The 70,979-nt window shown below is 47.2% G+C and overlaps 2 protein-coding genes and 1 pseudogene across 2 annotated transcripts; 1 reads left to right on the forward strand and 2 right to left on the reverse strand.

Moving 5' to 3' along the window:
* Nucleotides 1-1,546: 1,546 nt before the first annotated feature.
* COX5A (cytochrome c oxidase subunit 5A) lies at nucleotides 1,547-18,658 on the reverse strand. Its single transcript, XM_002753347.6, has 5 exons — nucleotides 18,467-18,658; nucleotides 10,289-10,405; nucleotides 7,874-7,995; nucleotides 4,943-5,065; nucleotides 1,547-1,712 (listed from the first exon to the last, which is right to left on the reverse strand). The coding sequence occupies exons 1-4, from the start codon at nucleotides 18,564-18,566 to the stop codon at nucleotides 4,952-4,954; spliced, it is 453 nt and encodes a 150-aa protein (XP_002753393.1). The 5' UTR covers nucleotides 18,567-18,658; the 3' UTR covers nucleotides 1,547-1,712; nucleotides 4,943-4,951.
* Nucleotides 18,659-34,246: 15,588 nt separating this feature from the next.
* Nucleotides 34,247-35,710, reverse strand: RPP25 (ribonuclease P/MRP subunit p25). Its single transcript, XM_002753348.5, has one exon. It carries the CDS (start codon nucleotides 35,519-35,521, stop codon nucleotides 34,922-34,924), a length of 600 nt encoding a protein of 199 aa, XP_002753394.2. The 5' UTR covers nucleotides 35,522-35,710; the 3' UTR covers nucleotides 34,247-34,921.
* A 26,579-nt stretch (nucleotides 35,711-62,289) lies between these two features.
* Nucleotides 62,290-62,978, forward strand: LOC108593381 (small ribosomal subunit protein uS10 pseudogene; annotated as a pseudogene).
* The last annotated feature ends 8,001 nt before the right edge of the window (nucleotides 62,979-70,979 follow it).

Here is a 70,979-nt window from a genome sequence, read left to right on the forward strand (position 1 = left end):
ATAAATTTTTACTATCACAGAACTTACCTCACCCTCATAGATAACTGTGAACCTATGTTCCTTCCTCTGCTCCTCCCATGACATAAAGAACAGAGACCATTTTACTCATTTTGCAGTGAGGAGGAAAGCACTAGCCCACACAGCCTACCAACTATACATTAAACATATGTGCCATTTTAGTTTATTTCACATTTCTACTTCTTAAAAACTGGGCAGGGGGTTTTCTGGTAGGGAATCAGCCTTTATAAAAGGTCTCACTAGTATTAGAACTTCACCAAAACTGATTTTAATAACAATCCCTTACATGGCTCTAGGAGAGAAGACATCTAAATTTTAACCTAATATTAACCCGATTTCCCTGATACTGCAATGTGAACTGGCTATACTAGAAATCACCCAGATCTAGAACCTGTTTTGTCTTTTGAGACGGAGTTTCACTCTTGTTGCCCAGGCTGGAGTGCAGTGGCATGATCTCAGCTCACCCCAACCTCCGCCTCCCAGGTTCAATTGATTCTCCTGCCTCAGCCTCCCAAGTAGCTGGGATTACAGGATGTGCCACCACGCCCAACTAATTTTGTGCTTTTAGTAGAGACGAGGTTTCTCCATGTTTGTTAGGCTGGTCTCAAACTCCCAACCTCAGGTGATCCACTTGCCTTGGCCTCCCAAAGTGCTGGGATTACAGGTGTGAGCCACTGCGCCCAGCCAGTTTTTTTTAGACAGAGTCTTGCTCTGTTGCCCAGGCTGGTGTGCAGTGGTGCAATCTCAGCTCACTGCAGTCTCCACCTCCCAGGTTCAAGTAATCCTCTGCCTCAACCTCCCAGGTAGCTGGGACTACGGGCGCCCACCACCACGTCTGGCTAAATTTTTTGTATTTTTAGTAAAGACGGGATTTCATCACCATAGCCAGGCTCATCTTGAACTCCTGAACTCGTGATTCACCCTTTATTGAGTACCAAGCCCCAGCCTCCCAAAGTGCTGGGATTACAAGCATGAGTCACCACGCCTGGCTAAGAACCTCTTTATCCAGCAGCTGGTTCTAGTATTACGGCGCTTCTAACACAAGCAGGATTTGTTCTACTCAGCTGTTTAATCAGAATGCCTCCAAATTTACAAAGCAAATGTTTTAATGTCCAAGGCTAATATACCACTGCAAGGGAAGAACAGGTAGGGAAGGAAAGGAGCACTAAGAGACGAAGACCATAAGAGGGCTTACCTACTGCATAGCACATCCTCAAGACTATCTCAGCAACCACTGTTAAATGTCATTTCACCTGTTTTGGAAAGGTACAATTTGATCTATCCCCACAGATAACCAGTCCCCTAAGCCTAGGGTGTCATAAAGAAAATTCTATATAAATGACTTCTAGCGTGCAGCTAATTTACCAGCTAGGGCACTCAAACATATTAATGAAGCTAATTTTCATGTCAGAAGGTTTCCAGAGAATTAACGTAGTTCTCTCAGCATAGAAGAGGGCAACAAAACTATGCAAGCAATAAAGCACTTAATTTTCTGCTTATGAAGGCAAAACATGAAACAAATACCTAATTTAAGTTCAAACTCATTTCCCTTTTATTAAAGTACAGGTTACCATTACTGGCTTGGTACTCAATAAAGGAAAACTTGTTCAAATAAGGTAATATGTTATCATCAGTATTTCCAGGTGACTGTTTACACTCAAGTAGCAATATCAATAAATCCTTGGGAAGCCCATCTGTAAAAGAAAACACAAAGAATTAGCTGGGAAAGAATAAAAGGTAGAAATCTTGTTTTTCTTTCGTTTTTTTTTTTTTTAAGATGGAGTCTTACTCTGTTATCCCGGCTGGAATACAGTGGTACCATCTCCACTCACTGCAACCTCCACCTCCCAGGTTCAAGCGATTCTGCTGCCTGAGCCTCCTGAGTAGCTGGGATTACAGACATGCAGCACTACGCCCAGCTAACTTTTTGTATTTTTAGTAGAGATGGGGTTTTATCATGTTGGCTAGGCTGGTGTCGAACTCCTGACCTCAAATGATCTGCCCACCTCAGCCTCCCAAAGTGCTGGGATTACAGGTGTGAACCACTGCACCCAGCCAGAATCTTTTAACAATAACCGGCTGGGTGCAGTGGCTCATGCCTGTAATCCCAGCACTTTGGAAGGTTGAGGTGGGCGGATCATGAGTCAGGAGATTGAGACCATCCTGGCCAATAAGGTGAAATCCCGTCTCTACGGAAAATAAAAAAAATTAGCTGGGTGTAGCACTGCATGTCTCTAATACCAGCTACTCAGGAGGTAGGAGGATGAGGCAGGAGACTCGCTTAAACCTGGGAGGTGGAGGTTGCAGTGAGCTGAGATCACACCACTGCACTCAATCCTGGCGACAGAGTGAGACTCCATCTCAAAAAAACAAAAAAACCGGTTAGAGCTACAAACAGGAAAATCACTGTCTCTCTGTACCCTTTACTGTTCTTACTTAATCCTTCCTACTGTCAACCCACAAGGGACCAGTTTTGTGGCTTTTTTGTTGTTTGTTTATACCACTGGTACTTCCTTCCCAAACAGAAAAGTGTTCAGTAGTTGCCATTTCTTAAAAATACTTGTTTTGGGCCCAGTGCAGTGGCTCACACCTATAATCCTAGCACTCTGGGAGGCTGAGGCCAGGGGACTGCCTGAGGTCAGGAGTTCAAGACTACTGGGCAACATGGTGAAACTCTGTCTTCACTAAACTACAAAAAATTAGCCACGTGTGGTGGCGCATGCCTGCGGTCCCAGCTACTTGGGAGGCTGAGGCACTAGAATCACTTAAACCTGGGAGGCTGAGGTTGCAGTGAGCTGAGATTGCTTCATTGCACTCCAGCCTGGGCAACAGAGCAAGACTGTCTCTTAAAAAAAAATTAGCTAGAATACATCCTATGTAACAAAAATCTTATGGACATCTTGGAATAATACTTGATAAAATGAAAACTAAAACACATGGCCAGACACGGTGGCTCACGCCTGTGATCCCAGCACTTTGAGAGGCCAAGGCAGGTGGATTACCTGAGGTCCAGGTGATCCACCCACCTGGGCCTCCCAAAGTGCTGGGCTCACAGGCGTGAGCCACTGTTCCTGGCCAAGTTCTGAGTCTTCTTTTAAAAAAATGTTTCAGGGCCGGGCACGGTGGCTCACGCCTATAATCCCAGCACTTTGGGAGGCCAAGACGGGTGGATCACAAGGTCAAGACCATCCTGGTCAACATGAGAACTGCTTGAATCCAGGAGACGGAAGTTGCAGTGAGCCGAGATCGCACCATTGCACTCCAGCAACTGGGTAAAAAGAGTGAAACTCCGTCTCAAAAAAAAAAAAAAAAAAAGTTTCAATAGGTATTTACTAACAATATCCTAATCAGGGCCAGGCATGGTGGCTCATGCCTATAATTCCAGCACTTTGGGAGGCCGAGGTGGGCGGATCACAAGGTCAGGAGTTCGAGACCAGCCTGGCCAACACAGTGAAACCCCATTGCTACTAAAAATACAAAAAAATTAGCTGAGCATCATGGCACCCACTTGTAATCCCAGCCATTCAGGAGCCTGAGGCAGGAAAATCACTTGAACCCAGGAGGCGGAGCTTATGGTGAGCCGCGATCACCACTGCGCTCCAGCCCAGGCAACAGTACAAGACTCCGTCTCAAAACAAAACAACAACAAAAAAAACCTAATCAGGCTCACTTGTTCTTGTAAGAAATCTGATATTAGCTTCTTCTTTTTTTTTTTTTTTTGAGATGGAGTCTCGCTCTGTCACGTAGGCTAGAGTGCGGTGGTGTGATCTCAGGTCACTGCAACCTCCGCTTCCCAGGTTCAAGTGATTCTCCTGCCTCAGCCTCCTGAGTAGCGGGGAGCACAGGCCCGAGCCACCACGCCTGGCTAACTTTTGTATTTTTAGTAGTGATGGGGTTTCACTATGTTGGCCAAGCTGATCTCAAATTCCTGACCTCAACAGATCTACCCACCTTGGCCTCCCAAAGTGCTGGGATTACAGGTGTGAGCCACTGTGCCTGGCCCAAATAGAAATTTTTTTAAAACACCAAAGCACATGTGGCAAAAATAAAACTACCTGACAATCTGGCTATGTGTATACAGGCTCAGTACATTACCATCTATGCTACTGTTATGCCTAAAATATATTTTTTTCTTTACTTAAGGAGGCTTTTATTTGCCTTTATACCAGTAAGAAAATGATGCCAGGGCTGGGCAAGGTGGCCTGTAATCCCAGCACTTTGGGAGGTCAAGGCGTGAGACCCACCTGACCAACATGGAGAAACACTGTCTCTACTAAAAATACAAAATCACCCAGGTGTGGTAGCATATGCCTGTAATCCCAGCTACTTAGGAGGCTGAGGCAGGAGAATTGCTTGAACCCAGGAGGTGGAGGTTGCAGTGAGCCAAGACGGAGCCATTGCACTCCAGTCTGGGCAGCAAGAACAAAACTTCATCTCCAAAAAAAAAAAAAGATGCTGGGCATGGTGGCTCATGCCTGTAATCCTGGCATTTTGAGAGGCCAAGGTGGGCGGATCAGGAGGTCAGGGGTTTGAGACCAGCCTGGCTAACATGACGAGACCCTGTCTCTACTAAACATACAAAAATTAGCTGGGTGTGGTGGCACGCACCTGTAGTCCCAGCTACTCACTCAGAAGGCTGAGGCAGGAGAATTGCTTGAACGTTGGGAGACGTTGCCATTGCACTCCAGCCTGAGCAACAGAGCAAGATTCCGTCTCAAAATACTGCTACTACTACTAATGATAATGGCTGGAAATAATTTCAGTTTTTAAATTTACCATTACTGGTATTCTCAAAATCTCTTCATGCTCATGGCCATTACCTCTTACAAGAACACTGAAAGGTCTTACTCTGGTACACTGAAATGTCATCCACCCACACCTCTCCAGATTGTTTTCCTATCTTCTTCAGTGACTTGTTGCTTACCCATGGGATTTACACTTTGTCAAGGCCCAGTTCCTCTGGAGTGGAGATTCCCAGTTCATTTAAAGTTGGTCTAAGTTCCTGGATGACATATGGGTAGATTTCCTTATGAGGTCCTGCTTTGTCCTGATGGCAAAGAGAATATTCACATTTAACTCTCTCAAAAGCCATGTCTACTAATTCATGAAATGAACTTAAAAATGCTTTTAATTACATAAGCAGAGGCTAGCAGCACAGAATTAATAATACAGGTCATCAGCTGGGTGTGGTGGCTCAGGTCTGTAATCTCAGCACTTTGGGAGGCAGAGAAAGGCAGGTCACTTGAGGTCAGGAGTTCGAGACCAGCCTGGCCAACACGGTGAAACCTTGTCTCTACTAAAAATACAAAAATCGGCTTGAACCCAGGAGGCTGAGGCTGCAGTGAGCTGAGATCGCGCCACTGCACTCCAGCCTGGGTAACAGAGCAAGACTCCATCTCAAACACAAAAAAACAGGTCATCTACTTTTAAGTTAACACATTGTTCAATAAAGAGAGAAACTTATATATGTACTGTTCAAGGTAGGTTTTTGAGATACCTTGAGAATAACTGCCACTGGACTAAATCCAGAAAAAAACATCTTAAAAGTCTGGAGTTACAGGAAAAGAAGGTAGTGATGACAGAATTTTGTGAAGGCAATTAGACATGCCCAGCAGGCAACACGAATAATTGAGTTAAAACAGAAAAAGTATTTTCATTTGCCTCCAATTTGAGACCCTAACTGAATTAACTACCAGTGCTGAATGGATTGATAGCCTACAGAACCCTTAATCATCTCACCCATTATAGATAAAGTAACGTCAACGTCCCACTTTCCCCCTTAACAGACCTTGAGTTTCTTTCTTACTGACCATAGTATCTTTTCATGGGGAGCTGTACTTTGAGAATACATATGTCCAGGGATGAAGAGTTTCCACCATAATAGGTAGATATACCAGTACTGTCACAAGGTTCCTCAGGAACGAATAAGAAGTCAAATCAACTAATAAAGTGACAAGCTGCTCCTCCTCTGCCTTCAAAAAACTCTAGGTCTCCTTAATTGTATTTTTAAAAGTTAAGATTCTTGTTTAAAATGCAATGTGTTTATTTATTACAAAAAAAAATCCTTGACCAGGCACTGTGGCTCATGCCTATAATCCTAGCACTTTGGGAGGTGGAGCACCTGAGGTCAGGAGTTCAAGACCAAAAAGCCCAACCTGGTGAAACCCCATGTCTATTAAAAAATACAAAAATTAGGCCAGGGCCAGTGACTCATGCCTGTAATCCCAGCACTTTGGGAGGCTGAGGTAGGTGGATCACGAGGTCAGGAGTTCGAGACCAGCATGGCAAAGATGGTGAAACCCTGTTTCTACTAAAAATACAAAAATTAGCCAGGCACAGTGGCAGGCACCTATAATCTCAGCTACTTCAGAGGCTGAAGGAGGAGAATCACTCAAAGCTGGGGGGCGGAGGTTGCAGTGAGCCACGATCATGCCATTGCATTCCAGCCTAGGCGACGGAGCAAGACTGTCTCAAAGAATAAAAAAATTAGCTGGGCACGGTGGTGGGTATCTGTAATCCCAGCTACTCAAGAGGCTGAGGCAGAAGAATCACTTGAACCCAGGAGGTGGAGGTTGCAGTGAGCTGAGATCTCACCATTGCACTCCAGCCTGAGTGACAGATTCCATGGCAAATAAATAAAGTCAGAAACTATAACCAAAAAGAGGGTGGAAAATTAGTATACATCCTCCCATGTTTTCATATAATATATATTTTCCTTTACCATTTTTTTTTTTTTTAATGGAGTTTCTCTCTTGTTGGCCAGGCTGGAATGTAATGGTGTGATCTTGGCTCACCACAACCTCCGCCTCCTGGGTTCAAGCAATTCTCCTGCCTCAGCCTCCCGAGTAGCTGGGATTACAGGCATGCACCACCACATCTGGCTAATTTTGTATTTTCAGTAGATACAAGGTTTCTCCATGTTGGTCAGGCTGGTCTTGAACTCCCAACCTCAGGTGATCTGCCCGCCTCAGCCTCCCAAAGTGCTGGGATTACAGGCATAAGCCAACGCACCTGGCCCAATGTATATTTTTTAAAAAATAAAATGGAGTCATACCACAAAAACTGTTTTTTGTAACTTTCTCCAGTTAATATGATGCAAATATGTTAATGTCAAACACATTTCTACAGTATCAAAAGTTGTGTAGTATAACCAGTTCTGGGAAGTTCCCTCTTAAAAATTCCTAACATTTCGTATGACAAATAGCAAAAAGATGAATACACTCTGTAGTTAAATCTTCATGTACCCTTAATTATTTCCTTAAGATAAATTCTTTTTTTTTTTTTCGAGACTGAGTTTCTCTATTGTTGCCCAGGCTGGAGTGCAATGGCGCGATTTCAGCTCACTGCAACCCTTACCTCCTGGGTTCAAGTGATTCTCCTGCCTCAGCCTCCCGAGTAGCTGGGATTACAGGCATGCACCACCATACCCAGCTAATTTTTATATTTTTAGTAGAGACAGGGTTTTGCCATGTTGGCCAGGCTGGTCTCGAACTCCTGACCTCAGGTGATCCACCCGCCTCAGCCTCCCAAAGTGCTAGGATTACAGGTGTGAGCCACCGCACCTGGCCAAGATAAATTCTTAAAAGAAAAAGAGAGAAAGAGAAAGAGAAGAAAAAAAAGATAAATTCTTAAATGGAATTGCTGAACAAAAGTGTATCGTGTATAATTTGTAAGGCCTTGAATAAATGCTGCCAAAGTAGCCTCTAGACAGATTTTAACTGCAATGTACATTCCTTCTAGTTATATAAGGAATCATTTTAGGCATTTTAACAAATTCAAAAATACAGAATGTGCTGATACCTGAGCAACAGCCCACTCATTTACAGAACAATTTTAGCATTATTATTTCACTGACCTTAACAGCCTCTAGGATGCGAACTGTACTAGCGAAATCATTTAACCGTCTGCATGCCCGCAAAGCAGCATCAATGATTTTGGGCTCTGGAACCAGATCATAGGTAACAAGTGTGTTTATCCCTGTAAAATTAAGAAGGGCCATGTCAACCTGGAAGAGCCTTACTTAAACGATGACTTACTTATATTTTTACTGAGTCACTGATGTATGATCTTATCTGTCTGTGTCTCTATGCTCTATCTATAAAATGAAAGAATCTACCTTTAACAAATTCTAAATAATAATATCACAGTGGATCTTCCTAAGTTAATTAGTGGAAAGAACTATGCATTCGCATGCAGACTGAAGATAAAAAACCCTGAGGTTTTTTTTTCTTTCTTTGAGTCAGAGTTTTGCTCTTGTTCCCCAGGCTGGAGTGCAATGACGTGATCTTGGCTCACCACAATCTCTGGCTCCTGGGTTCAAGCAATTCTCTTGCCTCAGCCTCCCGAGTAACTGGGATTACAGCCGTGCGCCAACACGCCCCGCTAACTTTGTATTTTTAGTAGAGATGGGGTTTCTCCATGTTGGTCAGGCTGGTCTAAAACTCCCAACCTCAGGTGATCTGCCCACCATGGGATTATAGGCATGAGCTACCACTCCTGGCCAGAAAAAACCCTAAGAGTTTTCTTAAATGCAAACACTATTTTCATAATTATTAGCTGGTTTCTTTTCAAACAAGAGGGTCATTTTCAACTAATTTTTTTTTTTTTTTTTTTGGAGATGTAGTCTTGCTCTGTGGCCCAGGCTGGAGTGCAGTGGCAACACCTCAGCTCACTGAAAGCTCTGCCACCTGGGTTCCTGCCTCAGCCTTCCGAGTAGCTGGGATTACAGGCAGGTGTCACCACACCCAGGTAATTTTGTATTTTTGGTAGAGACAGGGTTTCAGCATTTTGGCCAAGCTGGTCTTGAACTCCTGACCTCATGATCTACCTGTCTCGGCCTCCCAAAGTGCTGGGATTACAGGTGTGAGCCACCGTGTCTGGTCCTCCTATCTTTAACTCTTAGTACAATGTACATATTTTGGATGCTTTAACAGAGTAGAGTCAAGGCCTGGTAAGCTGGCTCACTCCTGTAACCTCAGCACTTTGGGAGGCCAAGGCGGGCGGATCACCTGAGGTCAGGAGTTTGAGACCAGCTGGCTAACATGGTAAAACCCATCTGTACTAAAAATACAAAGTTAGCCGGGCGTAATGGCGCATGCCTGTAATCCCAGCTTCTCGGAAGGCTGAGGCAGGAGAACCATTTGAACCCAGGAGGTGGAGGTTGCATTAAGCCCAGATCACGCCATTGCACTCCAGCCTGGGCAACAAGAGAGAAATTCCGTTTCAAAAAATAAAAATTAAAAAAAAAAAAGAGAGAGAGATTCAACTGGAAAATAGTCTAAAAACCAGAGAAATGGGTAAGGAGAGCTAATGAAGCCCAAATTAGGACATTAAGGAGATATTATAGAGAAACATTAGTACATAGACTCATAAACATTCAACCAGAAAATGATCCAGCATGATTACTTTCAGATCTGCACAAAACGACCTCATAAAATTTAAGATTTTCTTAATGGGAACACAGAATTGCTGTTCTTTTTTATTACTTCTAGTCCAGATTGTTCCGTAAGAATTATTCTGCTTGCAGCGAAAGGGAATCATTACATTTCTGCAGGGAAGTTTAAAGCACTTAGGTTTCTTGCTTTTATTATTTTAAATATTTTAAAAAAGGATACCAGTGAATATAATGCAGTCATTGAGACTGAATTTTTGGTCTGAGATAAATTACCCTACACTTAATGCTACATATTCATGTTAAATGTGCATCTGCAAATTTAGGAAAGGCAAGTTCTAACTTACATACTTATTCAGGTTGAAACAGTGCAAAAATAACAAAAAACCCAAACCATCACCCAAAGGAGAAGGAAAGCAAATGACTGCTTTGTGTAAGTTCTTCGAAATGTATAAAACTGTTACGTTTTGCTCATCTAGTCTTATTGCTATAGCAGGGTTTTCCATGATTAAGGGTGATTTCATCCCTCAGGAGATACTGTGTAACGTCTAGAGACATTTTTGGTTGTCACACGGTAGGGGCATGTGCGGGTTGTGTGCGTACTGGCTTCCAGCAGGTAGAAGCTAAAGGTGATGCTAAACATCCTACAGTGTAAAGGACAGTCCCCTACAACAAAAGAATTATCTGGCCCAAAATGTCAATAGTGCCTGCCTTAAAAATCCTGCTTTATAAATAGCTATAAACTTTCCTAACTGCAAGCTACATGATGGTAACCAGTTTAAACAATACATGTTTTCAAAACAGTTGCTCTCAACAAAGGGGCAGAAGCAGTTCACATTTACACACCAAAATAGACAAGTATGTCTGTGTTCCAATTACCTTTACGCAATTCCCAGGCATCTATATCTGGCTTGTTGAAGTATGTTACCCAGCGAGCATCAAACTCCTCATCTGTCTCACTTGACCCATGGGAATAGCAGCGAACTGACTGGATAGCTACAATGTGAAAGAACCATAACTTCAATGTACACAAATAGTACTTGAAATCTCTTGTTTAATGCATTAAATTTTGAATCAACTATATATGTTGTAGCAGAAAAAATATTCAACAGGTCAAATGAAATACATCTTAAACATTGATAAAGAATCTTTAAAATTAGGCTGGGTGCGGTGGCTCACGTCTGTAATCCCAGCACTTTGGGAGGCCGCGGCAGGCGGTCAAGAAACTGTGACCATCCTAGCCAACGAGGTGAAACCCCATCTCTACTAAAAATACAAAAATTAGCCAGGTGTGGTGGCACGTGCCTGTAGTCCCAGCTACTCAGGAGGCTGAGTCAGGAGAATCCCTTGAACCCAGGAGGAGTAGGCTGCAGTGAGCCAGGATTGTGTCACTGCACTCCAGCTTAAGGGAAAGAGTCAGATTCGTCTCCAAAAAAAAAATTAAGCAAATAAAATCAAGTAGAACGAAAAGTATTACATAGGCATGTTTATACCTTCCCCCTAATGTATAATACTAGCTTGAAGTTATTTACAGTGGTTCCCCCTTGTATGTATGTATGTATTTATTTATGAGACAAAGTCTCACTCTGTCATCTATACTGGAGCGCAATCTCAGCTCACTGCAAACTTCGCCTCCCAGCGAAGTTTGTGCTTTTAGTAGAGATGGGGTTTCATCATATTGGCCAGGCTGGTCTACAACTCCTGAGCTTGAGATCCACCTGCCTTGGCCTCCCAAAGTGCTGGGATTACAGGCATGAGCCACCTCGACTGACCGACCCCCTCTTGTTTATTTTAAGTTAACAGTGATTGTCAGCAGAAGGTAAAAACTACTTTATATACGTCCATATTGTTTGACTTTTTACACTTAACCAGAGTATTAATTCCTAAACAAACATGTCCCAGCTGGGCACACACCTGTAGTCCTAGCTACTCAGAGCCTGAGCCCAGGAGTTCAAGGTTACAGGGTACTACAATATGATAGCACCTGAGATGATAGCCATTGCATTCCAGCCTGGGCAATACAGCAACACCCCACCTCTAAAAACTAGTAATAATACTAACGACCGTTCAAGTTATTTTTTTTGAGGTAGGGTCTCACTCTGTTGTTGCCCAAACTGGAGTGCAGTCGCTCAATCACGGCTCACTGCAGCCTCAAACTCTTGGGGCTCAAGCATTCCTCTCACCCTTGCCTCCCAAAGTGCGGGGATTACATGTGTGAGCCACCAGCCCTGGCCCCATTAAAGCTCTTAAACAAACTTATATACTTTATTGATGCATTAAAAAAAAAACTCATGTTGTTATATTCCAAAATGAATTACAATCGTGACAAATTACACATACAAATTGCTTTATCAAACTACACTCCCTTCCCAGAAGATTCTAATAAATCCCCTAAGAGAATGTACACTCTACACCCAACACAAAATATTGTTTTATAAGGTATCTAAAAAATTACATTTTGGGCCGGGGATGGTGGCTCACACCTATAATCCCAGCACTTTGGGAGGCTGAGACTGGTGGATCACGAGGTCAGGAGTTTGTGACCAGCCTGACCAACATGGTGAAACCCCGCCTCTACTAAAAATACAAAAATTAGCGGGGTGCGTCGGCAGGCACCTGTAATCCCAGCTACTCGGGAGACTGAGGCAGAAGAATCACTTGAACCCAAGAGGCAGAGGTTGAGGTGAGCTGAGGTCACACCACTGTACTCCAGCCTGGGCAACACACTGAGATGCTGTCTCAAAGAAAAAAAAAATGATATTTTAAATGTAACATTGTCAATAAAACAGGATACACAATTATTTTCATGCCATTTCTTGCCTTCAGCATTCTGAAGGCTAGTAGAGCCTCCTAATCAATACATCCTTTACAGTACTGTATGGAAAGCATTTCCTTTTTTTTTTTTTAGATCAAGTCTCAGTCTGTTGCCCAGGCTGAAATGCAGTGGCACAATCTCAGCTCACTGCAACCTCCACCTTCTGGGTTCAAGCCATTCTCCTGCCTCAGCCTCCTGAGTAGCCAAGACTACAGGCGTATGCCACCACGACCAGCTAATTTTTGTATTTTCAGCAGAGATGGGGTTTCACCATGTTGCCCAGGCTGATCTTGAACTCCTGACCTCAAGTGATCCACCTGCCCCAGCCTTCCAAAGTGTTGTGATTACAGGCGTGAGCCACTGCTTCCAGTTTTTCTTTCTTCTCGACAAATGGACACTGAATTGAGTTTGGAAATCTGGATTCCTTCTGAATACCCTCTGGAACAAGTAGGGGGATAGGGAGAGGCAGAAAATTTTATCTTTGGGTCTTAGATGCAGCACAGGCTAGCGCTCAGATACCTCTAGTCTCTTTGCTCTCTGTTTGACCCTGGGAAATTAAGTTTCATTTTCCTTATCTGTAAAATAGGGGACACTACCCTCCTTAGCAGATTATAAAGATTAAATGTGAAAACAGGTAGGTTAATACTGCGCACTGTTACTAAACAAATGGGAGCTATAAACTAACCCTTATCTAAAAATGTCTTAGTTGATCTTCTAGTTATAAAAATAACTTAAAGAAATGAAAAATATCTCAAATCACATTTCCTACTATCTGCATCAGATAAGCTTGCTATAACTTCTAGTTGTTTAAGGCTTCTTAATATATTTTTACTTATTTACTCTTAGAGATGGGGTCTTGGTATGTTTTCCAGGCTGGTCTTGAACTCCTGGCCTCAAGCAATCCTACCACTTCAGCCTCCCAGAGTACTACAATTATAGGCATTAGCCATCGCGCCAGGCCTTAACATATATATATATATTTTTTTAACATCTTCACCTAAAAACCTCTCAACATTGTTAAAATTTAAATAGTAGTAATATCCTATATATCTTTAATGCAGTAACTGGCAGGAGGAAGAGTAGGAAAAAAACAAAGCAGAAAAGATCTTCCCAGAGACCTAAATTACCTATGTAATCCAAGCCCAGAATCAAGTGGAACAGGTACATAAATGATATAGATGTGGCCATGTTTTAATTTTTTTTTTTTTTTTTTTTTTTTGAGACAGAGTGAGTCTCCCCGGGTTGTTCAGGCTGGAGTACAATGGTACAAGATCTCAGATGACTGCAACTTCTGCCTCCTGGGTTCAAGTGATTCTCTTGCTGGGATTATAGTGCCCGCCACCACACATGGCTAATTTTTTGTATCTTTAGTAGAGACAAGGTTCCACCATGTTGGCCAGGCTGGTCTCAAACTTCTGACTCATGATCCGCCCAACTCGGCCTCCAAAGTGATTACAGGTATGAGCCACCATGCCTGGCCTTAATTTCTTCAACAAGAAAAAATGAATCTCTACACCTAAATATATTTGATAAGTGCAAATCAAAACTACATGGATATTTAATAAGTCTTACAAGACTAATATTCAAATTCAATATATCAGAAAACAAGGTCAGGTGTGGTGGCTCACACCTGTAATTCCAGCACTTTGGGAGGCTGAGGTGGGTGGATCACTTGAGGCCAGGAGTTCAAGACCAGCCTGGCCAACACAGTGAAACCCTACCTCTCCTAAAATACAAAAAATTAGCTGGGTGTGGTGGTGCAGGCCTGTAGCCCCAGCTACTTTAGAGGCTGAAGGAGGAGAATTGCTTGAACCCAGGGAGGTTGCAGTGAGCTAAGATCACACCACTGCACTCCAGCCTGAGCAACAGAGCAAGACTCTGTCTCAAAAAAAAAAAAAAATACACACACACACACACAAACGAAAATATAGATTAGACAACCTTCTAACACACTATTATCAAAAACTAACGGCCAGGCGCAGTGGCTCTAGCTTGGGCGACAGAGTGAGATCCTTTCTCAAAAAAAACGTGTAAGTTATCTTTTTCAAAAACTAAGTATTCAGCCTTAACTGAATACTTCAAGTGCAAGTATAAAATGATACAAGCACTTTGGAAGACTATTTAAGCAGTTTCTTATCAAGTTAAACACAAACCTACCGTGTAACAGAGTAATTCCACTCCTAAGTATTTACCCAATGAAAGGTCTATGTACTCCTTCCCTGGAGGTAATTACCTGTCCTATCCAGAACAGTGTTTCATGATAAGCAAATCCTTTTGTCCCCCGCTAGGCATGGATTTGACTACATGAGTGCTAGTCTTTGTCTCCTAACTTCAAATAAGATGACCAGCAACAGCAAATCCAGGAGATCACCACCTTCAATGAGTTGATCACATGTCTTCTGGAAGCCAAATTACAAACTAGTTGTATTCCAAAAAGTCCTTTTTTTTTAGAGACCAGGGGAGTCACAAACACAGTCTTTTATATGACAGGCCAGGTGTGGTGGCTCATGCTTATAATCCTACAACTTTGGGAGGCCAAATCAGGATTGCTTGATGCTAGGACTGAGAGACCAGCTTGGGCAACAAAGACAGACCCCCATCTCCACAAAAAGAACTTAAAAAATCAGCGGGATGTGGTGGTCCCAGCTATTCAGGAGGCTGAGGTGTGAGGATCCCTTGAGCCCAGGGCAACAAGCATGCAGTGAGCTATGACTGCACCACTGCGTTCCAGCCTCGGTTGGAGCAACACTCTGTCTATCAAACAAATTAAAATAAATAAAAATTTAAAACCCATATATCCCTTTCTGAAGGGCAAAAACACTCTCCCCACATGATTTAAATTACACTGTTAAATCCAGTAAAAGGTAGAGCAGGATCTATTCCATTAGCTATGGACATGTCCCCCACATGCTTAACATTTTTTTAGGTACACTATACAAGCATTTTCTGCCCCACACACCCCACCCCACTTAAGAACAGAATCTCCATCTAGTATTGAAGCTTGTAAGGCAAACTATTTTGGAAAACAATTACTCAGTGCTTTTACGTAACCTGAAGGTTCCAGAGTAAGAAAAAAGAAGCAGCTATGAAAAATGAGGACATTTTTAGGGCTTCATTCTAAAAAGCTATTTCTAACACTGCTTTCTGGCATTCAGTTAAGCACTCTATTTAAAAACACAAAGGCTAACAGATATAGAAAAACTAAAGGGCTCATTAATCCCTTGGGTTTAAATTTTGTTAAACAGGATAGTTTTCCATTTAATAATCAGCCCAAACAGGCCCAAAGAATAAACATTTTGGTGGTGGTAACTCTGGGAACGCGTGCACAATAACGAGTTACTGAGGCCAGGCGCAGTGGCTCTTGCTTGTAATCCCAGCACTTTGGGAGGCAAAGGCGGGCGGATCACGAGATCACGAGGTCAAGAGATGGAGACCATCCTGGCCAACATGGTGAAACCCCATCTCTACTAAAAACACAAAAATTAGCTGGGTGTGGTGGCACGTGCCTGTAGTCCCAGCTACTCAGGAGGCTGACGCAGGAGAATTGCTCGAACCCAGGAAATGGAGGTTGCAGTGAGCCGAGATCGTGCCATGCCACAGCACACCAGCCTGGAAACAGAGCGAGACTCCATCTCAAAAACAAAAACAAACAACAGAAGAAAAAGAAAAATTTGGCTGGGCATGGTGCCTCATAACTGTAATCCCAGCACTTTGGGAAGCTGGAGAAGGGAGACAGGAGGCAGCTAGGCACTCCTGAACCCAGGAGTTCCCAGATCAGCCTGGATAACACAGGGAGATACTGTTTCTACCAAAAATAAAAATGGTGGTGCACCCTTGTGATCCTAGCTATTTGGGAGGCAGAGGCTGGAGGATCAGTTGAGTCCCAGAAGGTCAAGGCTGCAGTGAGCTCTGATGGTGCGACCGTACTCCAGCTTAGGCAGCACAGTGAGACTATCTCAAGAACAGAACAGAACAGAACAGAATAGAAAAGAGGAAAGAAAAGGAAAAGAGAGGAAAGAAGGAAGGAAAAGAGGGAGGAGGGAGGGCTGGGCACAGTGGTCCACACCTGTAATCCTAGCACTTTCACAAGGTCAGGAGTTTGAGACCAGCCTGACCAACATGGTGAAACCCTGTCTCTACTAAAAATCCAAAATCAGCTGGGCATGGTGGTACGCGCTTGTAATCCCAGCTACTCAGGAGGCTGAGGTAGAAGAAAAAAATCGCTTGAACCTGAGAGGCGGAGGTTGCAGTGAGCAAAGATCATGCCATTACACTCCAGCCCAGGCAACAGTGGGCATCAAAAGAAAAAAAAAAAAAGGAAAGAAAGCAAAGAAAGAAGAGAAAAAAAGAAAATTCAAAAAAAATTTTTTTTTTTGAGATGGAGTCTCACTCTGTTGCCCAGGCTGGAGTGCAGCGGCGCCATCTCGGCTCACTCCAACCTCTGCCTCCTGGGTCCAAGCGATTATCCTGCCTCAGTTTCCCGGTAGCCGCAAAAATGTGCATGTGCCAAAAATGTAAATTTAGTACAACATAAAACATGAACAAACATCAGGATGACCCAAACATAACTATAGATAAGAAACAAAAATGGTTCCACATTTTTGTCAGTTTCCGCCAGGCATGGTGGCTCATGCCTGTAATCCCAGCCCTTTGGGAGGCTGAGGCAGGTGGATCACCCGAGGTCAGGAGTTCGAGAAGTTCGAGACTAGCCTGGCCAACACAGTGAAACCCTGTCTCTACTAAAAATACAAAAATTAGCCAGGCGTGGTGGCAGGTGCCTATAATCCTAGCTACTTGGGAGACTGAGGCAAGAGAATCCCTTGAGCTGAGACTGTGCCATCGCCCTCCAGCCTGGGCAACAAGAATGAAACTCCATCTCAAAAAAAAAGGACTCCGTTTCCTAAGATGGACTTCGTATTCCTTTTCTATAAAATAGAATGCTCTCCATGATCTCTAAAGTACACTCTATCTAGGTTGGGTAAGATGGCTCATGCCTATAATCCCGAATTTTGGGAGGCTGAGGTAGGAGGATCACTTGAGCCTAGGAGTTCAAACCCAGCCTAGGCAACATAAGGATACTCCGTCTCTAATTTAAAAATAAACAAAAATAAAGTATCCTCCAGTCTTACGATTTTATGACAAATGATAAAAGATAAAGTAAAAAATGAAGCAAAACATATTCTTTAGGTTCTGAAGTGTTAAAACACTTAGTCAAGGCAACAACCTTACTAGTTTTGAGTTCTTTTTTAAATTTTTAACTTCAGCATACCCTGAAATGAGTTTCTAGTTCTTACGTTTAAATATGCATGCATAGTTGCCAGTGATGCGAGTTCAAAAATAAAATATAATACACATGCATAGAAGCTAAATTTCAAAATGTAGCTTATTTATCGTCACGGACCAAGATCAAAGTGTAATTACTGTATTTATTCTACGGTGGTGGACTCAAAATCTCCCAGAACGCATATAAGGGGAAAGAAAGTAGACAAAAATCAGCAGCATGCCTCATACTCCAGCAATCAGGCTTCTATGCCAAAGGGGGATAAAAACACGAAGCATTCCTATGCTTGTAAAACCCAGTATTCCTGATTCTGTGGATCCAATTTTCAAAAGAGTGATATTTTTATCATAAGCCCTATCAAATAAGGCTATCTTCCGGAGATCAGGAAACAACCACACACGTCGATCTAATTTAAACGTGGAAGAATTAGAATGTGGCACAGCAGTCCCTAAAAATGACAGAACAAGCTGTGAAGGTGACACACTAAACGCTAACCGACAAACGCCTGATTAAAAAGTATAATCGTGTGTCCCATACAGAAGCATATTGTGTCCTCGGACCTCGAGCGGCGTGCCCGGAGGCTCAATGTCACCTTCGCCGAGGCGCTGCAGGCCGGCGGCGGCCACTCCCGGTCAGGTGGCCGCAGGGTCGACGCCGGGGCAGGGTCACGACCCGGGAACCGTAGGGGAGCGCTGCGTCCCCTCTTCGGCGCTCACAGCAGGTCCACATCTGACCTGTCCACAGTGACAGAGCCAGGAAGTTGCGCGGAGGGAGGCCCGGGGGGCGCGCTCTCAGGTCCTCCACTACTCGAGGCGGCGGCCAGGGCGGCCCCCGGTCACAGGGTTTGGTAACCAGGGTAGGGCAAGGGCTAGGCCGGGGGGAGCCCGCCCTCGAGTGGCGGCGGGGACCCAGGTCACCGCAAGGACACGAGGGCGCGGGCAGTGGCAAGCAGGGGCCTTACCCGCGGCGGGGCCGGGGGTCGGGGCGGAGTGCAGGAGGCCTCGAGGGCCGGCCCGGGCGGTTGCGGCTACAGCGCAGCGGCGGAGAGCGGCGCCCAGCATGACGGCGATGGCGGCCCGCGAGCAGAGGATGGAGAGAGAAGCCGGTGTGAGCTCGCGGGTGGCTAGCGAGCTGGCGGGGGCCGGACTCACGCACAGGCGCACGGCGGGCGGAGCACATAGGCCCGCCCACTGCGACTCTGGCGCCTGGGCGGGAGGGGCCACAGCGCGGCGGCGAGCGGGTTACGGCGGCGTGCTGAGGACAAAATTTATTAGCCCCGCGTCCCGCCTTGTCGCTGGTCAGGTGACCTGCAGCCGCCATCCTTGAAGAAGGGATGGAGGCGAGGCAGGAGCAACCGACAGTGCTTATATGTTCGATTCAGGCCCAGGAGGGCACTTAATCACCTCAAAATAGGAATTATAGCAATAACAACAGACTATAATAAAAATACTTACTTTGCGGCCGGGCGCTGTGACTTACGCCTTTGATCCCGGCACTTTGGGAGGTCGAGGTGGGCAGATCACCTGAGGTCGGGAGTTCGAAACCAGGCTGACCAACAAGGAGAAACCCCGTCTGTACTAAAAATACAAAATTAGCTTGGCGTGGTGGTGCACGCCTGTAATCCTAGCTGAGGAGGCTGAGGCAGCAGAATAGCTTTAACCCGCTCGCGCCATTGCACTCCAGCCTGGGCAGCAAGTGAGAAACTCCGTCTCAAAAAACAAAACAAAACAAAAAAAACCCTACTTTGCTTACCCCGCCTCTTTCCTGTTGTAGCATAAAAGAACGAATGGGGGGAAAATGCATATATATAAGGGACTCTATTAGTAACTATTCTTAAATCACAAACCAGCTTGCATAAAAAAATGAGTTCATCCAAGCACTTTGGAGGCCAAGGCGGGCGGATCACCAGAGGTCGGGAGTTCAAGACCAGCCTGACCAACATGGTGAAACTCCGTCTTTAAAAAAAAAAAAGTGAGTTCAACTACTTCATTTCACAGATTAGGAAAGAGGCTCAGAAACTGGGCAGCTGCTCACTGGCAGTCAAGGATCTTATCACCATATCCCCAGTTCTGAGGACTCTCACCTGGATGTTTCTGCCCCATCTCCTACAGGAAGTCTCCTGAATCTACGACCCATCGCTCTGAAATAGGGTGGATCAAGTTCCAAGGTTGCTGCATCTAATCTCAGTATTAACTTGAGCCCCGGGGCCGTCCAGTGCACTTCCCCCAAGCCTGAAGTATCTGGATGCCGCCCAGAGATAACGAGACTGTCTGTCTTTTTGTCTCCCATTCTCTATCCCTGGGCACAATGGAAAGAAAAGATGTCCATTCAGATGCCACTTCCTCACTACAGGCTAACTCTGAGGGGCCTTGGCATCTGCCCTTCTCTTTTTCCTGTATGTGGCTTTACTGTATGTGAATCTGGCTGAGAAAAGGATTTTAAAAATGTTTTCAAAGCACCTGCCGTCAGCTTCTCCCACCAACCTAGTGTTGGGGCTAGGAAAACAAAGTGAAGGCCTGCGAAGCAGTTTCTCTCTGACCTTCTGCCCTCTTGTCTCTTGCCCGTTATCCTCCCTCCAGGCATACCGCAGAAACTAGAATACCTCCTCCCCAAGAGAGGGTCGTAGAAAGTAGAACTTTATCCTAAAGCCAGCCATAAAGCCTAAAAATATTACTGTAGGCTGGGTGTGGTGGCTCACGCCTGTAATCCCAGCACTCTGGGAGGGCGAAGCAGGTGGATAACCTGAGGTCAGGAGTTTGAGACCAGCCTGGCCAACATGGTAAAAACCCGTCTCTACTAAAAATACAAAAAATTAGCCAGGCATTGTGCTGGGCACCGTAATTCTAGCTACTCAGGAGGCTGAAGCAGAAGAATCGCTTGAACCCGGGAGATGAAGATTGCGGTGAGCGGAGATCATGCCATTGCCCTCCAGCTAGGGCAACAAGAATGAAACTCTGTCTAAAACAAAGAAAAGTACTCTAACCTTTTCCCTTGCCTTTCGGTGTAACAGCAGGCCATAAGGAAATTAAGGCTGAGCATAGTGTGGCTCACGCTTGTAATCCTAGCACTTTGAGCAGCCAAGGCTGGGGTATCACTTGAGGTCAGGAATTCAAGACCAGCCTTACCAACATGGTGAAACCCCATGTCACTAAAATTACTAACATTAACCAGAAATCGCTTGAACCCAGGAGATGGAGGTTGCAGTGAGCCGAGATCATGCCACTGCACTCCAGCCTGGGCAACAGAGATAGACTCCGTCTCAAAAAAAAAGAAAAACAAAACAAAACAAAGGCCGGGCACAGTGGCTCAAGCCTGTAATCCCAGCGCTTTGGGAGGCCGAGGCGGGTGGATCACGAGGTCAAGATATCGAGACCATCTTGGTCAACATGGTGAAACCCCGTCTCTACTAAAAATACAAAACATTAGCTTGGCATGGTGGCACGTGCCTGTAATCCCAGCTACTCAGGAGGCTGAGGCAGGAGAATTGCCTGAACCCAGAAGGCAGAGGTTGCGGTGAGTCGAGATCGCGCCATTGCACTGCAGCCTGCGTAACAAGAGCGAAACTCCATTCCAAAAAAAAAGAAAAAGAAAGGCCGGGTGCGGTGGCTCACACCTCTAATCCCAGCACTTTGGGAGGCCGAGGCGGGCGGATAACAAGGTCAGGAGTTCGAGACCAGCCTGGCCAACATAGTGAAACCCTGTCTCTAAAAAATAAATAAATAAATAAATATAAAATATTAAAAATAAATAAAAAAGGAAAGATGGCCAGGTGCAGTGGCTCATGCCTTTAATCCCAGCACTTTAGGAGGCCAAGGTGGGTGGATCACTTAAGATCAGAAGTTCAAGACTATCTTGGCCAACATGGTGCAACCCCGTCTCTACTAAAATCACAAAAATTAGCCAGGTATGGTGGCACACACCTATAATCCCAGTTACTTGGGAGGCTGAGGCAGGAGAATAGCTTGAACCCAGGAGGTGGAGGTTGCAGTAAGCAGAGGCTATGCCACTGCATTCCAGCCTGGGCGACAAAAACCACACTCCGTCTCAAAAAAAAAAAAGCTGGGACTGGTGGCTCATGCCTGTAATACCAGCATTTTGGGAGGCCGATGCAGCAGATAACCTGAGGTCAGGAGTTTGAGACCAGCCTGGTCAACCGGGTGAAACACTGTCTCTGTTACTTAGATTGGCTACTGAAGTGTTTTTTTTTTCTTTTTAAAATACAATTATGACTGTCATTTACCATGTACCACTACATGCCACAAACTGTTAACCCATTCATGCCTCATAACACCTTTGTGAGATGTTTTTACCCCAATTTATTTATTTATTTTAGGTGGAGTCTTGCTCTGTGGCCCAGGCCGGAGCACAGCGGCATGATCTTGGCTTACTGCAACCTCTGCCTGCTAGGTTCAGGTGATTCTCCTGCTGCAGCCTCCCAAGTAGCTGGGACTACAGGTACTTGCACCACGCCCAGCTAAGTTTTGTATTTTTAATAGAGACAGGGTTCCACCATGTTGGCCAGGCTGGTCTTGAACTCCTGACCTCAGGTGATCCTCCCATTTTGGCCTCCCAAAGTGTTGGCATTATAGGTGTGAGCGGCCTATCCCTAATTTATTGACAAAGGAATAGATTTAAAGATCACTTGCAAAAAATCATACAGCTAACAAATAGTGGTGCTTAGTTTCCAGTCCCCACTTGTCTGACTCCAGAAATTGTCCTTTCCTCACCACCTCTGAAGGTAGGTTTTGCTTATCTCTCAGTCAGTTTTGAATTCCCTGCTACCCTGAGAGCAGTCCACAGCCCTAATCACCTGCATTAATTTGTTTTGTTGCTGCATAGCAATTTATCACAAATTAAGCAGCTTAAAACAACACTCATTATTACCCCTCAGATTCTCTAGGTCAGAAGTCCAGGTAGAGTATAACTGGATTATCTACTGGGTATCACAAGACCGAGATCAAGACCTCAGCCAGGTATGAAGTCTCATCTGGAGCTCAGAGGCGTTTTCCAAGGTCATTCGGTTTGTTGGTCGAATTGTTATCATTGCAGCTTGGGACAAGATCTCCTTTCTTCTTGCTAGCTGTCAGCCAAGGACACTCTCTACTCTTAGAGGGTGGCCTCTTGTCCTCCCCACATGGCTCCCTCGATAGGCCCTTCTTACAATACTGGAGCTTATTTATTCCAGGCAACAGGAGAATGTCTCTCTGACACTTCACCTGCTTTTAAAGACCTGACCCCGAGACTGGGCACAATGGCTCACGCTTGTAATCCCAGCACTTTGGGAGGCTGGGGTGGGTGGATCACCTGAGGTCTCAGGAGTTCAAGACTAGCCTGGCCAACATGGTGAAACCTCATCTCTGCTAAAAAAAAAATACAAAAAAGGGCCAGGGGCCAGGCGCGGTGTCTCACGCCTGTAATCCCAGCACTTTGGGAGGCCGAGGCGGGTGGATCACAAGGTCAAGAGATCGAGACCATCCTGGTCAACATGGTGAAACCCCGTCTCTACTAAAAATACAAAAAAATGGCCGGGCGTGGTGGCTCACGCCTGTAATTCAAGCACTTTGTAGGCCAAGGCGAGTGGATCACCTGAGGTAGGGAGTTCAAGACCAGCCTGACCAACATAGTGAAACCCCATCTTAAAAAAAAAAAATTTTTTTAAACAAACAAACAATTAGCTGGGCATGGTGGTGCGTGCCTGTAATCCCAGCTACTCAGGAGGCTGAGGCAGGAGAATTTCCTGAACCTAGGAGGCAGAGGTTGCGGTGAGCCGAGATCGCGCCATTGCACTCCAGCCTGGGTAACAAGCGCGAAACTCCGTCTCAAAAAAAAAAAAAAAAAAATTAGCCAGGCTTGGTGGCAGATGCCTGTAATCCCAGCTACAGGGGATGCTGAGGCAGGAGAATCTCTTGAACCTGGGAGGTGGAGATTGCAGTGAGCCGAGATTGCACCATTGCACTCCAGACAGAGCAACAAGGCAAGACTCTGTCTCAAAAAAAAAAAGACTTCACCTCAAAGCAGGTGGATCACTGGAGGTCAGGAGTTCGAGACTAACCTGGCCAACATGGTGAAGCCCCATCTCTATTAAAAGTACAAAAATTAGCTGGGCATGGTGATGGGCACCTGTAATCTCAGTTATTCAAGAGACTGAGGCAGGACAATCCCTTGAACCCAGGAGGTGGAGGTTGCAGTGAACCGAGATCTCACCATTGCACTCCAGCCTGGGCGACAGAACAAGACTTGGTCTCAAAATAAAGAGACCTCACCTGATTAGGTTAAGCCCACCAGGGTAACTTTTTTATTCAGTCAAAGTAAGCTGACTAGTAAACTAGTCTTGGGAATGATATCTAAACATATTCACGGATTCTGCCCCTTACTTAAGAGGAGGAGATCGTACAAGGGCATATACACAGGGGGCATGAATCCTAGGGCTATCAGGAATTCAGCCTACCATATCACTAAGGCAGGGGGCCCTGGCTTGTTTCTTAGTTGGCCCCCAGATGTGTCCACAGGTTGAAGCCCATCCCATTGCTTCTGGAGGTTACCCCTTCCCTGACGGTCTCAGAGCACACATCTTGATTCTCACAAGGCCTTTGGGGTCTTTTGTCTCTTCCTGCCATTTCCTACCTTGAAATCCTTCACTGTCTCTCTGGAGAAGCCATAGCTGGACTTCTTTTTTTAAAAACGCAATAGCAGCTGGACTTCTAATAGCTCAGGAATTTCATGGTCACGAGTGGATTGGCCTATTAGCTTTCAGCTACAGCTCAGGGCCTTCATTCTGGAAAAGTCGTGATGAGGGATTCCTTCTGATGTGTGTGGGGGACAGAATGATGTTATCGAGGAATTTGTGAGGACAAAGACACTGTTCTGTAAGTTCACATGCAAGAAAAGCTCATATTTTTGTTTTTTCTTTCTTTTTTTTGAGATGTGGTCATGCTCTGTTACTGAGCATGTGGTCATACTTCAGCCTGTTACTCAGGCTGGAGTGCAGTAACACAATTATGGCTCACTGCAGCGGACCTCCTGGCTCAAGTAATCCTCTCCCCTCAGCCTCCCAAATAGCTGGGACTACAGGTAAGCACTATCATGCCCGTGGCTGGCTAATTTTTTTTTTTTTTTTTTTTTTTTTGAGACAGAGTCTTGCTCTGTCACCCAGGCTAGAGTGCAGTGGTGAGATCTCAGCTCACTGCAATCTCTACCTCCCGTGGTTCAAGCGATTCTCCTGCCTCAGCCTCCTGAGTAACTGGGATTACAGGCACCCACCACCATGCCTGGCTAATTTTTGTATTTTTTTTTCTTTTTTTGAGACGGAGTTTCGCTCTTGTTACCCAGGCTGGAGTGCAATGATGCGATCTCGGCTCACCGCAACCTCCGCCTCCTGGGTTCAGGCAATTCTCCTGCCTCAGCCTCCTGAGTAGCTGGGATTACAGGCACACACCACCATGCCCAGCTAATGTTTTGTATTTTTAGTAGAGACGGGGTTTCACTATGTTGACCAGGATGGTCTCGATCTGCTGACCTCGTGATCCACCCGCCTCGGCCTCCCAAAGTGCTGGGATTACAGGCTTGAGCCACCGCGCCCAGCTGATTTTTTTTTTTACATAGAGATGGGGTTTCGCCATGTTGGTCAGGCTGGTCTTGAACTCATGACCTTAGGTGATCTGCCTGCCTCAGCCTCCCAAAGTGCTGGTATTACAGGTGTGAGCCACCACACCCGGCTATTCCCATTTTTAGATGAGGAAACTGGTTCAGGTAATTGAATTTTCCCAAAGGCATAAGGCAAAACCATAGTACATCAATGGTAAGGGTGTCATTCTCTTGGGTGCCTTTCTCATTTGTCACGAGTTCAGGAGATTGAGACCATCCTGACCAACATGGTGGAATCCCATCTCTATTAAAAACACAAAAATTAGCTGGGGGTGGTGTCAGGTACCTGTAATCCCAGCTACTCAGGAGGCTGAGGCAGAAGAAGTACTTGGGAGAAAGAGGTTGCAGTGAGCCAAGATTTTGCCACTACACTTCAGCCTGGCCACAGAGCAAGACTCTATTTAAAAAAAAAATACAAATTACTATCATTTCTTAGCCTTTTGGCTAAGGTCAAGTGTAAAAATACAGGTTACTGGCTGGGCTCAGTGGCTTATGCCTGTAATCCCAGCACTTTGGGAGATCAGGGTGGGCAGATCACTTGAGGTCAGGATTCAACCTGGCCAACATGGTAAAAACACATCACTACTAAAACTACAAAAATTAGCTGGGCATGGGGGCATGGGCCTGTAATCCCAGCTACTTGGGAGGCTGAGGTGGGAATATTGGTTGAACCCAGGAGGCAGAGGTTACAGTAGGCTGAGATCATGCCACTGCACTCCAGCCTGGGTGGCAGAGTGAGACTCCATCTCAAAAAAAATATTACAGATTACCGGTTTCAAAAATTAACTGGGTGTAATGGTATGCAACTGTAGTCTCAGCTACTGGGGAGGCTGAGACAGGAGGGCTGCTGGAGCCCAGGGGTTAAAGTCTGCAGTCAGCCGTGATCACACCGTTGTACTCTAGCCTAGGTAACATAACAAGACCATGTTTAGAAAAAAAAAAAAAAAAAAAAGCCAGGGCAGTGGCTCACACCTATAATCCCAACACTTTGGAGGCAGAGGCAGCTGGATCACCTGAGGTCAGGAGTTTGAGAACAGTGTGGCTAACATGACGAAACCCCACATCTACTAAAACTGCAAAAAAAAAAAAAAAAAAAAATTAGCTGGGCATGGTGGCCAGCACCTGTCGCTACTCAGGAGGCTGCGACAGGAGAATCACTAGAACCCAGGAGGCAGAGGTTGCAGTGAGCCAAGATCATGCCACTGCACTCCAGCTTGGGTGACAGAGCTAGACTCCATCTCAAAAAAACACAAAAAAACAAGTCAGGCAAGGTACCTCATGCCTGTAATCCCAGCACTTTGGGAGGCTGAGGTGAGTGGATCATGAGGTCAAGAGATCGAGACCATCCTGGCCAACATGGTGAAACCCTCGTCTCTACTAAAAATACAAAAATTAGCCAGGCATTTGGCACACGACTGTAGTCCCAGCTACTTGGGAGGCTGAGGCGGAAGAATCGCTTGAACCCGGGAAGCGGAGGTTGCAGTGAGCCGAGACTGTGCCACTGTGCTCCAGCCCAGCGACAGAGCAAGACTCTGTCTCAAAAAAACAAAACACTGGCCGGGCGCGGTGGCTCAGCCTGTAATCCCAGCACTTTGGGAGGCCGAGGCGGGTGGATCACGAGGTCAACAGATCGAGACCATCCTGGTCAACATGGTGAAACCCCGTCTCTACTAAAGATACAAAAAATTAGCTGGGCATGGTGGCGCGTGCCTGTAATCCCAGCTACTCAGGAGGCTGAGGCAGGAGAATTGCCTGAACCCAGGAGGCGGAGGTTGCAGTGAGCCGAGATCACGCCATTGCACTCCAGCCTGGGTAACAAGAGCGAAACTCCGTCTCAAAAAAAAAAAAACAAAACACTATGTCCTCAATGGTACAGAGTAAGGGCTCAATAAATACTGTTTCTCTCTAAAAAAAGCACTTTCTTGTTGTAAAATTGTAACGGGGTAGGGCAGATCGTGAAACGGGGATGTTTTAGTCTGTTTTGTGCTGCCGTAACAGAATAAATAAATAATAAATAAATAAATAAATATTTATTTATTTATTTATTCTGTTACGGGTCACTCAGGCTGCAGTGCAGTGATGTGATCTTGGCTCACTGCAGCCTTGACCTCCTGTGCTCAAGCAATCCTCCCATCTCAGCCTCCTGAGTAGCTGGGACCACAGGAATGCACCACCTTGCCCAGCTAATTTTTGTATGGGTAATTTATAATGAATAGAAATGTATTGGCTCATATTTCTGGAGGCTGAGAAGTCCAGTATCAAAGCGCTGGCATCTTGTGATCCACCCGCCTTGGCCTCCCAAGGTGCTGGGATTACAGGGGGGAATTTTTGTATTTTTAGTAGAGTCGGCGTTTTGCCATTTTGGCCAGGCTGGTCTGGAACTCCTGACCTCAAGTGATCCTCCCACCTTTGCCTCCCAAAGTGCTGGGATTACAGGGATGAGGTACCTTGCCTGACTTGTTTTTTTTGGGGGGGTTTTTTTGAGACAGAGCCTAGCTCTGTCACCCAGGCTGGAGTGCAGTGGCATGATATTGGCTCACTGCAACCTCTGCCTCCTGGGTTCTAGTGATTCTCCTGTTGCAGCCTCCCCCTGAGTAGCGACAGGTGCTGGCCACCATGCCCAGCTATTTTTTTTTTTTTTTTTTTTTTTTGCAGTTTTAGTAGATGTGGGGTTTCGTCATGTTAGCCACACTGTTCTCAAACTCCTGACCTCAGGTGATCCAGCTGCCTCTGCCTCCAAAGTGTTGGGATTATAGGTGTGAGCCACTGCCCTGGCTTTTTTTTTTTTTTTTCTAGACATGGTCTTGTTCTGTCACCTAGGCTAGAGTACAATGGTGTGATCACGGCTGACTGCAGACTTTAACCCCTGGGCTCCAGCAGCCCTCCTGTCTCAGCCTCCCCAGTAGCTGAGACTACAGTTGCATACCATTACACCCGGTAATTTTTGAAATCGGTAATCTGTAATTTTTTTTTTTGAGATGGAATCTCACCCTGCTGCCCAGGCTACTGTAACCTCAGCCTACTATAACCTCAGTCTCCCAAGTAGCTGGGATTACAGGCCCATGCCCCCATGCCCAGCTAATTTTTGTAGTTTTAGTAGTGATGTGTTTTTACCATGTTGGCCAGGTTGAATCCTGACCTCAAGTGATCTGCCCACCCTGATCTCCCAAAGTGCTGGGATTACAGGCGTAAGCCACTGAGCCCGGCCAGTAATCTGTATTTTTACACTTGATCTTAGTCAAAAGGCTAAGAAGTGATAGTAATTTGTATTATTATTATTATTTTTTTGAAATAGAGTCTTGCTCTGTGGCCAGGCTGGAGTATAGTGGCAAAATCTTGGCTCACTGCAACCTCTTTCTCCCAAGTACTTCTTCTGCCTCAGCCTCCTGAGTAGCTGTGATTACAGGTGCCTGACACCACCCCCAGCTAATTTTTGTGTTTTTAATAGAGATGGGATTCCACCATGTTGGTCAGGATGGTCTCGATCTCCTGATCTCGTGATCCGTCCACCTCGGCCTCCCAAAGTGATGGGATTACAAGCATGAGCCACTGCGCCCGGCCTCTTTTTTTTTTTTTTTTTTGACAAAGTCTTACTGTTGCCTAGGCTGGAGTGATCTGGTGGCTTAATGCAACTTCCACCTCCCGGATTCAAGTCATTCTCCTGCCTCAGCCTCTTGAGTAGCTGGGATTATAGTCACGTATCATCACGCCTGGCTAATTTTTGTATTTTTGAAGAGACAGAGTTTCCCCATGTTGGCCAGGCTGGTCTCAAACTCCTGACCTCATGTGATCCACCTGCCTTGGCCTCCTAATGTGGGATTGATTACAGGCGTGAGCCACCATGCCCAGCCAGAGTCTATTTCCAAATAAGGTCAGATTTACAGGTAACTGGAATTCGGATTTCAACATGTCTTTGGGGAGTGGGGGCATACAATTCGATTCATAGCACCTATAATAATCAGGTGTCAGAAACAACACTGGAATCCTCAAACTGCATATACAAACCCAATCACCATGGTGACCTTAGCTTCTCCAAAGGGCCAGGGTACCCAAGGGCTCAGATGGGGTGTGATGCTGTGGAAGAGATACAGGCAGCTTTGGCCATTGTACATAGGGCTGGATGGTTAAGAATTGTGATATGACATCAGAACAGTTCAGAAACCTGGCTCAGAAAGACTTTTGTTTGTTTGAAACAGCGGTGTGATCTTGGCTCACAGAGACTGGACCTCCCAGGCTCAATCGATCCTCGTACCTCAGCCTCCTGAGTAGGTGAACTGCAGGCACACACCACCACACCCACCTATTACTTTTTTTTTTTTTTTTTTTTTTTGGTAGAGATGGGGATCTCACTATGTTGCCAGGACTAGACTCGAACTCCTGGGCTCAAATGATCCTCCTACCTTGACCTCCCAAAATGCTTGGATTACAGTCATGACCCACTGTGCCTGACCAGCAGCAAGTCTTTATCAATTCAGTCAACAACTCTCTAAGAGCTTCTCATTGGCCAGGAGCTGGGCAAGGAGCAAGGCAGGCAAAATCCAGTCCATCACTCAAGGGTCAGTAGGTTGACTAATAGTCAAAAGATAGGACTAATGAGAACACAATTATAAACTAGTATCTGTGCCCTGAGAGGAAGGAACTTGATGCCTTCAAGAAGACCCTCCTGTGGCTGCATTTTCCTCCTTTCCTTCATTCTCCTTCCCTTCCTTCCTTTCCTCTGCCTTTCTAACTACGATTCTCTCTTTTTTTTTTTTAAGACAGGGTTTCACCATCTTGGCCAGGCTGGTCTTGAACTCCTGACCTCAGGTGATCTACCCGCCTTGGCCTCGCAAAGTGCTGAGATTACAGGCATGAGCCACCACGCCCGGTCTCTAACTACGATTCCCTTGGAGACCTGCGAGTGTGTCATCTCAGTGAAATAGAAGAACTAGAGCATCCCCTAATGGTCAGTGTGGGCATAGCAACGTCCAAAACTGAACTAATCAGCTTGGGGTGGGGGGGATGAACGGCAAGTTGGTGCGGGGAGGGGTGTGCGTCTGGCCCGGGCATCCCCTAACTATGCAGTGAATACACCCTGGAAGATTCATGGCAATGGACAACAGCTCTTAAAGATTTACTAATTTGAAACTGCGGACCCTCACCTCCCACAAAAAGAATCACTCCTTTGTTTGGTCCTGACATTGGATGTCACCTAGGGTGCCAGAAAGGCGGAGCAAGTCCTGGCCAGGCTAAGGTTAATACTCAAGGAGAAGCCCTCCCATTTCCTGGCTGTAATGGTAATGAAGTCCTCCCTAGCCTGGGTAGCTCTGGATAGCTCTCACATCTGCCCCCATCTCCCTCTACGTTGCCACTGTCTCATCTCTGATTCCCAAGTTGCCTCTAGGGTCCAATCAGACCCCTTCCAATCCACTCCCACCTACACAGGCATCAGAGGGATCCTTCTCAAACACCAATCAGACCTGGGCTCAGAGTGCTCCCTGGCTCTCAGTGGCTCCCTCATGCCCCTGTGACCTGGCTTCCACCTCGCACTCTAGTCCACCCGCATCTCTACATGCTACCCTCTGCCATCTCCTCTATCCATCAGACACCTGTGGCAGCCTTGGTATCATATACACCCCCTCTTTGTGCTCTGTCTGGAGCTCCCTGTCCAGTCCTGGTCAGCTGGTTAGCTCCTGATCCTTGGAGAACCAGCTCCATCAGCACCTTTGGGCAAGGTAAGTGCCCCTTCTCAGAGCTCGCACCTTCTATCACCACACTGTGCCGTAACTTCTTATTTTTCTTTCTTTCTTTAAATTATATATATTTTTCAATTTTTTAAATTTCTTATTTTTTTTTTTTGAGACGGAGTTTGACTCTTGTTACCCAGGCTGGAGTGCAATGGCGCGATCTTGGCTCACCGCAACCTCCGCCTCCTGGGTTCAGGCAATTCTCCTGCCTCAGCCTCCTGAGTAGCTGGGATTACAGGCACGCACCACCATGCCCAGCTAATTTTTTGTATTTTTAGTAGAGACGGGGTTTCACCATGTTGACCAGGATGGTCTCGATCTCTTGACCTCATGATCCACCCGCCTCGGCCTCCCAAAGTGTTGGGATTACAGGCATGAGCCACTGCGCCCGGCTTATTTGTTTATTTTTAAAAACGGGGTTTCACCATGATGGCCAGGCTGGTCTTGAACTCCTGACCTCAGGTGATCCACCCACCTCGGCCTCCCAAAGTGCTAGGATTACAGGCGAGAGCCACCACGCCCGGCCTTATTTTTCTTTCTTTTCACTAGACTGGACCCTCTTTTTTTTGGTTCGTTTTTTGTTTTGAGATAGAGTCTCACTCTGTTGCCCAGGCTGTAGTGCAACGGCTGGATCTCAGCTCTACCTCCTCCTGGGTTCAAGCAATTCTCCTGTCTCAGCCTCCCAAGTATCTGCCACCATGTCCAGCTAATTTTTGTATTTTTAGTGGAGACAGGGTTTTACCATGTTGGTCAGGCTGGTCTCAAACTCCTGACCTCAGGTGATCTGCCCACCTCGGCCTCCCAAAGTGCTGGGATTACAGGCATGAGTCACCACACCCAGCCAAAACTGGGCTCTCTCTGAGGTACAATGTCTGATTATGCTGTGATTCTACACCCAGCCCCACTCCATTCCCAGTCTGAGTCCTGGTACAACAGTGAACACTTTTTGAATGAATAAAGGCCCAGGTGGAAGTCCACCACCTATCTGACCATGAGCTCTGGGCCTTGCATTATATACTTTTATGTTTCCAAGTGGATTGTTTTCATGACCTCACAGTTTTTTTTGTGTGTGTTTTTTGAGATGGAGTTTTGCTCTTGTTACCTAGGCTGGAGTGTAATGGTGCGATCTCAGCTCACCGCAACCTCCATCTCCTGGGTTCAAGCAATTCTCCTGCCTCAGTCTCCCAAGTAGCTGGGACTACAGGCATGTGCCACCATGCCCAGCTAATTTTTGTATTTTTAGTAGAGACGGGGTTTCACCATGTTGACCAGGATGGTCTCGATCTCTTGACCTTGTGATCCACCTGTCTCGGCCTCCCAAAGTGCTGGGATTATAGGCGTGAGCCACCATGCCCGGCCGACCTCACAGTTTTCTAGGTGTGAGGCTTCACTGCCACTCCTAGTCTGAATGTGTCCCAAGGAAGGGCCAAGGCAAGCACCAGGCTGGGTCCAGGAAGCTCCTGGGTAGAGGCCACTATTAGAAAAATGGGATCTCACAAGGACTCTCCCACTCTGCACTATTCAGCTCCTGAAGTGGGCCTTGTCTCTGAGGTGCTCCCCTAGCTGCCCCTCCCTTTATCCCAGGACTTCAGAGGTTTCCACCTCAGCCTTGGTGGTGGGGAGGGGGCAGAGGAACATCCGTCACCTTCTTTTGGAGCCTGCTCCTAGGTTAGTGGGGCTTCCTTTTATTTGAGCGAGTCTTGCACTGTGGCCCAGGCTGGAGTGCAGTGTTGCAATCTCAGTTCACTGCAAACTATGTGTCCGGTTTAAGCGATTCTCCTGCCTCAGCCTCCTGAGTAGCTGGAATTACATGTGCACGCCCCCATGCCCAGCTAATTTTTTGTAATTTTTTTTTAAGTTGGGGTTTCACCATGATGGCCAGGCTGGTCTCGAACTCCTGACCTCAGGTGATCCACCCACCTCGGCCTCCCAAAGTGCTAGGATTACTGGCATAAGCCACCGTGCCCGGCCAATTTTTTGTATTTTTAGTAGAGACGAGGTTTCACCATGTTGGCCAGGCTGGTTTTGAACTCCTGACCTTGTTATTTGCCTGCCTCGACCTCCCAAAGTGCTGGGATTACAGGCATGAACCACTGCACCCAGCCTCAGGCCCTACTTTCATAGTCCTGGTAATCTGGCAATCAGTCACTAGTGGTCTTGGAAAGTTGGCCCCTTTCCAAAACCAAGACCAGTCTCCCTTAAGCTTCTACCATGAAGGACCTCATCCAAGTTTTATCGTTGCCTTTAGATGCTGAAGCCCAGAAGAAGCTAGGGCATCTTCTCAGGACAGTTTACCTTCTTTCCATGCTTCTTGGAGAACCCCCGAGAGGGTCAGACAAACACACCCAAACCCCTTGGCTCTCTCCAGGGACTCATCAAGAACAGGAATATGGGGAAAGCAATGAGGGACAAAGTCTGGATGACAAAGCTCACCGATCAAAAGCTCAAGCAGAGATACTGAAGGGGAGGGAAACCTCCCTAAAGAGCCCCTCCAGTCAGCCGCAGAACCTATCTCTTGTCACCAGCAGGATTTATTGCAGGGCTCTGCCAGCAAAATGATTTACAAATACATTCTTCCTCACCTCCCCCTTTCCAGGGGTGCTGCTGAGTTGCACGGGAAGAGATCTGCTTCTGAGATCCTGGGGCTGTATGCCTCCTGCTAACTCACCAGAGCTCTTCCAGCACACAGCACTCCCCCCACCCCCCAGCTGGCTTGGAGTTGGGCAGAGAAGCTTATGAGGCCGTTATCTCTCAACAGACAGCTGTGCAGGGCTGGAGGCAGCAGCTTATCAGGAGGCCTGCAGTGATTCACAGCCCAAGTCCCAGCTTCTCTGCTGAATAGTAATTTCCAGCAGTGGAATTGTGCTCAGTCTCTCTCCTCCCCCTTTCCCAAGGGTGTGCTGTCCTTTCTCAGAGAGAGGGCAGTGAAGAGGAGATCCTACCCATGGAGCTGGGGGCTTTGTGCCAGCCTTCTGGGTAAGGCTCAGTCTACTGTCTGGAGGCTGCAGGTTCAGGGACATCACCCTTTGCAGTGACCTCCAGGAGAGCTCCTCTATGCTCTCCTCCTTCCTTCCCCTCCCAGAAAAGCAATGTTTCGCTCCCTTTCCCTTAGTGGTGATGTACAAGGGAACACGGGCACAGCCCCTGAGGCCAGGGCCAGCCAGGGTTGGCAGAGTGGGGGAGGAGAGAGGAAGGAGCCAGGGAATAGACAGTCCCTTGCACTGTTTTGAAGCTGTCCAGTCTCTGTGCCTGACCCTGAAGACTCCAAAGGCTCAGGACCCAAGGCTGGAGGGGAGGGGAGACACAGGGGGCCAGGTCAGAGCTGTCTGTACACAGGCGGGTGCTTAGGAAAAAATTTGGGGACAGAGCCATTTTTGTGCTTGTTTTATTGGAAGCAAGACTCCAGCTGCCAGGCTCAGGGGAGGAGGCCTGGAGAGTTCAGTCTCTGGTCCCCCTCTGGGTCAGCAGGGGGAAAAGGGGTGTTAAAAGAGCTAGAACCCTCAGAGATGCTCCTCTGAAGCCGGGAAGGAAAACTAGAAAGGAAAACTGTCCCGGGGCGGGAGGCGGAATAGGGCCCCACATCTGACTCTCCTACCCTCAAGCAGTCAGTTCTCACCCCCTGCCTTCCTCTGTCAACGGTGGGAGTAACTCCAAGAGCTCTTCTCAGCTTCCACACTCCAGGTGCCCTTCACGAATGCTGGGTGGCTTAGCCCTTGGGGGGTTCCAAACAAGGTTCCAGAATCCCACTGCCCACCATTCTCCCCCAAAGAAGGTCCCAGAAAAGGTGAAGGTGAAGTTCAGTATCTTCAGGCAACACGGGCATAAGCATCAACCATCGCACGAAGTTTTCCTGGGGTGGTCGGGGATCCTCTTCTGCCACTCTTAGGGCCCCTCTCTTGTCGCCTTAAGGTCCATGCTACCTGTCTTGAGCTGTGTCCAGGTTGTGGGCTCCAGAGGAGAAAGGAGTGAAAGGCTGGAGGTGCAAGTGAAGGTGGAGGTGCTGTGGGAAGATCCTGCCGGTCTAGGTGGCCCGCAGTCCGGAGTTCTCAGGCTGTCTGATCCTCGTCCGCAGCCCCTGGCTCGGGTTGCGATCGCTTCGCGGAGCCTTCTCCAGCTGCGGGTTCCCCTAAGCTCCTCTTGGACGTCGGCGCGGCAGGCGGGGACGAGGGACCAGGATGGGGGTTCGGGGGCTGGTAGCCGAGCTGTCGCGGATCCAGCGCGTCCTTGGAAAGTAGGATGGCGAGGCCCGGCACGTTCTTAAGTACGCTGAGGCTAGCGGCCGGCTCGCCAGGCTTCTGACCCTGCGTGGGCCCAGGCGGGAGGCTCTGCCACACCTCGCGCACGCTCCGGTAGCGCAGCCGCGTGACCTGGTGCAGGCCCGCCAGGCGGCGCTTGAGGATCTCGGCGCACGTGACGGTTTTGGTGGTGGCCCGGCCGCAGCCGCTGAAGACGATGGCGCGCGTGGCTGGCTGCGCCATGCTGGCGGTGGCGAAGGCCATCAGGTTCCGGATCTTGCTGCCCTCCTTGACCCGCATGTGCACCGCGCCTGGCGCCAGGTCTGCGAAGGGGCCGGAGCCCGGGCCGCCCCCCTCGGCCCCGCCCCCCGCTGGCGCCTCTTCGGAGCGCACCTTACGGAAGTTCTCCATGCGCCGTCGTCGCCGGGACCACTGTCTGTGCCATGGGGCGGCCTCAGCCCTGCGGCTGCATGGCCGCCGGTCGCGCCCTACAAGGGCCAGCAGGGGTAAGGGCGCTGGAGCAGCGCGGACGCCGGCGGGCGGGCTGGGACGGCGCGATCTCGGCCCTACTTCTCTCAAGCGGGTGCCGCTCTACTCCGCGCTCGGGGAGCCCGTTGCTCCGCGCCTTTAGCTGAGGCCCCGCCCCTGCCGCCAGGCCCCGCCCCTGACCCGGCCCGGCCCGCCCGGGTCCCAGCCTCACCCGCTTTTCTTGGCGAGTCCGAGTCCGGGTCCTCAGCTACGCGGGCGTGGGAGCGGGCGCGCTGCGGGGCGCATGGGGAGGTGAAGGTGAAGTTCCACTATAATCGCCATCAGCGTCCTCCGGGCCAACGCTCACAAATCGGCAGCCTAAATAAAAGCTGTGCTTGCTGTGCCAACACCGCTTCAGACCCGGCATCCGAGCCCTTACGCGTTGCAACTAAAGGCTTCCTCTCGTCCCCTCCCAGGGAGAGATTTCCGAGAGGCTTACTGGGGCCTCGCTCCTCCTCCCTCCCCTCGGGGAACACCCCCACCTTTTTTCCACTCCCAAGTATTCTTGCCTCAAGGACAGCTAGTGCGCGGTCAGCAGAGTGCGGGAGGAGCTGGCTCCAGCTCCATTCCGCACCTCCTCTCGGGCGACTACGTCGCGGCGTGGTCCTCGGGGGGCGCGGGAGACCCAGGCTTCAGCCTCGCCACGTCTGCCCACGGCTCGAGGCTCCTGGACCCCCGCGTACCCCTGGGACGTGGAGAATGAGGCTTTGGGCCAGGCTGTTCCCCCAGGCGCACGGGGAAGCGGGCGAGACCTCTTCTGGAGAGGCCGTAGGCTCGCTCCACTCATGCCCGAGAGCCCACCCTTAGAGCCGCACGCTCTAGGGCGAGCCAGGTACAGTGCCCCGTCAACGTGGCCGCCCCTATCCTCCCAGGTAGAATTCGCTCAGGCAACCTTGGCCCCTTGAGACCCAGTGAGGTCCTTTTTGGAAAGGAGGCTGGGTGACCGCAGATTTTAAGAAAGAAGCGAGGGGCCGGGCGCGGTGTCTGACGTCCGTAATCCCAGCACTTTGGGGGGCCGAGGCGGACGGATTACTTGAGATCAGGAGTTCGACCAGCCTGGCCAACATGGTGAAACACCGTCTCCACTAAACATACAAAAATTAGCTGGGCGTGGTTGCGCTGGTCTGTAATCCCATCTTCTCGGGAGGCCGGGGCAGGAGAATCGCTTGAACCCGGGATGTGAGGCCGCAGTGAGAGGAGATCACGCCACTGGGCTCCAGCCTGGGCAACAGAGCAAGACTCTGTCTCAAAAATAAATAAGTAAAAATAAAGAGGCTGGGTGCGGTGGTTCACACCTGTAATCCCAGCATTTTGGGAGGCTGAGGCAGGCGGATCACGAGGTCAGGAAATCAAGACCATCCTGGCCAACATGGTGAAACCCCGTCTCTATAAACAAAAATAATAATAAATAAATAATTAAAAAAGAGAAGGGAGGGATACCCCCCTTTCTCTATGATATGATTATTACCCATTGCATGCCTGCATCAAAACATCTCAGGTACCCTACAAATATAGACACCTATTATGCACCCACAAAAATTAAAAAGAAAGACTTTACAAAAATAAAAGAAAGAAGGGAGGAGGCGGGGCGAGGGGCGCTGAAGCCTTGGGGGCATTATGAAGCTACTGGATGCTTCTCGTCGGAAATTCCATGGGACCGAAAGAGTGGCCCGGGGTCTCCTGCAGGGTGAGAGAAGCATTAGAGAAAGATGAGATTGAGGCTGTCAGGACTGCTGATGGAAGGGAGTGCTTGTGAGAGGGGACCTGACTCCCTAAAACTGCCCTCGGGCCTCGCCCGTCGTCCTTTCATCCGCCTCACGCCCAGTCAGGACTGAGGGAGGGCGGCAGATCTGGTCCCAGTCGGAGGACGGACGGGACGTGGCGGGGAGGGACACCAAGAGCTAGGGTGGGCAGGCAACCGCGAAAGTGCTGGGGGCGTGACGGTTGCTGGGCCTCAGTTGGAGATCAGGCTGCCAGACCCTTTTCTCCCTCCTCCCGCTGTTCTCGCCTCCTGGGCATCTGCAGCAGCTCTCCGTCTCCGTCCCTGCTGTTCAGAACCAGGGTTTACCCCTTTACCACGCGTTGGGAGTGGCCGCGGCGCCTGGACCTTGGCACCCCAATGTATGACTGGCTGACACCCCTCCCCGTCTTCTGCTGGGATCAGGAACCCTCGGGGTATGCTCCGAACCGGGACCTCGGTCTCGCTCCAGTCTCTGTGGGCCCCACACAGTGGTGGGCACTAGAGGCACAACAGCCTTGAAGATGCAAAGACTGTCCGCAGCGCGTGGCGGGGCATGGGGAACCGCGGGCTATGTAAGGTCAGGCCCTGAGAGGAAGCCCCCGAAAGGCTGGAAGTTACGTTGGAACAGGCTGGTTTTAGAAGGAGCGAGCTCTCCGTCCCCGGGGGTATGCAAGCTTGAGCTGCACGATCACTTGGAAGGGATTAGGCGGAGGTCTGTCATTTGGAGGAAGGGTCCTGGGAGCTTCGGGTTTGTGTAGGGCGAGAACGGGGCTGTTCTGCGCCAGGTTGGCCCTCGAGGACGACGCCGCCCCCACGCTCCTAAACTGCTGTCTGCTGTGGAAGACTCGTGTTCACTGCTCTGCACAGTCGGTGAAGGGAGAACGTCAAAAAGGCCCGCATCCCCTCCTCTGCCGGTCCCCTCCTCTTCCCCCGCTCCCTCTGCAGCACTTAAAATGTAAATGTACATCGTGATTAGCCGCGGGGTCGCTAATTACAGCTGAAGCCATTCATTACACTGTCAGCGCGCGTCGCAGCCCGCCGGCTGTGCGCTTCCTCCTGGCCGCGGAGGGGCGCGGGGGGTGGGGGCGGGAGATGAGTGGAGTGAGGGCGGAAGGATGGGGTGCTGTGAGTTAGGGTAATGCAGCAGGCCTGGAGGAAGCGGGAGTGGGAGAGAGCGGGAAGCGAGTGGGCGGTGAAGGACGGGGCAGAGTGGCCGGAGAGAGGAGAAAAGCAAGAGGCAGGAAGGAATTGGGGCGTGAAGTAGTGAGGACGCTGGGAAAGGGACTATGAGGGGGGAAACGGAGTAGGGGACTGGGCAAAGGGAGAAAAACCTGCGAAGAGGGTGGAAGCCCCAGGGAGGGGCGAAACCCCAGGGAGAGGCCGGAGTCAGAGGAGGGGTTACAGGGCTCAACTTCAGAAAGGCTGGTAGATAAAGTAGAGCATCAGTAGTTAGAAAACACCATGGCTAGAGGCCGGGCGCGGTGGCTCACGCCTGTAATCCCAGCACTTTGGAAGGCCGAGGCTGGCGATTCACTAGGTCAAGAGATCGAGACCATCCTGGTCAACATGGTGAAACCTCGCCTCTACTAAAAACACAAAACTTAGCTGGGCATGGTGGCGCAGCCTGTAATCCCAGCTACTCGGGAGGCTGAGGTAGGAGAATTGCTTGAGGTGGAGGTTGTGGTGAGCCGAGATGGCGCCATTGCACCCCGGCCTGAGTAATAAGAGAGAAACTCCGTCTCAAAAGCAAAAACAAACAATAAACACCATGGTTAGAAAAGTGGAATCAACCAAGATGTTGTGATAAAGGAGCTGGGTGCCAGCCATACACGCAGTAGGGGAGCATTTATTTCCGTGTGTGTTTATAGATGTAAATGTATTTTTAAAATACCTGCCAGAAAACAGCACACTGACTTCTCGTTACCACATCCAGTTTTCCTTACCTTCTTTAAGAAAAGGACTATTAAATATGCGTACAAAGTTAAATAGAGTCTTGGAGCAGCTGGTATAAATGAGCTACTGACCCTGAAGCTTCAGCTTCGATTAGCTTCTTTCTGCCTCTTTGTGACCTTGGACAATTTACCTAACCCATTTGCCTTGGCTTTGTCATCTGTAAAATGGGGCTAATTATAGTAATCCACCTCACTGAGTGATTATGAGACACAGTAGTCTTGGAACCTTGGCTGCTAAGTTCTCAGGCAATGTTAGCTGTTATTATTTTTTATTTATTTTTTTGTGAATAAAATAAAAAAATTTTTTTGAGACATTGTCTCGCTCTGTTGCCAGGCTCCAGGCTGGAGTACAATGGTGCAATCTCAGCTCACTGCAATCTCCACCTCCTGAGTTCAAGCAATTCTCCTGCCTCCGCCTCCCAAGTAGCTGGGACTACAGGCATGCGCCACCACGCCCAGATAATTTTTGTATTATTATGATTATTATTTTGAGACAGAGTTTCACTCTTGTTGCCCAGGCTGGAGTCCAATGGCACGATCTCAACTTACTGCAACCTCCGCCTCCTGGGTTCAAGCAATTCTCCTGCCTCAGCCTCCCGAGTAGCTGGGACTACAGGCATGTGCCACCAGGCCCAGCTAATTTTTGTATTTTTTTAGTAGAGACGGGGTTTCACCATGTTGACCAGGATGGTCTCGATCTCTTGACTTCATGATCCACCCGCCTCGGCCTCCCAACGTGCTGGGATTATAGGCGTGAGCCACCGCGCCCGGCCTTAATTTTTGTATTATTTCGAAGAGATGGGGTTTCACCATGTTAGCCAGAATGGTCCTGATCTCTTGACCTCGTGATCTGCCCGCCTCGGCCTCCCAAAGTGCTGGGATTACAGGCGTGAGCCACTGGGCCTGGCAATAAAATAAATTTTTTTAAAGGATTAGGGGAAAGAAAACCGGTGAAAAGGAAAAGAAATTGGGAAAGCCTCAGAAATAATAGCAGTTTTCATCATATGTTAGGAACTGTCGAGTGGCAAGTTAGACTCCTTTCACCCTCAGAGGAGGCACTGGGGTAGCTAGGCTAGAGCCCAAGCCTAGCCAATACATCTCTGAAAAGCTTCCCTGGGGCCTTCCAGCAGCATACCCTACTTCCCATGGACAAATCTCCCATGTTCACACTGGAGGTAAGTCCCTGATGCAGCCCTTCTCCTCGGTCTCCTGTGGCGGGAGGAGGGTGAGGAGCTCTTCCTGAACCTAGTCCCAGCCTCTTTGGGCAGGGGCTTGGGAGTATGTAGGTAGAGAAGGCATAAGAAAGTTGGCAGGGAAGAACAAAATAAAATTAAATTAAATTAAAAAAAAGAAAGTTAGCAGGGCCAGAGGGAACTCAGATTTAGCAGGCACCCACCAAGTGCCAAGCATTGGGTCCGATGCATTGAATCTCCATACTCTTCCTTTCCAGGAAGGTATGATCATTGTTTGACAGATGTGAAACTGAGATCCAGAGAGGTTAAATAACTTGTCCTATGTACCACAGCTAGAAAGCGGGACCCACAGATGTTTGAACCCAGAACTCTGACTCACTTTACTATCTCAGCTGAACATAAGAGAAAAATAAACTTTTAAATGACTTGAATTGCCCAATAAAGAAAGGTAGGGGTTAGCTTTGGGAGACGAGGGTGTTTCCACACTGGGAAAGATGTATTGGTGCTATCGCTGCATAAAAATTACCCCACAGCTCAGCAGCTTTCAACAGCAAACATTTGGCCAGGTGCAGTGGCTCACACCTGTAATCTTAACACTTTGGGAGGCTGGGGCTGGAGGATTGCTAGAGACCAGGAAGGTGAGATTGCAGTAAGCTGTGACTGTACCACTGCGTTCCAGCCTGGGCAGCAGATGGAGACACTGTCTCAAAACACACAAAAAAACCCCAATGACAATCATGTATTATTGTGAGATCACACAATTTCTGAGGGTCAGAAATCCAAGAGCAACTTAAAGAGGTCTCATCTAGGGGCCGGGTGCAGTGGCTCACGCCTGTAATCCAAGCACTTTGGAGGCCAAGGCAGGCGGATCATCTGAGGTGGGGAGTTCAAGACCAACCTGACCAACATGGTGAAAACCCGTCTTTAAAAAGAAAAAAAGAAAAAAAAAGGGGGTCTCATCTAGCTCAGGGTCTGTCATGAGGCTGCATTCAAGATGTCACCTGGACCTGGAGGATCTACTCCCAAATTTACTTCACATGTCTGTTGGTCAGATGTCTGTTGGTCACATGAATGTTGGTCAGACATATGACCAACATTCTTTATTCTGTTTCTTCATTGGTGTGATCATGACCCAGCAGCTGGCTTCCCCTAGAGCAAGTGATCAGAGAGAGACAAAGACAGAGGGACAGACAAAAGAAGCAGGAAGCTGCAGTGTCTGTTATGGACCAGCCTCCTCGCACGCCATCATTTAGAGTTTATTCTATTAGTTGGAAGGCAGCCCAGCCTACATTCAAAGGGAGGGGTTTTAGACTCCATTTCCAGAAGGGAAGGGTATCAAAGAACTGTAGGCATTTCAAAATCACAACAGAAGGGGGGTGTTTGGTGGCAAATTTAGGAAGAGAGGGAAGAAAGCATCAACACATTGAAGCAAATATGTGAAAGAACGCTGACCTTGAATCAAGAGAGCTAGGTTTATTTCCTGGCATGCAGCAAGCACTTAATAAACGTTTGTTAAGTGAATGCATGAGTTACAACTTTTCTGAGATTACTTTCACGGACACAAGAGCAGTTACCATCCTACATGCTCTCCTGAGGGTTGAGTGGGATTATGGGTGTCAGAGCTCTTTGTAAATTTACCTGGGAGTGAATGTGGTCTGGGATACAGGAGAGGGCTGTGCCATACAAGAGCCTCTGCCCAGGCCAGGCATCTCTTCTGTCAGACTGAGTCCCAGGCCCTGGGGTAGGGCTCTGATGCCAGCTCTCCTCCTCAGCTGTCTATCTCAGCCCCAGTCCAACCTCCTCACCATGGCTCAGCTCTAGGTATTGCTTTTCTACTTGAGCAAGTCAGGACAGGACCCAGGAGCCTTATCACCAGCCAAGCCTCTCGCCTTCAGGCCACTCTTCCTTCTGTGCTGCTCTGGCCCCAAAGTTGGGGAACACGGGTTTGCACTGCAAACCTAGTGAGCGGTGCCATTTGAGGACAAGAACCATTAATCTTGCATGAAATTCAATTACTCTCCTAGCAGAGAGGCCAAGTCACCCGAGTCCTAGGAGGGAGAGGGGATGCGTGAGTCCTAGAATGAATGAGGAGAGGTGTCTGTGGGAGGGGAAAGGAGAAGAGAGGTAAAAGCATTCATGGGGCCTCCTTCTCCATCTCCCCGAGACTGGAATGCTGCCATTAGTCCCCCATCTTCTTTCCAGAACTTAAAGGCAAGTGCATCAAAAAGCCACTCACCTGGGCAATGTTAGTGTTCCCAGGAGAGCTCCTGTTCCCGAAAGACTTCCCAAGAGCCTGCTGTGATGCCTGAAATTCCCCATCATTGCTTCCCTCCTTAGGATCAGTTTTATCCTCTGAAGATAAGGTCCCTCCAAAGTGGGAACTGATCAAAACAAAATAATCACGATGCTTGAGAACTTTGGGGCGGGAGGAAGATGCTGATAAAGTGAGGAATCATTATCAATTACAGCCGACATTTAGTTAGCATGTACTATGTGCCAGACACTATACTAAGCACTTTACATGTACAGACTCATTCACATACAATGAACACAAACACGATGAGGTAGCTGCCACCCACTTTATATGTAAAGTAGAGCCAGATCCAGAGACAGATGGTCTGGCTCCGGTGTCCGCTCTTAATCATGGCACTAGACCATTGCAGGAGGAAGGGGAGGCAAGGCAGAAAGCCACCAGCTATCATCAAGACCTCTCTGGCTATCTGTAATGAAGGGGACAGCACTCCAGGGCGAGTTCTCCTTTGCATTTGTCTGGTGTGGAAGGCATCAGGGCTGCTCCTTTTCCTCCAGCACTGACCTGAGGCAGAGCTAGGGTGCTTGGTTGGGTCTGCCTCCCTAGAAATGTATCATATGCCCTCTGGGGTGCACTGAGGTTTTTGTTTACAACTCAGAAAATGCTTGCCCATTTGACACCCAGAAGCAGCTAATGGGATGGTTGCCCTTGGTCAATCTATCGAACATTTCTGTACCTCAGTTTCTTTCCTTGTGAAATGGAAACAAGGACAATAGTATTTATTTCTTAGAATTGGCTCAGGCTAGCCTGGGCACAGTGGCTCATGCCTTTAATCCCAGCACTTTGGGAGGCCAAGGTGGGCAGATCTATTGAGGTCAGAAGTTTGAGACCAGGCCGGGCATGGTGGCTCATGCCTGTAATCCAAGCACTTTGGAGGCCAAGGTGGGCGGATCACCTGGGGTGGGGAGTTCAAGACCAGCCAGACCAACATGGTAAAACCCCATCTTAAAAAAAAAAAAAAGTTTGAGACCAGCCTGGCCAACATGGCGAAACCTCATCTCTACTAAAAATAGAAAAATTAGCTGGGCATGATGGTATACACCTGTAATCCAAGCTACTCAGGAGGCTGAGTCAGGAGAATCACTTGAACCTGGGAGGCGGAGGTTGCAGTGAGTCGAGATTGGGCCACTGCACTCCAGCCTGGATGACACAGCGAGACAGAGCCAAAAAAAAAAAAGAAAAAGGATCGTCTTAGGTTATAACTCAGTACCTCCATGGGGTTGTCACTCCAGTTTTCAGAGTTAGGCTAAATCCCTTGTCTACAGACTCAGCTACTGAACATTACAACGTGCAGGGAAAACAGTGGGGAAGGGGCGTGGGAATGCGGTAAAAAAACACAGGAAGGCGGAAGGGGGATGTCGACTTCACGTGGCAGCCAGCACTGTTGGGCCTCAGCTGTTCGTTGACAGGCAGGAATGCCGGCCCAGTGGTTTTATTTTGATTGTGTGTGATTGAACATTTTCTGCTTCATTTCAATGAGAGTTGGCTGTACCAGCTTTTCTGAATGTTACATACATAGAACCCTTCTTCCTTCACATCCGGTTGAGTCAGGCTCATGACAAACAACGTAATTTCATTGCTGTAGAGGCCCCTAGGGTCTGGCGCACTGGGAAGAAGCCAGGAAATTGTTCCCTTTTTCCTGGGTCACCTCTCTTCCTGACAGTTGTTCCTTTCCCACCCACCCCCTCCACGGTGGTGAGAGTAGAAACAGCATTTTTCACATACTACCCTTGACCCCTCCATCCCCCAGCCTCCCAGCCTGGAACAGAGCCCCCAAATCAAGCTGGATGAATTGGGGTTCCTCTCAGTTCCAGGAGACACTGGTCAAATTCCTTTTAAGGCCACAAGGGTAATTATCGCCAAGTAATTGTCTTCCTTCTGTTGAAGAAATGATAAAGTAAATCAAACGTGCCTGCCATCTACTCTGAAGTAAATCACAAGGCACCCTGCATGTATTCTCCGGGAAGATACATTTTATACATTTCAACAAGGAAAATGAACGTATTTTGTTTGCAAAATTGCTGGGAGAACTCTCTATCTCTCTCTGCCCAGAAATTGTGTGTACCTGCTGATGAATGACTTGCCTGGTGAACCTGCCGAGGGAGAGATAATAGAGTTGTGATTGGATGTCACCAGCGCTCATCATTTCAGCCCTGGGAGAAGTCATGGGAGCACGCAGAACTCTTCCCTTCAACGAAGCAATTGTCTTGTAACCACAGATTTTCTTCCTTCACTGGGGCTGTGGGCACACTTTTAAGATTCTGCCCTGAAGTCCAAGTGAGCTACACAGGTCCAGTGTTTTCAAAAAAGAAGCCCCCAAATTTATGTTTTTATGTGACAGTTCCAGGTTTTTATTATTTATTTATTTATTTTTGAGACGGATTCTAGCTCTGTAGCCCAGCTGGAATGCAGTGGTGCAATCTCGGCTCACTGCAACCCCCACGTCCCGGGTTCAAGCAAGTCTCCTGCCTCAGTCTCCCAAGTAGCTGGGACTATAGGCACGCACCACCACGCCCAGCTAATTCTTGTATTTTTAGTAGTGACGGGGTTTCACCATGTTGGCCAGGATGGTCTCGATCTCCTGACCTTGTGATTGCCCACCTTGACCTCCCAAAGTGCTGGGATTACAGGTGTGAGCCACCGTGCCTGGCCCAGGTTTTGATTTTTTGTTTTTTTACATTCCTTTTTGAGGCAAGGTCTCATTCTTTTGCCCAGAGCTGGAGTGCAGTGGTGCCATCATCGCTCATGGCAGCCCTAAACCCCTGGGCTCAAGGGATTCTGCAGGCACATATCACGTGGCCAGTTCCAGGTTTTTAAATGTTGTCAACTGTTTCAGTTATCTGTTGCTAACAAATCACCTTAAAATCACAAATCTCCTTATTTAGCTGCTAAAATAGCAATGATGTATTATTTGTTTTTTACTATTATAATTTTTTGAAAAATAGAGATGGGCTGGGTACAGTGGCTCACGCCTATAATCCCAGCCCTTTGGGAGCCCGAGATGGGTGGATCACTTGAGGTCAGGAGTTCTAGACCAGCCTGGCCAATATAGTGAAACCCCATCTCCACTAAAAACACAAAATTAGCCAGGCATGGTGGTGGGCACCTGTAATCCCAGCTATTCAGGAGGCTGAGGCAGGAGAATTGCTTCAACTTGGAAGGCAGAGGTTATGGTGAGCTGAGACCCTGCCATTGCATTCCAGCCTGGGCAACAGAGCAAGACTCCATCTAAAAAAACAAATAAATAAAGATGGAGTCTCACTGTGTTACCCAGGCTGGTCTTGAACTCCTGGGCTCAAGCGATCTGCCCACCTCAGCCTCCCAAAGGGCTGAGATTATACGAGTGAGCCACCATGTCCAGCCAATGATGTATTATCTCTCTCTCTCTCTTTTTTTTTTTTTTTTTAAAGACAGGGTTTCACCATGTTGGTTAGGGTGGTCTTGAACTCCCGACTTCAGGTGATCCACCCACCTTGGCCTCCAAAGTGCTTGGATTACAGGCGTGAGCCACTGCACCCGGCCAATGATGTATTATTTCTAATTACTATTTTGGCTGGGCTCAGCTGGGCAGTTAATTCTACTCCACTTAATGCTGGCTGTGGTCACTCACATGGCTTCATTCAGCTGGGAGCTTGACAGAGGTCAGAACACTCAAGATGGCTTCATTCGTATGTCTAGTGCCTCAGCTGGGGTGGCTGGAAGGCTGGGGGTGCTGGCTGGGCCTCTCACCTAAGCTCTTTTCTTGAGTGGTTGGATCCCAAAAAGGTGAAAATGGGAGCTGCAAGGCCTTATAGGGCCTAGATCTAGATGCCACCCATTATCACGTCCTCTACATTTCACTGGCCAAACCAAGATACATGTCTAGACCAGATTCAAGGGATAGGGAAATAAACTGCACCTCTTGGTGAAAGGCCTGACCTGCATATACAAGACTGGGAGGAATGTTGGCAGCCGTCTCTGCAGGCAAGCTACCACATCAACTAATTCATGGGGGGTTTTTTTTGTTTTTGTTTTTTTTTAAAGATGGGGTTTCATCATGATGGCCAGGCTGGTCTTGAACTCCTGACCTCAGGTGATCCACCCACCTCGGCCTCCCAAAGTGCTAGGATACAGCATGAGCGACCGCACCTGGCCACTCACTTTTTTTTTTTTTTTTTTTTTTTTGAGACAGAGTCTCATTCTGTTGCCAGGCACCAGGCTGGAGTGCAGTGGTGTGATCTCGGTTCACTGCAACCTCCGGCTCCTGGGTTCAAGCAATTCTCCTGCCTCAGTCTCCTGGGTAGCTGGGACTACAGGTGCACACCACCACACCCAGCTAATTTTTTTGTATTTTTAGTAGAGACGGGGTTTTACTGTGTTGGCCAGTATGGTCTCGATCTCTTGACCTCATGATCTGCCTGCCTCGGCATCCCAAAGTGCTGGGATTACAGGCCTGAGCCACCTGTGCCTGACCACGCCCAGCTAATTTTTGTATTTTGTTTGTAGAGGTGGGGTTTTGCCATGTTGACTCCAGCCTGGTGCCTGGTGACAGAGCAAGACTCTGTCTCAAAAAAAAGAAGTTCAAGTGATTAATGAGATCTATAGATCTATTTTTTCTTTTTGTCAAAGCTGTGATTTGGGATATAGATTTATTTTATTTTATTTTTAGAGGGAATCTCACTTTGTTGCTCAGGCTGGAGTGCAGTGGTACAATCTCAGCTCACTACAACCTCTGCCTCCTGGGTTCAAGTGATTCTCCTGCCTCAGCCTACCTAGTAGCTGGGATTACAGGTGCCCACCACCACACCCTTTTAGTAGAGACAGTGTTTCACCACGTTGGCCAGGTCTCCAACTCCTGACCTCAGGCAATCCAAAGTGCTGGGATTACAGGCGTGAGCCAACGTGCCCAGACTATTTTATTTTATTATATTTTGAGACAGAGTCTTGCTCAGTTACCCAGGCTGGAGTGCAGTGGCGTGATCTCAAGTCACTGCAACCTCTACCTCCCTGGTTCGTGCCATTCCCCTGCCTCAGCCTCCCAGGTAGCTGGGATTACAGGCACACACCACCAAGTCCAGCTAATTTTTTGTGTGTTTTCAGTAGAGACAGGGTTTCACCCTGTTGACCAGACTGGTCTTGAACTCCTGACCTCAGGCAATCCAACCACCTGGGCCTCTCAGAGTGCTGGGTTTACAGGAGTGAGCCACCATGTTTGGCCTATTCTTAAGAGACAGAATCTCACTCTGTTGCCCAGGCTGATGTGCAGTGGCACGATCATAACTCACTGCAGCCTTGATCTCCTGGGCTCCAGGGATCCTCCTGACTCAGCCTCCTGAGTAACTGGGTCTACAAGTGTGAGCCACCATGCTGGCTAATTTTTGAATTTTTTGAAGAGATAGGAGCTTGCTATGTTGCCCGGGCTGGTCTCAAACTTCTGGTCTCAAGCAATTCTCCTGCATTGGCCTCCTAAAGCTCTGGGATTATAGGTGTGAGGCACTGTGCCTGACCTGAGATCTCTTTATTTATTTATTTATTTGTTTATTTATTTATTTTTTGAGACAGAGCCTCACTCTGTTGCTCAGGCTGGAGTGCAGTAGTGCGATCTCAGCTCACTGCAGCCTCCGCTTCCTGAGTTCAAGTGATTCTCCTGCCTCAGTCTCCTGAGTAGCTGCGATTACAGGCATGTGCCACCACGTCCAGCTAGTTTATCTTTCTTTTTGGTAGAGATGGTTTCACCATGTTAGCCAGGCTAGTCTCAAACTCCTGACCTCAGGTGATCTGCCCACCTCAGCCTCCCAAAGTGCTGGGATTACAGGCATGACCCACCACACCTGGCCCTGAGATCTCTTTTAAAATCCTGGACTGCTCACCAACTTTGACTTTAGCCTGAGGAGTCACTGAAGGATTTTAATCTGGCCTGTCTTGATCAGTACTTTAGAATGTTTACACAGGATGCTAAGGGGCCTTTGTTCCAGTTATCAATTGCTGCATAATAAATTAGCAAAAATCTAGTTGTATAAAACAATTATTTATTTATTTATATTTATTTATTTATTGACATGGAGTTTCTCTCTTGCTGCGCACAGGCTGGAGTACAATGGCCCAATCTCCGCTCCCTGCAATCTCTGCCTCCTGAGTTCAAGCGATTCTCCTGCCTTGGCCTTCCAAGTAGCTGGGATTACGGGCATGTGCAACCACGCCCAGCTAATTTTTTGTGCTTTTAGTAGAGATGAGAGTTTCACTATGTTGGTCAGGCTGGTCTCGAACCCCTGACCTCAGGTGATCCACCCACCTCGGCCTCCCAAAGTGCTGGGATTACAGGTGTGAGCCCCTGTGCCCAACCAAAACACTTATTATGTTCACAGATTCTGTGGGTCAGGAATTTAGGCAGCACACATTGTAGACAGCTTTGTTTCTCCTCCATGATGTCTCAGGTTTCAGCTCGATCCGCCCACCTTAGTCTCCCCTGAGCTGGGATTACAGGTGTGAGCCACTGCACCCAGCCTATTATTATTATTATTATTATTAAAATGATTTAGGGCCTGGCATGGTGGCTCGTGCCTATAATCCCAGCATTTGGGAGGCCAAGGCAGGTGGATTACTTGAGTTCAGGAGTTCAAGACTAGCCTGGGCAACATGGTGAAACCCCGTTTCTACAAAAAATGCAAAAATCAGTCAGGTATGGTGGTGCACACCTATAATCCCAGCTACGTATTTGGGAGGCTACGGCAGGAGAATCATTTGATTCCAGGAGACAGAGGTTGCCAAGATAGTGCCACCACACCGCACTCTAGCCTGGCAACAAAGCAAGACTTCCTCTCAAAAAAAAAAAAAGTAATAAAGAGGAGCATTAATCCAATGAAATCATCAGCAGCCTTTCCAAGTATACCCAGAACTTGAGCGCTCCTGCCTCCTCTGGCCTCATTCCCCACCCCTTTCCCTCATCCATTCTGCCTGAGCTTCACCAGCTTCCTTGCTTTCCCTCAAACGTGATGAACGTGCTTCTGCAGGGCCTTTGCACTGGCTGCTCCTTCTGCCAGGAATGTGGGTCCCCCTGGTATTTCCCTGACTGTCTCCCCGGTAGCCTTCAGTTTCTGTTTAGACGTCTCCTCCTCAGAGAGGCACCCCCCACCCACCCATCCTAATACCAGTCCCCTTCTTCCATCTCTCTTCCTGTCTTTGGTTTATTTTTCTCCGTGGCACTTAAGGATCATCTGGCATAATTGTAATCGCTTATTGTTTTTTATCGGTCTCCTTCCACTAGAATGTCAGTTCCAGGAGAACGGGGACCTTGTTTTGTTCCCAGCTTTATCTCCAGCACCCAGAATGTGTCTGGTACTCAGTAGGTGCTCAAATCAACGTTTGCGGAGTGAACGAGGGATAGGCTTCTTTGGGTGAGAAATGGGAGTACATGATCTAGAACAGTGCTTATTAAACTGCGGACCTTAAATTGGGATCCAGGATCTTTGGGGGTCCCCAAAATTCTTTTGTGTTGGGAGGATCTGCAAGGTCAAAACTATTTTTTTTTTTAAGACAAAGACTTGCCCTGTTGCCCAGGCTGGAGTGCAATGAGGAGATCTCGGCTCACTGCAGCCTCCATTTCCCAGGTTCAAACTGTAATCCTGCGCCTATAATCCTGGCTCAGCCTCCTGAGTAGCTGGGATTACTACACACGCCACCATGCCCAGCTAATTTTTGTATTTTTAGTAGAGACTGGGTTTCACCACGTTTGCCAGACTGGTCTCCTGACCTCATGATCCGCCCGCCTTGGCCTCTCAAAATGCTGGGATTACAGGCGTGAGCCACCTCACCTGGATGGTCAAAACTATTTTTATAAGCATTCAGAGACATTATTTGCCATTTTCATTCTTATTTTCTCATGAGTGTACAGTGGAGTTTTTCAAAGGCTGTAGAGCATGTGATGTTGCAACAGATCGAAGGCAGAAGCAGATACGGTCTGTGCGAAGTGAGTGGCTCATGCCTACAATCCCAGCACTTTGGGAGGCTGAGATGGGAGGATTGCTTGAGTCCAGGAGCTCAAGCCAGGCTGGGTGGCATAGCAGAACCTCATCTCTTTTATTAAACAAAGAAAGGAAAGGAAAAAAAAAGGAGGGGAGGGGAGGAGAGGGAGGGATCGAGGGAGGGAGGGAGGAAGAAAGGAAAGCAGATATGAGAATTCAGCTGTCTTTCATTAAGCCAGACATTAAAGAGATCTGCAAAATTATAAAATGATGCCATTCTTCTCAGTTTTTTTTTAAAAAAGGTAACTAATTTAAATAAAATGTTGTTTATGTTAATGTGTAATGAGTTTATTCATTTTTTTTTGTTTGTCTTTTTTGGGGGACAGAGTCTTACTCTGTTACCTAGGCTGGAGTGCAGTGGCACGATCTGGGCTCACTGCAACCTCCATCTCCTGGGTTCAAGCGATTTTCCTGCCTCAGCCTCTCCAATAGCTAGGCTTACAGGTGCACACCACCACACCCAGCTAATTTTTGTGTTTTTAGTAGTCATAGGGTTTTGCCATGTTGACCAGAGTGGTCTTGAACCCCTGACCTCAAGTGATATGCCTGCCTTGGCTTCTCAAAGTGCTGGGATTACAGGCCACTGTGCCCAGCTGTGTTTATTAATTTTAAAAAATGAATTAATAATAAATGTTTTCCTTGGGTATGGTGGCTCAAGCTTATAATCCTAGCACTTTGGGAGGCTGAGGTGGGCAGATGCTTAAGGCCAGGAGTTAAAGATCAGCCTGGGCAACAAAGTAAGACCTTGTCTCTACAAAAAAAGAAAATACAAAAATTAGCCGGGTGTGGTGGTGCATGCCTGTGGTCCCAGCTACTAGGGAGGCTGAAGTGGGAGGGTTGCTTGAGCCCAGGAGATCGAGGCTGCAGTGAGCCATAATCATGCCACTGTACTCCAGCCTGGGCAACAGAGCAAGACCCTGCCTCAAAAAGAAAAAAACAAAAACACTCCTGAAAAAAAAAATAATTAATAATATTTCTGCTGGGTGGTGGCTCACACCTGTCCTAGCACTTTGGGAGGCTGAGGCAGGAGGACTGATTGAAGCCAGGAGTTCAAGATCAGCCAGGCAGCATAGTGAGAGCCCCCTCTCTACAAAAAGTAAAAATATTGGCTGGGCACAGTGGCTCATGCCTGTAATCCCAGCACTTTGGGAGGCTGAGGTAGGTGGATGTCTTGAGCCCAGGGGTTCAAGACCAACCTGGGCAACATGGTGAAACCCATCTCTATAAAAAATGCAAAAAGTAGCTGGGTGTGGTGGCACGTACCTATAGTCCCAGCTGTTTTGGGAGGCTGAGGCCTGAGAATCACTTTAACCCTGGAGGCGGAGGTTGCAGTGAGTGGATATCATGCCACTGCACTCCATTCTGGGTGACAGAGCAAGACCCTATGTCAAAAAAAAAAAAAAAAAATTATCCAGGCATGGTGGTGTGGGCCTGTAGTCCTAGATACTTGGGAGGCTGAGGTGGGAGGATCATTTGAGTCCAGGAGTTTGAGACAAGCCTGGGCAAGTAAGATCCCATCTCTACAAAAAATAAAAAATTAGCTGGATATAGTGGCATGTGCTTGTGGTCCCAGCTACTCGGAAGGCTGAGGTGGGAGAATCCCTTGAACCTGGGAGGCAGAGGTTGCAGTGAGCTGAGATCATGCTATTCCAGCCTGGGTGACAGAGCAAGACTCTGTCTCAAAAAAAATAAAATTAAATTAAAATAAAAAAGAGATGAAGATTGGAAGGAGGCCGAGAGACCTGGACCCAGGGAAGAGTTGCTGTGTGCAAAGGAGTCCAGCAACACGATGGCCTGTGCATTGAGGAATATGGTCTCTGCAGCAATCTCTGAGGTCAGAGATGACCAGAAATGCTCTAGGAACAGTCATGTTTATTAGTGACTATTTGTTGTTTTATTTGATTTCTATTCTTTGACTGTCCTAAATTGTTTATTAGGTATGAGTTTTATAAACTTTACTTATTCTAGCAGTAACGGTGAAGCTGGAGAGTGTTGCTCCTTCTCCAAGCTGCAGGGTGAGAACCATCAATTGTGTGGTGGGATTTATGGCCCTTTCCAAGGCCTCGGCTCTTTCAGCCTGCAGGTGTCAGCCCACGAGGCTCCCTGTGCGTGTGGACTGGTTTGGTAATAGACTGCGTGTCAGGACTTTTTTCTGATAGCTTTATGGAATGGATCAATGAGGATGGCACTGAAAAAATTCTATATGGAATCTTCACCAACCCAGTAAGAATTCAGGACTCTTGGCCGGGCACGGTAGCTCATGCCCGTAATCCCAGCACTTTGGGAAGCCGAGGCAGGTGGATCACAAGTTCAGGAGTTTGAGACCAGCCTGGCCAATATGGTGAAACCCCATTTCTACTAAAAATAGAAAAAATTAGCGAGGTGTGCTGGCAGGTGCCTGTAGTCCCAGCTACTCAGGAGGCTGAGGCAGGAGAATCGCTTGAACTGGGGAATGGAGGTTGCAATGAGATCACGCCACTGCACTCCAGCCTGGCGACAGAGCAAGATTCCATTTCAAAAAAGAATTCAAGACTCTTAGAGCCCCACAGTGGCATTCAGCTCAGCTCACTTCTCTGCAATGGACTGAAGGCTTCGAGCAAGCTTTATATATATATATAAAGCATACATACATACATATATATATATATATATATATATATAGCATACATATATATATATATAGCATACATACATATATATATATATATATATATATTTCTCCCCTCCAAGGACATATGTTCAAAGAGTATTATATATAATAATAAAAGAACACAGCATCCAGATCCTTGAAAGAAAAAAATGAAAAACATAACACTGGTGAAAATTAGCTTTAGTTTCTAAAATTGAAAGTCAAGCAGGGAAAGTAATATTTTTTTCCTATTAAAGTATGAAGGTCACAAAATTACCAACCCACAAAAGAGAGGCTGATGTATAGCCAATTAGCTCACAAGAGACCAATGGATAAACCAGACACAAACTGTTAAAGGGCCTGGCAGTCACATCCTTTGAGTGATTATAGACCTAGGAAAGGACCACAGGAGGCCAGGTAATGACCAGAGTTATGATTGATGGGTCTTGAGTCAGAGCCAGAGAGCTAGTTTTATATTTTCTTTCTTTCTTTTCTGCTTGCTTTCTTTTTTTTTTTTTTAATTTTTTATTGCATTTTAGGTTTGGGGGTACATGTGCAGAACATGCAAGACAGTTGCATAGGTACACACATGGCAGTGTGTTTTGCTGCTTCTGCTTGCTTTCTATTTCTTTCTTTTCTTTCTCTTTCTCTCGTTTTATATTTTCTTTCTTTTCTGCTTGCTTTCTATTTCTTTCTTTCTTTTCTTTCTCTCTCTCTCTCTCTCTATCTCTCTCTCTCTTTCCTTTCTTTCTTTCTTTTGACATAAAGTTGCACTCTGTCGCCCAGGCTAGAGTGCAGTGGCACAATCTCCGCTCACTGCAAACTCTGCCTCCCAGGTCCTGTGTCAGCCTCCCAAGTAGCTGGGATACATGCACCTGCCACCACACCCAGCTACTTTTTGTATTTTTAGTAGAGATGGGGTTTCACCATGTTGGCCAGAGTGGTCTCTAACTCCTGACCTTGGGTGATCCACCTGCCTCAGCCTCCCAAAGTGCTGGGATTGCAGGCATGAGCCACTGCACCCTGTCTAGTTTTATGTTTTCTAAATACCATTTCTGCTTACGTTAGCTAGAAGTGGCTTCTTCACACTTATAACCAAGAACTCTGATTGATCAAAGAATCTTCAGTACCTGGTGGGTATTTACTGCTTTGGGAATAGCTGAAATCTTCCAGGCAGAGGAGTTAAAGAATGGCTTGGGTGAACAGAGGGATCACAGTTTTTTGTTGTTTCTATTGGGAGATGCTTGAAGGATAAATAAAAGAAACAAGAAGTTGACAGAATGAGGAAAAAGAATAATTGACAGATCAAAACACCCAAGGAGATAAAGAATGAGAATCAGAGCGCAGTTGTGGGGCCGGCCTTAGCCTGTGAGGAGGGAGGGGAGACATCTCTTCCTCTGAGATGGGTCGGATGGAGGAATGGATACAGGAGCACGTTAGTAAACGCATCCCCCTGCAGAGGTTGAGGTTGCCTGCAGAGAGTGAGCAGAAGAGGCAATACCGGGGAAGAATTATCCCTAACGGGCTTTTTGCAGGTTCCAGATGGAAGGACAATCGGTGTGGGAAGTAGAAAATTTCCTTTTTAAAGTTTCCTTTCTTGTTAAAGAATAAGTGTGCTAATAACTTTGTTAAGCCCTATCCTATGTAGCTGTTAGACACGCCTATCCTATGTAGCTGTTAGCTGTTATTCTATGTCCTTGTACTTTAACCAAGATATTTGTGCTGCATGTGCTCAGAGGCATGTCCCAGCTCTCCATGGCTCTTACCTGTTTAGAAAAGTTTTAAGTTATTAGCCCATCGGGTTTTAGTTTAGATTGTGAGCTCTGGCTTCAGTCAACGGAGATCAGACACAGCAGTAAGGACGACCCCCAGTGCGTAAGGGATAAATTTTTGTGTTTGTTTTTTGTATTCTTGTGGCACGATGGCTAGTGAGGGTACCATTCCTGCCGTCCAGGAAGTAAAAATTTCGTTGCTGAAAATCCTTTGTCTCAGTGCTAATTTTTCTTTGTGGCATCAAGCGTCTGTCTCCAACAATAGGTGATAGGAGTTTATTTATTTATTTATTTTTCTCTTTTTTCATTGCTCCCCCACAATGTAGATAGAAGTTTATTAAGAGGATGCATAGGCTATAATGTGGGATACAATAGTGAATCATTATTCATTTATTTTGTTTGTCTGTTTGTTTTAAAGCCTTGAGCTTAATTCCCTTTCTTTTTTTTAGGCCAGCAACTCGAATTCAAACACACTCCAAGATCCCTGAGCTTAATTCTCTATGTTCATTCATTCAAAATATTGTCTCTATCACATGACAGACACTGTTGTAGTTCCTGCTCGAGGAGGTCACGTTTTAGTGAGCTGAAAACAAGCCAGTGAGTGTGCGCATCACCACCCCAGGCCCTTAGTCACTGGGCGAGCTGAGCTCTCCACTGCCTCTGCAGCCCGCACAGGAAATGCAGGAAATGCAGCTCAAGGCCACCTGAAAGCACTCACTTGGTAGCAGGCTGCTGTCTAGTGTGGCAGACACACTGGTGCCCACTCAGCCTCCATGCTCCTTTTCCTCCTTACTAATTCAACTCTGATTTTACTGGCAGAGGCAGTGTGCCCAGCTAAAAGGCATTTTCCAGCCTTCCATGCCAAACAGCAGTGACTGTGTGACAGTTTAGGCCCATGAGAGAGAAACAGAAATGGTTGGATAGGGCTTTTTTTAAAATGGGGACGCAGACTCAGCCGGCATGCCCATTGTCCCTTTGCCCTTCCTTCTTCCAGCTTCTTGCCATGCAGCCATGATGGCTGGAGCTGAGAAGCTCTCTCAGAACTCTGAGGGCAGCTGGGCACAGTGGCTCACACCTGTAATCCCAGTGCTTTGGGAGCTGAGGCAAACAGATTGCTTGAGCTCAGGAGTTTGAGACCATCCTGGGCAAAATGGCAAAAACCTGTCTCTACAAAAATTCCAGAAATTAGCCGAGCTTGGTGGCACATGCATGTAATCCCAGCCACTTGGGAGGTTGAGGTGGGAGAATCACTTGAGTCTCGGAGGTGGAGGTTGCAGTGAGCCGAGATCACACACTCCAGCCTGGATGACAGAGTGAGACTCTGTCAACCCCACACCCCCAAAAAGAAACCCCACACCCCCAAAAAGAAAACCTCTCAGGGAAAGGCCAACAGAATTTCAGAGACCTCTACCTTGTATCTTAAAGTCACCGAGCCAAGTCACCTATTTGGATTTCTCATTATGTGAGAAGAAGAAGAGCTATCTTGTTTAAGGCATTGCTATTTAATATTTGCATTTTCTGTTGTGCGCAGCCAAGCTTAAGCCACACTTGATATGCAAAGAATCAGCTGTGTTTGTTACCTGTGGCAGCCATGAGAATGGCTTTTCAAATCTCTGACTGCAGGAAGTATAATTAATCAAGGTCTCCAGCTGCGGGCTCTGAAATGCATCACCGCATTATGCCAAGGCCAGATTTTCCATGGACTGCTCCCAGCTAATGACTGAGCACGAATGGGATACTAAGGCAGGCTCATTCTTGGGACAGGGGTGAAAGATGGATGACTCTAAGTAAAGAACGCGCCAATGGCCTTGCCGAAAACTTTCCTTAGAGCTGCCTTGCAGTTTGAGAGGTGTCCACTCAACTTCTTTCCTTTCCTCTCTTCCGCACTCAAGAGTCAGACTTCTGTCATGCTCTCATGTCTCTCCCAGCCTCTCTTTGCTCCCTCCTCATTTTTTCTCTTTTTAAAATAGAGATGGGCACTTTGGGAGGCCGAGTTGAATGGATCACTTGAAGCCCAGAGTTCAAGACCAGCCTGGCCAACATGGTGAAACCCCATTCTACTAAAAATAGAAAAATTAGCCAGGCATGGTGGGGCTCACCTGTAATCCTAGCTACTGGGGAGGCTGAGGAATGAGAATCACTTGAACCCAAAAGAAGGAGTTTGCAGCAAGCTGAGATCACACCACTGTACTCCAGCCTGGAGGACAGAGTGAGACTCTGGTTCTAAATAAATAGATTAATTAATTTAAAAAATGGAAATTGGATCTGGCTATGTTGCCCAGGCTAATATGGAACTTCTGCCTCAAGCAATCCTGCCTCAGCCTCTCAGTGTTGGGAATACAGCTGTGAGCCACCATGCCCAGCCCCTCCTCGTTTTCTCTAACAGATGGTTCCCCTAATAAATATCTTGCATATTTCATTTTATCTTGGGATCCCACCTTCTCTGAGGACCTGGACTAACATATCCCCAAATCTGTTTATGCCGGTTGCACGTGTTTTTGTAATTACATAATTTAACAAAGCCATAACTAAACCATAGAAATATGAATACAGAAAGAAATTGAGTTGTTATTTCTATGAAAACCAAGTTGACCACTTTAGAAACTTTTGAAAAGGGTGGTTGTTCCGGGTGCAGTGGCTCACACCTGTAATCCCAGCACTTTGGGAGGCTGAGGCAGGGGGACCACAAGGTCAGGAGTTTGAGACCAGCCTGGCCAACACAGTGAAACCCCGTCTCTACTAAAAATACAAAAATTAGCCGGGCACGGTGGCACATGCCTGTAGTCCCAGCTACTCGGGAGGCTGAGGCAGGAGAATTGCTTGAACCTGGGAGGTGTGGGCCGAGATTGTGCCACTGCACTCCAGCCTGGGCAACAGAGTGAGACCCTGTCTCAAAAAAAAAATGGAAAGGGTAGTTGCTTAAAAGAAAAAAAAAAAGCTGTTTACAAAAACACAAATAAGGTCAGGTGTGATGACCCCTGCCTGTAATCCTAAGACTTTGAGAGACCAAGGAGGGCAGATCGCTTAAAATCAGGAGTTCAACTCCAGCTTGGGCAACATGGCAAAACACTGTCTCCACAAAAAATACAAAAATTAGCTAGGCATGGTGGAGCAAGCATGTAGTCCCAGCTTCTTGGGAGGCTGGGGTGAGAGGCTCACTTGAGCCAGCAGATTCCAGTTGCAGCGAGCTGTGACTGTGCTGCTGCACTCCAGCCTGGGCGGCAGTGGTTACAGGGACTGGAGGGAGGGAGAAATGGGGACTTGCGTAATGGATACGGAGATTCAGTTTTGCAGGATAAAAAGGTTGTGGAGATCTGTTGTACAACCATGTGAATATACTGAATACCACTGAAGCATACATTTCAAAATGGTTAAGATGGTAAGTCTGGCCAAGTGTGGTGGTGCACACCTGTAATCTCGGCATTTTGGAAGGCTGAGGAAGGCTCAGGAGCTCGGGAGTTTGAGACCAGCCTGGGCAACCTGCAGTGAACCATGATAATGCCTCTACACTCCAGCCTGGGCAACAACAGCGAGACCCTGTCTCAAAAATAAAATAAAAATAGGCCGGGCACACACCTATAATCCCAGCACTTTGGGAGGCTGAGGCAGGCACATCACCTGAGGTCAGGAATTTGAGACCAGCCTGGCCAACCTGGTGAAACCCCATCTCTACTAAAATACAAAAATCAGCGGGCTTGGTGGCACGCATCTGTAATCCCAGCTACTCGAGAGGCTAAGGCAGGAGAATGAGGAGGTGGAGGTTGCAGTGAGCCAAGATTGCACCATTGCACTCTGGTCTAGGGACAGAGTCAGACTCCATCTCAAAAAAATAAAAATAAAATAAAATAAATAAAAATGGTAAGACATATATATAAACCACGATTAAAATACTGGGCTGGGTACCATGGCTTGTGCGTGTAATCCCAGCACTTTGGGAGGCTAAGGCAGTAGTATCCCTTGAGGACTTCGGGACCTGTCTGGGCAACATAGCAAGACTCCATCTTTCCAAAAACAAATAAGAAACTAGCTGGGTATGGTAGTGCATTCTTGTAGTCCCAGCTACTTAGGAGGCTGAGGTGGGAGGATCACTTGGGCCCAGGAGGTTGAGGCTGCAATGAACTGTAATCTCACCACTGCACTACAGCCTGGGCAACAGAGACCCCATCTCAAAATAAATAAATTAATAAAGAAAATTAAAAACTGAATGTCAGTATGTATTGTAAAAAATAATTAAAAAATAAAACATGGTTAAATCCTTCCCCGTGATAAAATAAAAATAAAGAAAAAAGAAAAAAATTAAAAAATGGTTGGGTGAGGTGGTTCATGCCTTTAATCCCGGCACTTTGGGAGGCCAAGGTGGGAGAATTGCTTGAGGTCAGGCGTTCGAGACCAGCCTGGCCAACCTGATGAAACCCCGTCTCTACTAAAAATACAAAATTAGCCAGGTGTGGTGGCAGGTGCTTGTAATCCCAGCTAGTTGGGGGACTGAGGCTGGAGAGTCACTTGAGCCTGGGAGGTGGAGGTTGCAGTGAGCCAAGATAGCGCCACTGCAGTCCAGCCTGGGTGACAGAGCAAGACTCTGTCTCAAATAACAAAAACAAAAATTAGCTGGGGGTGGTGGCAGGTGCCTGTAATCCCAGCTACTCAGGAGGCTGAGGCGGGGGAATCGCTCGACCTCAAGAGGTGGAGGTTTTGGTGAGCCTAGATCACACCACTGCACTCCAGCCTGGGTGACAGAGCGAGACTCCATCTCAAAAAAAAAAAAAAAAATTAAAACATAAAAACTTACAAAATAGCTATTTGGTTTGGAGAGACTGCTGGAAAAGTTTGGGGAAACGTTATAAAGTCTGCACTCAAACTGGATTTTCAGTGTAGATCCAGTAGATGGAAAAGGAAGGGAGGGAGGAGGGACGATGCTGATGAAGAGACCATGTGAGGGCTGGGAAATGGTGTTCTTCAAGCTCGTTCTCAATCTTGCTTTGCAAGAATCCTAAAGCTCTTAGGCACTTTATAGAATGTGGAAATCTAGACAGTTTGTATGGATATTGTTATGCAAGAAAAGAAATATGCCAGGATGCTGAGGCAGGGGGGTTAGTTGAACCTAGGAGTTTGAGACTGCAGTGAGCTATGATCGCACCACTGCGCTCCAGCCTGGGTGACAGAACGAGACCCCATCTCAAGGAAAAAAAAAAAAAAAGACCCAGTGCAGTGGCTCGTGTCTGTAATTTCAGCACTTTGGGAGGCCAAGACAGGAGGATTGCTTGAGCCCAGTAGTTCGAGACTCTGGAGTGAGACCTCTTCTCTACAAAAAATAAAATTTGGCCGGGCGTGATGGCTCTCGCCTGTAATCCAAGCACTTTGGAGGCCAAGGCGGGAGGATCATCTGAGGTCGGGAGTTCAAGACCAGCCTGACCAACATGGTGAAACCCCATCTTTAAAAAAATTTTTTTTTTAATAAAATAAAATGAAAACTTTGCCAGGTGTGGTGGCGGCACCTGTAGGCTTAGCTACTCAGGATGCAGAGGTGGGAGGATCACTTGAGCCTGGGAGTTTGAGGCTGCCGTTAGGCCTAGTCCTGCCACTTCAGCCTGGGCGACAGAGTGAGATCCTCTCCAAAAAAAAAAGGAAAGAAAGAAATGGAATTCCAATCAGCAAACCCATACTCAAAGAGCCTTGGCATCACATTGACAGACTGGCAAGTTAATATATATTTATGTTTTACCTTAAAACAAAATGTACAAGGCCGGGCATGGTGGCTCACGCCTATAATCCCAGCACTTTGGGAGGCCGAGGCGGGTGGATCACAAGGTCAAGAGATCGAGACCATCCTGGTCAACAACGTGAAACCCCATCTCTACTAAAAATACAAAAATTAGCTGGGCCTGGTGGTGCATGCCTGTAGTCCCAGCTACTCGGGAGGCTGAGGCAGGAGAATTGCTTGAACCCAGAAGGCGGAGGTTGTGGTGAGCCGAGATCGTGCCATTGCACTCCAGTCTGGGTAACAACAGCGAAACTCCATCTCAAAAAAAAAAAATGCACAAATACATATTACTTTTTTTTAGGCCAGTCAAGTGAGGCAGTGGGAGTGGAGAAAAGAAACAAAGAAATCTATAATTAGGCTGGGCGCAGTGGCTCACACCTGTAATCCCAGCACTTTGGGAGGCTGAGGCAGGTGGATCATGAAGTCAAGAGATCAAGACCATTCTGGCCAACATGGTGAAACCCCTTCTCTACTAAAAATACAAAAATTAGCTGGGCGTGGTGGCACGTGCCTGTAGTCCCAGCTACTCAGGAGGCTGAGGAAGAGGAATCATTTGACCCTGGGAGGTGGAGGCGGTAGTAAGCCAAGATCATGCCACTGCACTCCAGCCTAGGTGACAGAGTGAGACCCTGTCTCAAAAAAAAAAAAAAAAGAAATCTGTAACTAGTTGTAATCAATTGCTTGTAAACACCACTGCACTCGGACAAGCCCACATATCACTTTTAACGATCCTTTAAACTTACTGTTTTTTTGTTCAATTGACCAACTTCTGGTCTCAATTGCGTCAGATAAGAAAGCTCCTACTGAAATAATAGTAAATGTGAATTGCTTTAGTGTGCAACTACTATATACCTGGGTGAAAGGCTCGAATGTCAATCCAGTAGAAGGAAGGCAGGGAGGAGGGACCTTCCAGGGATCAGGAGAAAGCCAATAACAAACAGAAACTAAGTGAGGGGTCAGGTAGCTGTGTTCTTCAAGGCAGAGGACATGCATGGGGCTGAAAGAAGAGGACGCTGTAGCCCAGAAGCAAGAGAGGAAGGTGTGATTCAGGAAGGGTGAAACAGTTTTTGGTGATGACAAAACCTCCGATGAGGCCAGGGGAGCAGGTGGGTTACTGAAGAAGAGACAAAGGTCCCCAGAGTTGAGGAGGAACCACAAACCCCAGGTATTGGATGAGTCATCCAATAAACTCAGAAGTCTCCAAGATGAACTCAGAAGTCTCCTAGACTGTCAGGAAGATTGGGCTTGGAGAGGAAATTGGGGGCAGGTGTCCAAGCAGTGGTGTGCTAGAAGCTTGGCTCAGGGAACCAATTGTTAAGTTTCCAATTTTGCGGGCTGGTTGTTATGCATTGCCATTATTAAAATGCAATTACAAAGGCTGGGCGCAATGGCATATGTTGGTAATCCTGGCACTTTGAGAGGCCAAGACAAGCAGATCACGTGAGCCCACGAGTCTGAGACCTGCCTGGGCAACATGGTGAAACGCCACCTCTACAACAACAACAACAACAAAAACAGTAACAATAACGAAAAAACAAAATTAGCCGGATGTGGTGGTGGGCGCCTGAAATCCCAGCTACTCGGGAGGCTGAGGTGGGAGGATCGATTCAGCCGAGGAACCTGTTGGTTAGGAAGCCAGGCAGCAGCCATGGCTTTTAAGGATACTGGACAAACACCTGTGGAGCTGGAGGTGGCAATTCACCAAATTCAAATCCCTCTAATGAGCCGAACGATAAAATCCCTGGAGAAGGTGCGTGCTGACTTGATCAGAGGAGCAAAGGAGAAGAATCTCAAACTGAAAGGACCAGTTCAAATGCCCACCAAGACTCTGAGAATCACTACAAGAAAAACTCCTTGTGGTAGAGGTTCTAAGACATGGGATGGCTTCCAGATGAGAATCTACAAGCAACTCACAGACTTGCACAGTCCTTCTGAGATTCTTAAGCAGATTACTTCCATCTGTATTGAGCCAGGAGTTTAAGTGGAAGTCACCATTGCAGATGCTTAAGTCAACGATTTTAATAAATTGATTACCAGCTGTTGAAGAAAAAGTAATTATATAAACTTACAATTAAGTATATTAAAACAAAGGTAATTAATATTCAAAACACACCACTTTCTAATAACTTTTCTACATCTTACACTATTCATGCTCCTGGAGTTACTTCTGTTTCTTGCATCTATATGGTTGAAATACTACGTAACTACACAATGGTACACAATGGTGCATCTCTGCCCAACTCTGCATTCAGTAGCATCATGTTATTAACTCGAAATCAGCCGTGGTGGACATATTTACACCAGAGAAATTAGCCAACACTACAGATACAGAGCTTGAGTTACTGCATTATTATTATTATTATTTTTGAGATGGATTCTCACTCTGTTGCCCAAGCTTGAGTGCAGTGGCATGATCTCAGCTCACTGCAACCTCCACCTCCCGGGTTCAAGTGATTCTCCTGCCTCAGCCTCCTGAGTAGCTGGGGTTACAGGTGTGTGTCGCCACACCCAGATAATTTTGTGTGTGTGTATTTTTAGTAGAGACGGGGTTGGTTTGGCTGGTCTCAAACTCCTGACCTTGTGATCCACCTTGGCATCCCAAAAGTGCCTGGCCCACTGAGTTATTGTTTTATGAATTACCTATATTCATTCATCAACTGCAATCATAGATGTGAGTTCAGCAAAAACCAGTGACAGCATTCTGTGAGAATCAGTTGGTTTTATGGAATTTACAATAAAGGAAGTTGTGTAACTTCTGTGTTAACCATCCTTTCTATCAGTAAAATTTATAGTAAATATATTTGCACAATTTTATATATGTATATGTAAACACACAAACACACACATTTTCCCCTAAAGAGCTGGTTGTTAAACATTTATGACACATCACTCAGCCAAGGACTCCTTTCCCTGATACTGGAATTGGGGTGGTGGTGAGCAATACCATCATGGTGGGCCCGACCCTCCCTCCTGCCCCTGAGCTCACAGTGTCATGTGGAGTCAGGAACCGAGGTAACAATACAGCACTGGGTGGCAGGGAGGAAGGGAACTGAGACCAAGCAGAGGTAGGGAGGTGTTCAAAGCATGTGAGATGTATGTGGGCACTCAAAGAATGAGAAGGAATCAGCCAGCCAAAGGAAAAACACGAGCAAAATCCCAGCTGTTGTCAGAAACAATGGGAGGCAGGTCGGGTGCAGTGGCTCACGCCTGTAATCCCAGCACTTGGGGAACTAAGGCATGTGGATCCCCTAAAGTCAGGAGTTCAAGACAAGCCTGGCCAACATGGCAAAACCCTGTCTCTACTATTAATACAAGAATTAGCCAGGCGTGGCAGCGCACGCCTGTAATCCCAACTACTTGGGAGGCTGAGGCACGAGAATCACATGAACCTGGGAGGCAGAGGCTGCAATGAGCCAAGATCGCATCACTGCACTTCAGTCTTAACGACAACGAAAAAGAAACAGGTCATGGTGTGCCTGAGGGCAGTGGCCATGGGGTGCTTCTCCTGCCTCCTGGAGCATCTGTACTGGATGAGAGTAAAGAGCAGCCTGTACTGGAAAGGGTTTTCTGGACCCTAGACCTTAGAAGAGTAAACATTTCTGGACAAAGGGACAAAGATGGGAGTCAGGTGATGGGAAGAGAGGTGTTCTGGACAGAAGGAACCACATGAGCAAAAGCAAGGAGGTAAAAGAGAATCCAAATACATAGATCTGCAGGCAGTTCTGGGGGGCTGGAGTGCTTGTCCGGGAGGGTGTGGGTAAGATGCTGGAGAAGTGGCCATGGCTGAGACCAAGAGGGCTGAGAGCCAAGCTAGGGAAAGGGCATGTGTCCTTAGGAGCTGTGGGGAGCCTTAGGAGGGGCCTGAGTTGGGGTGTGACATGGTTAAGGTTCCTTCAGCTGCTTGGAGAATGATTGGGTGGCTGTCAGGTAGGGAAAGACTGGAGGATGTGATTCTCTTGGGAAGATGCTGTAGTCACATAGGTGAGAGATGATGGAATAGGGTTGTGGATATGGAGAGGCGGAAAAAGGAGGATTGACTCCAAAGAAATAGGGAAGCAGATTTGAAAGGACTTAACTTCCAGGAGGCTGGCATGGGTAATTAAGGGCTGATACAGTTGTTTTCGAAGAGCACTGATGGGTTATTCTGCAGAATGTCCCTCCACTGGAGTTTGATGTTTTCTCATGAGTTGTAGTCGAGTACATCTCATCATGTTTTCTCCCTCTCATGTGGGAGGCTGAGGCAGGCAGATCACTTGAGTTCAGGAGTTTGAGACCAGCCTGGCCAACAGAGTGAAACCCCGTCTCTACTAAAAATACAAAAATTAGCCAGGCATGGTGGCGGGTGCCTGTAATCTCAGCTACTCAGGAGGCTAAGGCAGGAGAATCACTTGAACCCGGGAGGCGGAGGTTGCAGTGAGCCGATATTGTGCCACTGCATTCCAGCCTGGGCAACAGAGCAAGACTCTGTCTGAAAAAAAAAAAAGATTGAGATTACACATTTTATGCACAAATATTACAGAGATCAGTGAATTCTATCAGGAGGTACATGATACACCCATGTCTTATTACTATGATAGGGCCATCTTTGGGGGAAGGGTCATAGGAGGAGGTACAGACATAGGGAAAAGATCTAGGTTTCTGGTTCGGGATGGGCTGGAGTGCAGAAGAGAATCCAGACCAGAGACAGGGCTTTGGGAACACGCAGCACTGGGGAGGTAGCTGAGGACTTGAGAAGGGGCAACATTGCCAGGGCAGAGGGTGTCAAAAGGAAGAGAAATGGCGGAAGTAGAAGCAAGGCTGGCTTTGCACTGTATCCAAGTGGATAGTGGGGCAAGAACTGGAATACGTCCTGCGGATTTGGTATCCAGGGGCTTGGTCAGTGCCTGGGGTTAGTGCTCACCATGGCCAGGCCAAGGCTGGGACTTGTGGAGGGGGTTTTTCTTTCTGAGCAGTCACTTGGAGCAGATTTGAATGGGCACTCCTGGCCACACTGTTCCTGTGTTTTTTTGTTGCTGTCGTTTTGTGTTTTTTGAGATAGAGTCTTACTCTGTTGCCCAGGCTTAAGTTCAGTGGCACAATCATGGCTCACTGCAGCCTTGACCTTCCCAGCTCAAGTGATCCTCCCCCTTCAGCCTCTTGAGTAGCTGGGACTAGAGGCATGCACCACCATGTCCAGCTAATTTTTGTACTTTCAGTAGAGGTGGGTTTTTGCCATGTTGCCTAGTCTGATCTCAAACTCTTGGGCTCAAGTGATCCACACACCTAGGCCTCCCAAAGTCCTGGGATTACAGGTGTGAGCCACTGCGCCCAGCCCACTACTCCTGTTTTAACTCAACCAGTAAGAAGTGGGGTGTTCTGAATTCCACGTTAAGATCTCCCGGCTAAGCTGCAAGAGGTGGCAATGAAATTGGCTTGTGTGCAGGCCAGCGGGCTGCCTCGTGCCCAGCGGGCTGCCTAGTGCCCAGCACTTCCAGCTGTGGACAGAGCCACCTAGCTCGTGGAGAACTAGCTCTGCGGGCGTGGGCGCCCCCAAGTGGTCTATAGGAGGTCCTGCTGTTGGAAGCAAAGCAGAAGCAGTGAAGGGTGGCCATTTGTAAATCTTTGGAGAGATTTCTATTCAGATACTTTGTGCATTTTTAAGTGGATTATTTGTCTTTTTATTATTGAGTTGTAAGCATTCTTCATGTATTCTAAATGCAAGTCTCTTTTTAGATATATTGCAAGAGGTAGAAGGTGGGGTCCTTACTCTCTAGACTCAGGCTGCCCCAGGGACCCCTATATATATATATATACATATATTTTTTGAGACAGGGTCTCACTCTGTCACCCAGACTGGGGTGCAGTGGTGTCATCACGGTTCACTGCATCCTCGACCACCAGGGCTCAAGTGATCCTCCCACCTCAGCCCTCCAGTAGCTGGGACTACTGGCATGAGCCACCACACCAGACAGATTTTTTTTTTTCTTTTGGTAGAGATGGGGTTTTGGCATGTTGCCCATGGTCTGAAACTCCTGGACTCAAGTGATCCTCTTGCCTCGACCTCCCAAATTGCTGGGGATTCAGGCGTGAGCCACACTGTTGGCTTCCTCCTGACTTTTAAAAATGACAATACTGAGTTCTAGTTTACATACAATAAATTGTACCTATCTTAAGTTTTCAGTTTGATGAGTTCCGGGCTTTTTTTTTTCTTTTTTGAGACAGAGTCTCGCTCTGTCGCCCAGGCGGGAGTACAATGCAAAATCTTGGCTGACCACAAACTCTGCCTCCTGGGTTCAAGCAATTCTCTTGCCTTGGCCTCCCAAGTAGCTGGAATTACAGCAGCCTGCCACCACGCTCAGCTGATTTTTTGTATTTTTAGTAGAGATGGGGTTTTATCATGTTGGTCAGGCTTATCTTGAACTCCTGACCTCAGGTGATCCAATTGCCCCAGCTCCCAGGAGTGAGCCACCATGCCCAGCCGAGTTCTGATAATTTTATACGATTGTTACTATCACCCCAAACAGATCTAGGCTTTTTTTTTTTTTTTTTTTTTTTTGAGATGGAGTCTTGCTCTGTCACCCAGGCTGGAGTGCAGTGGTGCGATCTCAGCTCACTGCAACTTCTGCCTCCCAGGCTCAAGTGGTCCTCCTATCTCAACCTCCTGAGTAGCTGGGAGTACAGGTGCCTGTCAGCACGTCAGGCTAATTTCTGTATTTTCAGTAGAGATGGGATTTCACCATGTTGGCCAGGATGGTCTCAAACTCCTAGCCTCAAGCAATCTGCCTGCCTCAACCTCCTGAAGTGTTGGGATTACAGGGGGTGAATCACCATGCCCAGCCAAGATCTATAATATTTCTATCACTCCTCTCCCCACACATTTTATTTTTCCCCTTTCCAGTCAATCCACACACCTCTCCAACCAGCAACCACTATTCCGACTTCTATCCTATTGATTTTCCTGTTTATATAAGTGGATTCATATAGTTTGTATTTTTTGCTCTGTCCTATTTTGCTCAACATAATGTTTTTGAGATTCATCTATATGTTGTATCAGCGGTTCATTCATTGTAATTGTTGAGTCATATTCCACTGTATGAATATGCAATGATTTGTCTATCCATTCCCTTGTTGATGGTTGTTTCGTTTTTAGCTACTATGAATAAAATCACAACAAATGTTCTTGGCTGTTTTGTGAATGTGTTTTCATTTCCCTTGAGTATTTACCTGGGAGTAGAATTTTGGGGTGAAATGGTTACTCATTTAAAAATGTTTTAAATTTTTAGGAACTGCCAAACTCTTTTCTCAAGTGGCAGCACTACCTTACTCTCTACCAGCAATGTATGAACTTTCTGATTTCCCACATCCCTGTCAATACTTTTTATTATCTATCTCTTACATTGTAGTCATCCTAGTAGATATAGAGTGATATCTCATTGTGGTTTTGATTTGCATTTCCCTGATTACTAATAATATTGAACATGTTTTCATGTGCTTACTGGCCATTTGTAAACCATCTTTGGAGAAATTTCTTTTCAGATCCATTGTACATTTTTAAGTGGGTTGTCTTTTTAATATTGAGTGGTAAGAATTCTTCATATATTCTGGGTGCAAATCTCTTTTCATATCTATGACTAGCAATTATGTTCTTGCAATCTATGGATTGCCTTGGGGAGCTTCCAGTCTGGGCGGGAAGGGACAGTGTGAGCTGTGTAAGGAGGAGAAGCACTGTACAGTCTAGGTGAGCTCTCTGAGCCTCAGGGTTGCTCACTGCTGGATGAGCTGATCTGACATTGCTCTGCAGCAAGAATGTGTGTCCCTGTATGCTCAGTGCTGTGCAATCATGCATACAAGCTAAGTGTCAGGGAGGTGGCAACTCACAAGACCAGGAGCATGGGAGACTGAGGGAAGCAGGAGGTTCTTTCTCTCCTTGCTCCCTCCCTCCCTCCCTCCTTCCCTCCCTCCCTACCTCCTTTCTTCTTCGTTCCTTCCTTCCTTCCCTCCTTCCACATTTTTTTTTGGACAGGGTCTCACTCTGTCACCCAAGATGGAGTGCAGTGGCATGTGAACATGACTTACTGCAGCCTCAACATCTCAGGGGCAGTGTGGTCCTTCCACCTCAGCCTCCCAAGTAACCAAGACTACAGGAGCATGCCCTCATGCCCAGCTAATTAAAAAACTCTTTTGTAGAGACGAGGTCTCACTCCTTTGCTCAGGCTGGTCTCAAACTGCTGGGCTCAGGCGATCCTCTTGCCTCGGCCTCCCAAAATGCTGGGATTACAGGTGTGAGCCACTGTGCCCAGCGGGAGGCTCTTTCTTAAGAAAGAAGACTCCATATTGCAAACCTGCACAGGACTAACAGCATGGATGAAAACATGATTAACAGGATTATCTTGGAGGTGATACAGTGTGGCTCAGGAGCCAGGCTGATGGGTTTATGTCCTGGCTGTAGTAGATGTCAGGACACAGTGCCCTTCCCATACCCCCTTAGCCATTCCTGATGGCTTTTTAGTGCAAGCCCCTGGGATTTTCTGCCTGAGGGTGCCCTCTGCTCAGAAGGCACTCTGGCAGGCTGGAGATATCAGGAACAGCTCTCAACTAATGAAGAAACCCTCAGTATTGTCATTCCTTCAGTGGGATGAGTACATGGTCTTCTTCACTGTCTCAGAGATGCCCAATACAATCAAGCCCCATTTGTCCACAGGAGTAACCTGCTCAGGATTGCACCTTATGTTGCTTTTCTTCTTTTCTTTGTTTCTTCCTCTTCTCTCCTACTAGCCTTGGAATCATCTCTCAAATAAGCCATTTGTATGAACATCCGTATCTCTGTGTCTGCTTCCGGGAAAATCCAGCCTAAAGATAGTGGTTCTTTTATTTCTTAGATCTATCCACCCAATTTCCTTGGGCAGATCACTTTACCACTTGTAAATTTCATCTGTAGAACGTGGATAATAGCACTTATTTCTTAGAATGGTCATGCAGTTTAGCATCTCACTCAGAAATTACAAGTTCAGTAAGTGTTCCTATTCTCATTTGTTTACTGGCCTGTAACATAAATATTCTCCCAGAGACTCTTGGATGAACATTACTCATTCAGACATAGGTAGGCAGGGAAAGATAAGCAGCCTGGAGCTGGCCCTGTGGAACATTGATTGATTGGGTTCCTGCTTCCAGTTACTTGCCTCCTCTCCGATGGGATTAAATGTCTCCACCATTTTTCATGTGACTTCTCTGGCATCCTGTATAGGTAGCATATTTCCCTGGCCCCCATAAATTAATTTTGGGCTTTCCCATGTGACTTGCTTTGAATAATGGCATATGAGCAGATGTGACATTCTCCACATCTGCAAAGAAGCTTGAAATGTGCTACTGCCTGGTTTGGCACAAGCTCTCTCACTCCGGCCATCCACCAACACAAAGACATGTCTCCAGTGCCTGCCACACAGTTTCAGCTAGAACCATTAAATACTTTTTATTTATTTATTTATTTATTTGCAATGAAGACTTGGTCTGTCGCCTAGGCTGGAGTGCAGTGGCATGATCTTGGCTTACTGCAACCTCTGCCTCCTGGGTTCAAGCAATTCTCACACCTCAGCCGCCCGAGTAGCTGGAAATACAGGTGCACACCACCATGCCTGGCTATTTCCGTATTTTTAGTAGAGATGAAGTTTCACTATGTTGGCCAGGCTGGTCTCGAACTCCTGACCTCAAGTGATCCACCTGCCTCAGCCTCCTAAAGTGCCGGGATTACAGGCATGAGCTACCGTGCCTGGCCTAAATATTTTATTTTTTATTTTTAAAAATGATTTCATCCATCCATTTACAGATGATTAAATAATTATTGTGTGCCAGGCAGTCCCATATGTTACATGTGTCTGCATATGTTAATTCATTCCATCCTCACAGGAACACTAAGACACAGGTCCCATTATCATCATCCTTATTTTACATATGTGGAAAACCAAGGTTCAGTGCGGATTAGTACCTTGCTCAAATTCACACTGCA

The sequence above is a fragment of the Callithrix jacchus genome, chromosome 8 (genome assembly GCF_049354715.1).
Source record: "Callithrix jacchus isolate 240 chromosome 8, calJac240_pri, whole genome shotgun sequence".
NCBI classification, from domain to species: Eukaryota; Metazoa; Chordata; class Mammalia; order Primates; family Cebidae; genus Callithrix; species Callithrix jacchus.

What these genes read in the sequence shown, in the direction of transcription:
- COX5A (XM_002753347.6), bottom strand. Translation starts at nt 18,566, where the DNA reads ATGCTGGGCGCCGCTCTCCGCCGCTGCGCTGTAGCCGCAACCGCCCGG. An exon ending in GACCCCCGGCCCCGCCGCGG is followed by an intron (nt 10,406 to 18,466) that starts GTAAGGCCCCTG and finishes TTCACATTGTAG; the next exon opens with CTATCCAGTCAGTTCGCTGC. An exon ending in TGCCTGGGAATTGCGTAAAG is followed by an intron (nt 7,996 to 10,288) that starts GTAATTGGAACA and finishes TTAATTTTACAG; the next exon opens with GGATAAACACACTTGTTACC.
- RPP25 (XM_002753348.5), bottom strand. Translation starts at nt 35,521, where the DNA reads ATGGAGAACTTCCGTAAGGTGCGCTCCGAAGAGGCGCCAGCGGGGGGC.